This window comes from Ursus americanus, chromosome 5 (genome assembly GCF_024610735.1).
Source record: "Ursus americanus isolate L20-20 chromosome 5, mUrsAme1.1.p, whole genome shotgun sequence".
NCBI lineage: Eukaryota > Metazoa > Chordata > Mammalia > Carnivora > Ursidae > Ursus > Ursus americanus.
In genome coordinates this window covers 88,484,493-88,556,581 of record NC_142131.1, presented here as the reverse complement: position 1 = coordinate 88,556,581, position 72,089 = coordinate 88,484,493, and positions in this window count along the sequence as shown.

The following is a 72,089-nucleotide window of genomic DNA, read 5'->3' as shown; positions in this document are numbered from 1 at the left end:
CCCTAACCCTAACCCTACAAGAACCCTAACCCTAACCCTAAAACTAACCCTAACCCTAACCCTAACCCTAACCCTAACCCTAATCCTCACCCTAACCCTAACCCTAACCCTAACCCTAACCCTAACCCTAACAGTAACCCTAACCCTAACCCTAACCCTAACCCTAATCCTAAACCAAACCCTAACCCTAAACCTAACCCTAACCCTAATCCGAACCGTAACCATAACCCTAACCCTAACCTTAACCCGAAACCGAACGCTAACCGAAACCTGACCCGAACCAGAACACTAAACCTGACGCGAATTTGAACCCAAAACCTAACCTGAACCCGAACCCCGAACCCGAACCCCTAACCCTAACCCTAACCCTACAAGAACCCTAACCCTAACCCTAAAACTAACCCTAACCCTAACCCTAACCCTAACCCTAATCCTCACCCTAACCCTAACCCTAACCCTAACCCTAACCCTAACCCTAACAGTAACCCTAACCCTAACCCTAACCCTAATCCTAAACCAAACCCTAACCCTAAACCTAACCCTAACCCTAACCCGAACCGTAACCATAACCCTAACCCTAACCTTAACCCGAAACCGAACGCTAACCGAAACCTGACCCGAACCAGAACACTAAACCTGACGCGAATTTGAACCCAAAACCTAACCTGAACCCGAACACCGACACCGAACCCCTAACCCTAACCCTAACCCTAACCCTACAAGAACCCTAACCCGAACCCGAACCCGAACCCGAACCCGAACCCTTCCCTAACCCTAACCCATACCCGAATCCTAACCCTAACCCTCCCCGAACCATAACCCTAACCCAAACCCTAACCCTAACCCGAACCCTAACCCTAACCCGAACACTAACCCTAACCCTAACCCTAACCCTAACCGTAACCCTAACTCTAACCCTAACCCTAACCCTACCCATAATCGGAACCCGAACACTAACCCTAACCCGAACCCTAACCCTAACCCTAACGTGAACCCGAACCCGAATTCAAAACCTAACCCGAACCCTAACCCGAAATCTAACCCTAACCCTAACCTAACCCTAACCCTAACCCGAACCCTAACCCTAACCCTAACCGTAACCCTAACCCGAACGCTAACCCTAAACCGAATCGTAACCCTAACCCTAACCGTAACCCTTACCCTAACCCTAACCATAACCCGAACTCGAAACCTAACCCTAACCCTAACCCTAACCCTAACGCTACCCGAACCCTAACCCTAAACCAAACCCTAACCCTAAGCCTAACCCTAACCCTAACCCTAACCCTAACTCAAACCCTAACCCGAACCCTAACCCGAACCCGAACCCTTACCCGAACCCTAACCCTAAACTGAACCGTAACCCTAACCCGATCCCTAGTCCTAAACCGAACGCTAACCCTAACCTGAACCCTAAAAGGACCCTAAACCTAACCCTAACCCTCAGCCTAACCCGAATCCGAATTCTAACCCTAACTTAACCCTTATCCTAACCCTAACCCGAACACTAACCCTGACGTGATTTTGAACCTGAACCCTAACCTTAAACCAAACCCTAACCCTAACACTAACCCTCAGCCTAACCCGAACCCTAACCCTAACCCTAACGTGAACCCGAACCCGAATCCAAAACCTAACCCTAACCCGAACCCTAACCCGAACTCTAACCCTAACCCTAACCTAACCCTAACCCTAAACGTAACCCTAACCCTAACCCTAACCATAACCCGAACCCGAAACATAACCCTAACCCTAACCCTATCCCTAACCCTAACCCTAACGCTACCCGAACCCTAACCCTAAACCAAACCCTAATCCTAACCCTGAACCTAACCCTAACCCCAAAACGTAAAACCTGACCCTGACCCTAACCCTAAGCATGACCCTCACCCTAAACCTAACGCTGACCCTGACACTGACCCTAATCCCTAAACCCTGACCCTGATCCTAACCCTAACCCGAACCCTAACCATAACCCTAACCCTAACCCTAAAACTAACCCGACCCTAACCCTAACCCTAACCCGAACCCTAACCATAACCCGTACCGTAACCCGAACCCGAACCCGAACCCTTACCCGAAACCTAACCCTAAGCCGAACCCTAACCCGAACACTAACTCTAACCCCATCCCTAACCCGAACCAGAACCCGACGCGAACTGTCAACCGAACACGAACCCTAACCCTGACACTGACCCTGACCCTGATCCTGACCATGACCCTGACCCTAATCCTAACCCTAAACCCTAATACCTGACCCTGACCCCAAACCTAACCCTGACCCTGACCCTGACTCTAAACCCTAAACCCTGACCCTGACCCTGACCCTACCCTAACCCGAACCCTGACCGGAACCCGAACGCTAACCCTGACATGAATCTGAACCCGAACCCTAACCCTAACCCGAACCTGAATCCCTAACACGAACCCAAACCCGAACCCCTAACCCGAACCCTAACCCTAACCCGAACCCTAGCCCTAACCCGAACCCTAACCCGAACCCGAATCCTAACCAGAACTCTAACCCTAACCCTAACCATACCCGAAATATAACCCTAAACCTAACCCTAACCCGAACCCTAACCCTAACCCGTACCCTACACGAACCCTAACCCAAAACCTAACCCTAACAGTAACCCTAACCCTAACCCTCTCCTAATCCTAACCCTTACCCTAACCCTTACTCGAACCCGAACCTGAAACGTAACCCGAACCCTAAACCTAACACTAACCCTAACCCTCAGCCTAACACGAACCTGAACCCGAATCCTAACCGTAACCCTACTCGAAACAGAACCCTAACCCAAACCCTAACCCTAAACCGAACCATAACCCTAACCAGAACCCTAGCCCTAACCCGAACCCTAACCTTAATCCTAACCCTAACACGAAACCTAACCCTAACCCTAACCCGAACCCTAACCTTAACATGAACCTGAACCCGAAACCTAACCCTAACCCTAACCCTAACACGAAAACTAACCCTAACCCTAAACCTAACCCTAACGTGAACCCTAACCCTAACCCTAACCCTAAACCAAACCCTAACCCTAACCCTAACCCTAACGCTAACGCGAACCCTAACCATAACCCTAACCCTAACCTTAACCCGAAACCGAACCCTAACCCGAACCCTAACCTTAACCCGAACCCTAACCCAAACCATAACCCTAACCCTAACCCTAAACCTGACGCTGACCCTTACCCTGACCCTAAACCCTAAACCCTGACCCTGACCCTGACCCTAACCCTAAACCGAACCCTGACCCGAACCTGAACACTAACCATGATGCGAACTTGAACCCGAACCTGAACGCGAACCCCTAACCTGACCCCAAACCCGAACCCCTAACCCTAACCCTAACCCTAAACCTAACCCTAACCCGAACCCTAACCCGAACAACAATTCTAACCCTAACCCTAACCCTAACCCTAACGCTAACCCTAACCTCAGCCTAACCCTAACCCTACCCGAACCCTAACCCTAAAACAAACCCTAACCGTAAACCTAACCCTAACCTGAAGCCGAACCCTAACCCTAACCCTACCCGAACCCTAACCCTAAACCAAACCCTAAACCTAACCCTAACCCTACCCGAACCCTAACCCTAAACCAAACCCTAACCCTAAACCTAACCCGAACCCTAACCCTAACCCTCACCCGAATCCTACCACAAACCCTAACCCTAACCCTAACCCTAACATGAACAGAAACCCGAAACCTAACCCTAACCCTAACCATAACACGAACACTAAACTTAACCCTAACCCTAACCATAACGTGAACCCTAACCCTAACCCTAACCCTAACCCGAACCCTAACCCTAACCCGAACCCTCACCGTAACCCGAACTCTAACCCTAACCATAACCCCAACCCGAAACCTAACCCTAACAGTAACCCTATCCCGAAACCTAACCCTAACCCGAACACTAACCCAGCCCTAATCCTCACCCTAACCCTAACCCTAACCCTAACCCTAACCCTAACCCTAACAGTAACCCTAACCCTAACCCTAACCCTAACCCTAATCCTAAACCAAACCCTAACCCTAAACCTAACCCTAACCCTAACCCGAACCGTAACCATAACCCTAACCCTAACCTTAACCCGAAACCGAACGCTAACCGAAACCTGACCCGAACCAGAACACTAAACCTGACGCGAATTTGAACCCAAAACCTAACCTGAACCCGAACCCCGAACCCGAACCCCTAACCCTAACCCTAACCCTAACCCTACAAGAACCCTAACCCTAACCCTAAAACTAACCCGAACCCTGGCCCTAACTCAAACCCTAACCCGAACCCTAACCCTAACCCTAACTCAAACCCTAACCCGAACCCTAACCCGAACCCGAACCCGAACCCTTCCCTAACCCTAACCCATACCCGAACCCTAACCCTAACCCTCCCCAAACCCTAACCCTAACCCAAACCCTAACCCTAACCCTAACCCGAACACTAACCCTAACCCGAACCCGAACACTAACCCTAACCCGTACACTAACCCTAACCCTAACCCTAACCCTAACCCTAACCCTAACCATAACCCTAACTCTAACCCTAACCCTAACCCTAACCATAATCGGAACCCGAACACTAACCCTAACCCGAACCCTAACCCTAACCCTAACGTGAACCCGAACCCGAATTCAAAACCTAACCCGAACCCTAACCCGAACTCTAACCCTAACCCTAACCTAACCCTAACACTAACCCGAACCCTAAGCCTAACCCTAACCGTAACCCTAACCCGAACGCTAACCCTAAACCGAATCGTAACCCTAACCCTAACCGTAACCATAACCCTAACCCTAACCATAACCCGAACTCGAAACCTAACCCTAACCCTAACCCTAACCCTAATGCTACCCGAACCCTAACCCTAAACCAAACCCTAACCCTAAGCCTAACCCTAACCCTAACCCTAACCCTAACCCTAACTCAAACCCTAACCCGAACCGTAACCCTAACTTAACCCTAACCTGAACCCGAACGCTAACCCTAACCCTAACCCTAACCCGTACCCTAACCCGAACCCGAACCCTTACCCGAACCCTAACCCTAAACTGAACCGTAACCCTAACCCGAACCCTAGTCCTAAACCGAACGCTAACCCTAACCTGAACCCTAAAAGGACCCTAAACCTAACCCTAACCCTCAGCCTAACCCGAATCCGAATTCTAACCCTAACTTAACCCTTATCCTAACCCTAACCCGAACACTAACCCTGACGTGATTTTGAACCTGAACCCTAACCTTAAACCAAACCCTAACCCTAACACTAACCCTCAGCCTAACCCGAACCCTAACCCTAACCCTAACGTGAACCCGAACCCGAATCCAAAACCTAACCCTAACCCGAACCCTAACCCGAACTCTAACCCTAACCCTAACCTAACCCTAACCCTAAACGTAACCCTAACCCTAACCCTAACCATAACCCGAACCCGAAACATAACCCTAACCCTAACCCTATCCCTAACCCTAACCCTAACGCTACCCGAACCCTAACCCTAAACCAAACCCTAATCCTAACCCTGAACCTAACCCTAACCCCAAAACGTAAAACCTGACCCTGACCCTAACCCTAAGCATGACCCTCACCCTAAACCTAACGCTGACCCTGACACTGACCCTAATCCCTAAACCCTGACCCTGATCCTAACCCTAACCCGAACCCTAACCATAACCCTAACCCTAACCCTAAAACTAACCCGACCCTAACCCTAACCCTAACCCGAACCCTAACCATAACCCGTACCGTAACCCGAACCCGAACCCGAACCCTTACCCGAAACCTAACCCTAAGCCGAACCCTAACCCGAACACTAACTCTAACCCCATCCCTAACCCGAACCAGAACCCGACGCGAACTGTCAACCGAACACGAACCCTAACCCTGACACTGACCCTGACCCTGATCCTGACCATGACCCTGACCCTAATCCTAACCCTAAACCCTAATACCTGACCCTGACCCCAAACCTAACCCTGACCCTGACCCTGACTCTAAACCCTAAACCCTGACCCTGACCCTGACCCTACCCTAACCCGAACCCTGACCGGAACCCGAACGCTAACCCTGACATGAATCTGAACCCGAACCCTAACCCTAACCCGAACCTAAATCCCTAACACGAACCCAAACCCGAACCCCTAACCCGAACCCTAACCCTAACCCGAACCCTAGCCCTAACCCGAACCCTAACCCGAACCCGAATCCTAACCAGAACTCTAACCCTAACCCTAACCATACCCGAAATATAACCCTAAACCTAACCCTAACCCGAACCCTAACCCTAACCCGTACCCTAACACGAACCCTAACCCAAAACCTAACCCTAACAGTAACCCTAACCCTAACCCTCTCCTAATCCTAACCCTTACCCTAACCCTTACTCGAACCCGAACCTGAAAAGTAACCCGAACCCTAAACCTAACACTAACCCTAACCCTCAGCCTAACACGAACCTGAACCCGAATCCTAACCGTAACCCTACTCGAAACAGAACCCTAACCCAAACCCTAACCCTAAACCGAACCATAACCCTAACCAGAACCCTAGCCCTAACACGAACCCTAACCTTAATCCTAACCCTAACACGAAACCTAACCCTAACCCTAACCCGAACCCTAACCTTAACATGAACCTGAACCCGAAACCTAACCCTAACCCTAACCCTAACACGAAAACTAACCCTAACCCTAAACCTAACCCTAACGTGAACCCTAACCCTAACCCTAACCCTAAACCAAACCCTAACCCTAACCCTAACCCTAACGCTAACGCGAACCCTAACCATAACCCTAACCCTAACCTTAACCCGAAACCGAACCCTAACCCGAACCCTAACCCTAACCCGAACCCTAACCCAAACCATAACCCTAACCCTAACCCTAAACCTGACGCTGACCCTTACCCTGACCCTAAACCCTAAACCCTGACCCTGACCCTGACCCTAACCCTAAACCGAACCCTGACCCGAACCTGAACACTAACCGTGATGCGAACTTGAACCCGAACCTGAACGCGAACCCCTAACCTGACCCCAAACCCGAACCCCTAACCCTAACCCTAACCCTAAACCTAACCCTAACCCGAACCCTAACCCGAACAACAATTCTAACCCTAACCCTAACCCTAACCCTAACGCTAACCCTAACCTCAGCCTAACCCTAACCCTACCCGAACCCTAACCCTAAAACAAACCCTAACCGTAAACCTAACCCTAACCTGAAGCCGAACCCTAACCCTAACCCTACCCGAACCCTAACCCTAAACCAAACCCTAAACCTAACCATAACCCTACCCGAACCCTAACCCTAAACCAAACCCTAACCCTAAACCTAACCCGAACCCTAACCCTAACCCTCACCCGAATCCTACCACAAACCCTAACCCTAACCCTAACCCTAACATGAACAGAAACCCGAAACCTAACCCTAACCCTAACCATAACACGAACACTAAACTTAACCCTAACCCTAACCATAACGTGAACCCTAACCCTAACCCTAACCCTAACCCGAACCCTAACCCTAACCCGAACCCTCACCGTAACCCAAACTCTAACCCTAACCATAACCCCAACCCGAAACCTAACCCTAACAGGAACCCTATCCCGAAACCTAACCCTAACCCGAACACTAACCCAGCCCTAATCCTCACCCTAACCCTAACCCTAACCCTAACCCTAACCCTAACCCTAACAGTAACCCTAACCCTAACCCTAACCCTAATCCTAAACCAAACCCTAACCCTAAACCTAACCCTAACCCTAACCCGAACCGTAACCATAACCCTAACCCTAACCTTAACCCGAAACCGAACGCTAACCGAAACCTGACCCGAACCAGAACACTAAACCTGACGCGAATTTGAACCCAAAACCTAACCTGAACCCGAACCCCGAACCCGAACCCCTAACCCTAACCCTAACCCTAACCCTACAAGAACCCTAACCCTAACCCTAAAACTAACCCGAACCCTGGCCCTAACTCAAACCCTAACCCGAACCCTAACCCTAACCCTAACTCAAACCCTAACCCGAACCCTAACCCGAACCCGAACCCGAACCCTTCCCTAACCCTAACCCATACCCGAACCCTAACCCTAACCCTCCCCAAACCCTAACCCTAACCCAAACCCTAACCCTAACCCTAACCCGAACCCTAACCCTAACCCGAACCCTCACCGTAACCCAAACTCTAACCCTAACCATAACCCCAACCCGAAACCTAACCCTAACAGTAACCCTATCCCGAAACCTAACCCTAACCCGAACACTAACCCAGCCCTAATCCTCACCCTAACCCTAACCCTAACCCTAACCCTAAGAGTAACCCTAACCCTAACCCTAACCCTAATCCTAAACCAAACCCTAACCCTAAACCTAACCCTAACCCTAACCCGAACCGTAACCATAACCCTAACCCTAACCTTAACCCGAAACCGAACGCTAACCGAAACCTGACCCGAACCAGAACACTAAACCTGACGCGAATTTGAACCCAAAACCTAACCTGAACCCGAACACCGACACCGAACCCCTAACCCTAACCCTAACCCTAACCCTACAAGAACCCTAACCCTAACCCTAAAACTAACCCGAACCCTGGCCCTAACTCAAACCCTAACCCGAACCCTAACCCTAACCCTAACCCTAACTCAAACCCTAACCCGAACCCTAACCCTAACCCGAACCCGAACCCTTCCCTAACCCTAACCCATACCCGAACCCTAACCCTAACCCTCCCCGAACCCTAACCCTAACCCAAACCCTAACCCTAACCCGAACCCTAACCCTAACCCTAACCCGAACCCGAACACTAACCCTAACCCTAACCCTAACCCTAACCCTAACCATAACCCTAACTCTAACCCTAACCCTAACCCTAACCATAATCGGAACCCGAACACTAACCCTAACCCGAACCCTAACCCTAACCCTAACGTGAACCCGAACCCGAATTCAAAACCTAGCCCGAACCCTAACCCGAACTCTAATCCTAACCCTAACCTAACCCTAACCCTAACCCGAACCCTAACCCTAACCCTAACCGTAACCCTAACCCGAACGCTAACCCTAACCCTAACCCTAACCCTAACCCTAACCCTAACCTTAACCCGAAACCGAACGCTAACCGAAACCTGACCCGAACCAGAACACTAAACCTGACGCGAATTTGAACCCAAAACCTAACCTGAACCCGAACCCCGACACCGAACCCCTAACCCTAACCCTAACCCTCACCCTACAAGAACCCTAACCCTAACCCTAAAACTAACCCGAACCCTGGCCCTAACTCAAACCCTAACCCGAACCCTAACCCTAACCCTAACCCTAACTCAAACCCTAACCCGAACCCTAACCCTAACCCGAACCCGAACCCTTCCCTAACCCTAACCCATACCCGAACCCTAACCCTAACCGTCCCCGAACCCTAACCCTAACCCAAACCCTAACCCTAACCCGAAACCTAACCCTAACCCTAACCCTAACCCGAACACTAACCCTAACCCTAACCCTAACCCTAACCCTAACACTAAGCGTAACCCTAACTCTAACCCTAACCCTAACCCTAACCATAATCGGAACCCGAACACTAACCCTAACCCGAACCCTAACCCTAACCCTAACGTGAACCCGAACCCGAATTCAAAACCTAACCCGAACCCTAACCCGAACTCTAACCCTAACCCTAACCTAACCCTAACCCTAACCCGAACCCTAACCCTAACCCTAACCGTAACCCTAACCCGAACGCTAACCCTAAACCGAATCGTAACCCTAACCCTAACCGTAACCCTAACCCTAACCCTAACCATAACCCGAACTCGAAACCTAACCCTAACCCTAACCCTAACCCTAACCCTAACCCTAATGCTACCCGAACCCTAACCCTAAACCAAACCCTAACCCTAACCCTAACCCTAACCCTAATCCTAACTCAAACCCTAACCCGAACCCTAACCCGAACCCTAACCCTAACTTAACCCTAACCGGAACCCGAACACTAACCCTAACCCTAACCCTAACCCGTACCCTAACCCGAACCCGAACCCTTACCCGAACCCTAACCCTAAACTGAACCGTAACCCTAACCCGAACCCTAGTCCTAAACCGAACGCTAACCCTAACCTGAACCCTAAAAGGACACTAAACCTAACCCTAACCCTCAGCCTAACCCGAATCCGAATTCTAACCCTAACTTAACCCTTATCCTAACCCTAACCCGAACACTAACCCTGACGTGATTTTGAACCTGAACCCTAACCTTAAACCAAACCCTAACCCTAACACTAACCCTCAGCCTAACCCGAACCCTAACCCTAACCCTAAACCTAACCCTAAACCTCAGCCTAACCCTAACCCTAAACCTAACCCTAACCCGAACACAAACCCTAACCCTAAGCCTAAACCGAACCCGAACCCTAACCCTAACCCTAACCCTAATCCTAACCCTGAACCTAACCCTAACCCCAAACCGTAAAACCTGACCCTGACCCTAACCCTAAGCATGACCCTCACCCTAAACCTAACGCTGACCCTGACACTGACCCTAATCCCTAAACCCTGACCCTGATCCTAACCCTAACCCGAACCCTAACCCTAACCCGAACCCTAACCCTAAGCTGAAACCTAACCCTAACCCGAACCCTAACCATAACCCTAACCTAACCCTAAAACTAACCCGACCCTAACCCTAACCCTAACCCGAACCCTAACCATAACACGTACCGTAACCCGAACCCGAACCCGAACCCTTACCCGAAACCTAACCCTAAGCCGAACCCTAACCCGAACACTAACCCTAACCCCATCCCTAACCCGAACCGGAACCCGACGCGAACTGTCAACCGAACACGAACCCTAACCCTGACACTGACCCTGACCCTGATCCTGACCATGACCCTGACCCTAATCCTAACCCTAAACCCTAATACCTGACCCTGACCCCAAACCTAACCCTGACCCTGACCCTGACTCTAAACCCTAAACCCTGACCCTGACCCTGACCCTACCCTAACCCGAACCCTGACCGGAACCTGAACGCTAACCCTGACATGAATCTGAACCCGAACCCTAACCCTAACGCGAACCCGAATCCCTAACACGAACCCAAACCCGAACCCCTAACCCGAACCCTAACCCTAACCCGAACCCTAGCCCTAACCTGAACCCTAACCCGAACCCGAATCCTAACCAGAACTCTAACCCTAACCCTAACCATACCCGAAATATAACCCTAAACCTAACCCTAACCCGAACCCTAACCCTAACCCGTACCCTAACACGAACCCTAACCCAAAACCTAACCCTAACAGTAACCCTAACCCTAACCCTCTCCTAATCCTAACCCTTACCCTAACCCTTACTCGAACCCGAACCTGAAACGTAACCCGAACCCTAAACCTAACTAACCCTAACCTTCAGCCTAACACGAACCTGAACCCGAATCCTAACCGTAACCCTACTCGAAACAGGACCCTAACCCAAACCCTAACCCTAAACCGAACCATAACCCTAACCAGAACCCTAGCCCTAACCTGAACCCTAACCTTAATCCTAACCCTAACACGAAACCTAACCCTAACCCTAACCCGAACCCTAACCTTAACATGAACCTGAACCCGAAACCTAACCCTAACCCTAACCCTAACACGAAAACTAACCCTAACCCTAAACCTAACCCTAACGTGAACCCTAACCCTAACCCTAACCCTAAACCAAACCCTAACCCTAACCCTAACCCTAACGCTAACGCGAACCCTAACCATAACCCTAACCCTAACCTTAACCCGAAACCGAACCCTAACCCGAACCCTAACCCTAACCCGAACCATAACCCTAACCCTAACCCTAAACCTGACGCTGACCCTTACCCTGACCCTAAACCCTAAACCCTGACCCTGACACTGACCCTAACCCTAAACCGAACCCTGACCCGAACCTGAACACTAACCGTGATGCGAATTTGAACCCGAACCTGAACGCCAACCCCTAACCTGACCCCAAACCCGAACCCCTAACCCTAACCCTAAACCTAACCCTAACCCGAACCCTAACCCGAACACCAATTCTAACCCTAACCCTAACCCTAACCCTAACCCTAACCTCAGCCTAACCCTAACCCTACCCGAACCCTAACCCTAAAACAAACCCTAACCGTAAACCTAACCCTAACCTGAAGCCGAACCCTAACCCTAACCCTACCCGAACCCTAACCCTAAACCAAACACTAAACCTAACCCTAACCCTACCCGAACCCTAACCCTAAACCAAACCCTAACCCTAAACCTAACCCGAACCCTAACCCTAACCCTCACCCGAATCCTACCACAAACCCTAACCCTAACCCTAACCCTAACATGAACAGAAACCCGAAACCTAACCCTAACCCTAACCCTAACACGAACACTAAACCTAACCCTAACCTTACCATAAAGTGAACCCTAACCCTAACCCTAACCCTAACCCGAACCCTAACAGTAACCCTAACCCTAACCCTAACCCGAATCCTAAACCAAACCCTAACCCTAAACCTAACCCTAACCCTAACCCGAACCGTAACCATAACCCTAACCCTAACCTTAACCCGAAACCGAACGCTAACCGAAACCTGACCCGAACCAGAACACTAAACCTGACGCGAATTTGAACCCAAAACCTAACCCGAACCCAAACCCCGAACCCGAACCCCTAACCCTAACCCTAACCCTACAAGAACCCTAACCCTAACCATAAAACTAACCCGAACCCTGGCCCTAACTCAAACCCTAACCCGAACCCTAACCCTAACCCTAACCCTAACTCAAACCCTAACCCGAACCCTAACCCTAACCCGAACCCGAACCCTTCCCTAACCCTAACCCATACCCGAACCCTAACCCTAACCCTCCCCGAACCCTAACCCTAACCCAAACCCTAACCCTAACCCGAACCCTAACCGTAACCCTAACCCTAACCCTAACCCGTACCCTCACCCTAACCCTAATCCCTAAACACTGACCTTGACCCTAACCCTAACCCTGACACTGACCCTGACCCTAACCCTAACCCGAACCCTGACCGGAACCTGAAGCCTAACCCTGACGCGAACCTGAACCCGAACCCAAAACCCGAACCTGAACCCAAAACCAAACCCCTAACCCTAAGCCTAACCCTAACCCGAACCCTTACATGAACCCAAACCCTAATGCGAACCCTCACCCGAACCCTAACCCGAACCCTATCCCTAAACCGAACCCGAACCTGACCCGAACCCTAATCACGAAACCTAACCCTGACCCTGACCATGACCCTGACCCTAACCCTCACCCTAAACCCTCAAACCTGACCCTGAACCTAACCTTAAACCTGACCCTGACCCTGACCCTAAACCCTAAACCCTGACACTGACCCTGACCCTCACCCTAACCCGAACCCTGACCCGAAACTGAACACTAACCCTGACGCGAACATCAACCCGAAACCTAACCCGAACCCTAACCCGAACCCTAACCCTAACCCGAACCCTAACCCTAACCCTCACCCGAACCCTAACACGAACGCTAACCCTAACCCTGACTCTAACACTGACATTAAACTTAACCCTAACCCGAATCTGAGCCCTAACTCTAACCCTAACCCTATCCGAACCCTAACCCTAACCCAAACCCTAACCGTAACCCTAACCCGAACACTAACCCTAATCCTAACCCTAACCCTAACCCTATCCCTAACCCTAACCCTATCCGAACCCTAACCCTAACCCAAATCCTAACGGTAACCCTAACCCTAACCCGAACACTAACCCTAACCCTAACCCTAACCCTAACCCTAACCCTAACCGTAACCCTAACTCTAACCCTAACCCTAACCCTAACCATAATCGGAACCCGAACACTAACCCTAACCCGAACCCTAACCCTAACCCTAACGTGAACCCGAACCCGAATCCAAAACCTAACCCTAACCCGAACCCTAACCCGAACTCTAACCCTAACCCTAACCTAACCCTAACCCTAACCTGAACCCTAACCCTAACCGTAACCCTAACCCGAACGCTAACCCTAAACCGAATCGTAACCCTAACCCTAACCGTAACCCTAACCCTAACCCTAACCATAACCCTAACCCTGACGCGAACCTGAACCCGAACCCAAACCCCGAACCTGAACCCGAAACCAAACCCCTAACCCTAAGCCTAACCCTAACCCGAACCCTTACATGAACCCAAACCCTAATGCGAACCCTCACCCGAACCCTAACCCGAACCCTATCCCTAAACCGAACCCGAACCTGACCCGAACCCTAATCACGAAACCTAACCCTGACCCTGACCATGACCCTGACCCTAACCCTCACCCTAAACCCTCAAACCTGACCCTGAACCTAACCTTAAAACTGACCCTGACCCTGACCCTAAACCATAAACCCTGACACTGACCCTGACCCTCACCCTAACCCGAACCCTGACCCGAACCCTAACCCGAACCGTAACCCTAACCCTAACCCTAACCCTAACCCTCACCCGAACCCTAACACGAACGCTAACCCTAACCCTGACTCTAACACTAACATTAAACTTAACCCTAACCCGAATCTGAGCCCTAACTCTAACCCTAACCCTATCCGAACCCTAACCCTAACCCAAACCCTAACCGTAACCCTAACCCTAACCCTAACCCTAACCCTAACCCGACCCTAACCATAACCCTATCCCTAACCGGAAACCTAACCCTAACCCTAACCCGAACCCGAAACCGAACCCTAACCCTAACCCTAACCCTAACCCTAACTCTAAACCGAACCCGAAACCTAACCCTAACCCTAACCCTAACATGAACCCTAACTCTAAACCTAACCCGAACCCGAAGCCAAACACTAACCATAACCCAAACGATACCCGAACCCGAACCCTAAAAAAAAACCGATCCCGCACCCTAACCCTAACCCGAAACCTAACCCTAGCCCTAACCATAACCGGAACCCTAACCCTGACTCGAACCCTAACGCTAACCCTATCCCTAACCTGAAACCTAATCGTAACCCTAACCCGAACCCTAACCCTAACCCTAACCGTACCCCTAACCCGAATGCTAACCCTAACCCGAACCCTAACCCTAAGCCGACCCTAACCCTAACCCTATACCTAACCGGAAAACTAACCCTAACCCTAACCCTAACCCTAACCCTAACCCTAATCCGAACACTAACCCTAAACCTAACCCTAACCCTAACTCTAAACCTAACCCGAACCCGAAGCCAAACACTAACCATAACCCAAACGATACCCGAACCCGAACCCTAAACCAAAACTGATCCCGCAACCTAACCCTAACCCGAACTCTAACCCTAACCCTAACCCTAATGAGAACCCGAACCTGAATCCAAACCCTAACCCTAACCCAAACCCTAACCCGAACCCTAACCCTAAGCCTAACCCGAACCCTAACCCGAACCCGAACCCGAACCGTAACCCTAACCCTAACCCTAACCTGAACCCTAACCCTAACCCTAACTCTTACCCTAAGCCTAACCCGAACCCGAACCCTAACCCTACCCGTAACCCTAACCCGAACACTAAACCTAACCTGACCCTAACCCTAACCCTATCCCTAACCTGAAACCTAACCCTAACCCTAACCCTAACCGGAACCCGAACCCTAACCCTAACCCTAACCCTAACACGAACCCTAACCCTAACCCGAACCCTAACCCGAAACCGAACCCGAACCCTAACCCTAACCCTAACCAGAACCCTAACCCTAACCCTAACACTTACACTAACCCGAAAACGAACCCTAACCCGAACCCTAACCCTAACCCTAACCCGAACCCTGAACCTAAACCGAAACCTAACCCGAACCCGAACCCTAACCCTAACCCGAACCCTAACCCGAAAACGAACCCTAACCCGAACCCTAACCCTAACCCTAACCCTAACCCGAACACTAACCCTAACCTGACCCAAACCCTAACCCTATCCCTAACCTGAAACCTAACCCGAACCCTAACCCAAAACCAAACCCGAACCCTAACCCTAACTCGAACCCGAACCCTAACCCTAACCCGAACCCTAACTCGAACCCTAACCCTAACCCGAACCCGAACCCTAACCCGAAACCGAACCCGAACCCTAACCCTAACCCGAACCCGAACCCTAACCCTAACCCTAACCCTTACCCTAACCCTAACCCGAACCCGAACCCGACCCCTAACCCGAAACCGAACCCGAACCCTAACCCTAACCCTAACCCGAACCCTAAACCTAACCCGAAACCTAACCCGAACCCTAACCCGAACCCGAACCCTAACCCTAACCCGAACCCGAACCCTAACCCTAACCCTAACCCTTACCCTAACCCTAACCCGAACCCGAACCCGACCCCTAACCCGAAACCGAACCCGAACCCTAACCCTAACCCTAACCCGAACCCTAAACCTAACCCGAAACCTAACCCGAACCCTAACCCGAACCCGAACCCTAACCCTAACCCGACCCCTAACCCGAAACCGAACCCGAACCCTAACCCTAATCCTAACCCGAAACCTAACCCGAACCCGAACCCTAACCCGAACCCTAACCCTAACCCTAACCCTAACCCTAACCCTAACCCTAAACCGAACCCTAACCCTAACCGTAACCCGAACCCTAACCCTAAACCGAACCCTAATCCGAACCCGAACCCGAACCCTAACCCGATCCCTTACCCTAACCCTAACCCGAACCCTAACCCGAGCCTGAACCCGAACCCGAACCCGAACCCTAATCTTAACCCGAACCCGAACCCTAATCCTAACCCGAACCCGAACCCGAATCCATACTCGAAAGCGAAACCAATACCGAACCCGAACCCTAACTCCTAACCCGAACCCGAACCCGAATCCATAACTGAAAGCGAAACTGATACCGAACCCGAACCGTAACTGAAACCGAACCCTACCCGAACCCGAACCCTACCCGAACCCGAACCTGAAACCTACCCGAACCAGAACCAGAACCAGAACCCAAACCCCTAACCCGAACCCGAACCCGAAACCCATAATTGTTTGTGCCAATGTAAAGAAAATGCCATACGCTTATCTGTAAGAAACAACAGTGCCCTGGAACAGTCTGAGCCTTAATATCAGCACTGTGCTTTTGGGAGCGGGAGTTAAAGCGGAGGCAAACAGCACTAAGACACATTTGGCAAAAATCGCGTTCCAATGAATAATATTTTCTTCCCTTTCAAACCCAAACGTAAGTGGTTGTGCCAGATAAATAAATGCCACACCCTTATGTGTAAGAAACAACAGTGCCCAGGAACGGGTTTCTACGTGAAGAAAATATTTCTCGTCGGAACTCCGCTTTTTTACTTTACCTTCCACAACCCCTTGTGATAGGGTTTCCACGTTAAGAAAATAGTTTTCATTGGAAGCCGGTTTTTCCCAAATGTGTCTAAGTGCTGTATTCCTCGGGTTTCACTCATGCTACCAAAAGCACAGTGATGATGTTAGGGCTTAGACTGTTCCTGGGTAATGTTGTTTCTTACACATAAGGGTGTGGCATTTTCTTTACATTGCCACAACCACATATGATAGGGTTTCAACATGAACAAAATATTTTTCGTTGGAAGCGGTTTTTTGTCAAATGTGTCTCAATACCGTGTTGTTTGGGATTAACTAATGCTACCGAAATCACTATGATGATGTGAGGGCTCAGACCGATCCTGGAAACTTCTGTTTCTTACAGATAAGCGTATGGCATTTTCTTTACATTGGCACAAACAATTATGATAGAGTTTGCAAAAGAGAAAATTTATTTCATTGAAAGGCGGTTTTTGCCAAATTTTCTCAGCTGTTTGCCTCGGTTTTAACTCATGATACCAAAAGAACAGTGATGATCTTAGGGCTCAGACCATCCATGGGACCAGTTATTTCTTACAAATAAGCATATGGCACATCCTTTACCTTGCCACAACAAATGAAGATAGAGTTTGCACATCAAGAAATATTTTTCATTTGAACCCGTTTCTGCCAAATATGTCTCAGTACTATGTCCTCAGCACTTGGGAGGATGTCTGCACGTGGAGAAAGACTTTTTCGTGGGAAGCCGGCTTTTGTCAAACGGGTCCCAGGGCTGTGCTCCTCTCTTTTCACTCCTGCTGCCAGAAGCCCAGTGAGGATGGGAGGGATTAGAACATGGCTGGGCACTATGGTTTCTTCCAGAGTCGTGGATGGCATTTGCTTTACCTTGCCACAACCACTTGTGAGAGGGTCTGCACCTCAGGAAAACTGTTTCCGTGGGAAGCCGGCTTTTGGCCAAACGGGTCTCAGGGCCGTGGGCCTCGGGTGTCCCTCCGGCTCCCCAAAGCACAGAGACGAGGTGAGGGGCTTAGACCATGCCTGGGCCATGTTGTCTCTTCCACCTTGGTGTGTGGCATTTTGTTGACCTGGCTACCCCCACTTGGGATAGGTTTTCCACAGCAAGAGCATATTGTTCGTCGGAAGCCGTTTGGGCCCCAGGGGTCTCCGGGCTGTGTTCGTTGGGGTTGAACTCCTGCTAGCAAAACCGCCGGGATGAGGGAAGGGTTCAGACTGTGCCTGGGCCCTGTGGTCTCTTCCAGGTCAGTGTATGGCATTTCCTTCACCTTGCCACAGGCACTGGGGAGCATGTCTGCACGTGGAGAAGGACTTCCTCGTGGGAAGCCGGTTTCTGTCAAAGAGTCCCAGTGCTGTGCTCCTCTCTTTTCACTCCTGCTGCCAGAAGCCCAGGGAGGATGGGAGGGCTTAGAACATGGCTGGGCACTGGGGTTTCTTTCAGAGAAGGGGATGGCATTTGCTTTCCCTTGCCACCACCCCTTGGGATAGGGGCTGCACCTCAGGAAAGCTGTTTCCGTGGGAAGCCGGCTTTTGGCCAAACAGGTCTCAGGCCCGTGGGCCTCGGGTGTCCCTCCAGCTCCCGAAAGCACAGGGACGAGGTGAGGGGCTTAGACCATGCCTGGGCAATGTTGTTTCTTACCCCTGGGTGTGTGGCATTTTGTTTACCTGGCTACCCCCACTGGGATAGGTTTTCCACAGCAAGAGCATATTGCTCGTCGGAAGCCGTTTTTGCCTCAGGGTCTCCGGGCTGTGTTCGTTGGGGTTGAACTCCTGCTAGCAAAACCGCCGGGATGAGGGAAGGGTTCAGACTGTGCCTGGGCCCTGTGGTCTCTTCCAGGTCAGTGTATGGCATTTCCTTCCCCTTGCCACAGGCACCTGGGAGCATGCCTGCACGTGGAGAAAGACTTTCCCGTGGGAAGCCGGTTTTTGTCAAACGGGTCCCAGTGCTCTGCTCCTCTCTTTTCACTCCTGCTGCCAGAAGCCCCGGGAGGATGGGAGGGCTTAGAACATGGCTGGGCACTGTGGTTTCTTCCAGAGAAGTGGAGGGCATTTGCATTACCTTGCCACAACCAGTTGGGATAGGGTCTGCACCTCAGGAAGACTCTTTTCGTCGGAAGCCGGCTTTTTGCAAAGGGGTCTCAGGGCAGTGGGCCTCGGGTGTCCCTCCGGCTCCCCAAAGCACAGGGACGAGGTGAGGGGCTTAGACCGTGCCTGGGCAATGCTGTTTCTTACACCTGGGTGTGTGGCATTTCGTTGACCTGGCTACCCCCACGTGGGATAGGTTTTCCACAGCAAGCACCTCTTGTTCCTAGGAAGCCGTTTTTGCACCAGGGGTCTCCGGGCTGTGTTCGTTGGGGTTGAACTCCTGCTAGCAAAACTGCCGGGATGAGGGAAGGGTTCAGACTGTGCCTGGGCCCTGTAGTCTCTTCCAGGTCAGTGTATGGCATTTCCTTCCCTTTGCCACAGGCACCTGGGAGCATGTCTGCACGTGGAGAAAGACTTTCCCATAGGAAGCCGGTTTTTGTCAAACGGGTCCCAGTGCTCTGCTCCTCTCTTTTCACTCCTGCTTCCAGAAGCCCATGGAGGATGGGAGGGTTTAGAACATGGCTGGGCACTGTGGTTTCTTCCAGAGAAGTGGAGGGCATTTGCATTACCTTGCCACAACCACTTGGGATAGGGTGTGCACCTCAGGAAAACTGTTTCCGTGGGAAGCCGGCTTTTTGCAAAGGGGTTTCAGGGCCATGGGCCTCGATTGTCCCTCCGGATCCCCAAAGCACAGGGACGAGGTGAGGGGCTTAGACCATGCCTGGGCAATGTTGTTTCTTACATCTGGGTGTGTGGCATTTTATTGACCTGGCTACCCCCACTTGGGATAGGTTTTCCACAGCAAGAGCATATTGTTCCTCGGAAGCCGTTTGGGCCACAGGGGGTCTCCGGGCTGTGTTCCTTGGGGTTGAACTCCTGCTAGCAAAACCGCCGGGATGAGGGAAGGGCTCAGACTGTTCCTGGGCCCTGTGGTCTCTTCCAGGTTAGGGTATGGCATTTCTTTCACTTTACCACAGGCACTGGGGAGCATGTCTGCACGTGGAGAAAGTCTTTCTCGTGGGAAGCCGGTTTCTGTCAAAGGGTCCCAGTGCTGTGCTCCTCTCTTTTCACTCCTGCTGCCAGAAGCCCAGGGAGGAGGGGAGGGCTTAGAACATCCCTGGGCACTGTGGTTTCTTCCAGAGAAGTGGAGGGCATTTGCTTTACCTTGCCACAACCACTTGGGAGAGGGTCTGCACCTCAGGAAAACTGTTTCCGTGGGAAGCCGGCTTTTTGCAACGGGGTCTCAGGGCCGTGGGCCTCGGGTGTCCCTCCGGCTCCCCAAAGCACAGGGACGAGGTGAGGGGCTTAGACCAGTCTGGGCAATGTTGTTTCTTACACCTGGGTGTGTGGCATTTTGTTGACCTGGCTACCCCCACTTGGGATAGGTTTTCCAGTCAACCACCTCTTGTTCGTCGGAAGCCGTTTTTGCCTCAGGGTCTCCGGGCTGTGTTCGTTGGGGTTGAACTCCTGCTAGCAAAACTGCTGGGATGAGGGAAGGGTTCAGACTGTGCCTCGGCCCTGTGGTCTCTTCCAGGTCAGTGTATGGCATTTCCTTCCCCTTGCCACAGGCACCTGGGAGCATGTCTGCACGTGGAGAAAGTCTTTCCCGTGGGAAGCCGGTTTTTGTCAAACGGGTCCCAGTGCCCTGCTCCTCTCTTTTCACTCCTGCTGCCAGAAGCCCAGGGAGGATGGGAGGGCTTAGAACATGGCTGGGCATTGTGGTTTCTTCCAGAGAAGTGGAGGGCATTTGCATTACCTTGCCACAACCACTTGGGATAGGGTGTGCACCTCAGGAAAACTGTTTCCGTGGGAAGCCGGCTTTTTGCAAAGGGGTCTCAGGGCCAAGGGGCTCGGCTGTCCCTCCGGCTCCCCAAAGCACAGGGACGAGGTGAGGGGCTTAGACCGTGCCTGGGCAATGTTGTTTCTTACACCTGGGAGTGTGGCATTTTGTTGACCTGCCTACACCCACTTGGGATAGGTTTTCCAGTCAAGCACCTCTTGATCGTCGGAAGCCGTTTTTGCCTCAGGGTCTCCGGGCTGTGTTCGTTGGGCTTGAACTCCTGCTAGAAAACTGCCGGGATAAGGAAAGGGTTCAGACTGTGCCTGGGCCCTGTGGTCTCTTCCAGGTCAGTGTATGGCATTTCCTTCCCCTTGCCACAGGCACCTGGGAGCATGTCTGCACGTGGAGAAAGACTTTCCCGTGGAGAGCCGGTTTTTGTCAAACGGGTCCCAGTGCCCTGCTCCTCTCTTTTCACTCCTGATGCCAGAAGCCCAGGGAGGATGGGAGGGCTTAGAACATGGCTGGGCATTGTGGTTTCTTCCAGAGAAGTGGAGGGCATTTGCTTTACCTTGCCACAACCACTTGTGAGACGGTCTGCACCTCAGGAAAACTGTTTCCGTGGGAAGGCGGCTTTTTGCAAAGGGGTCTCAGGGCCTTGGGCCTCGGGTGTCCCTCCGGCTCCCCAAAGCACAGGGACGAGGTGAGGGGCTTAGACCATACCTGGGCAATGTTGTTTCTTACATCTGGGTGTGTGGCATTTTGTTGACCTGGCTACCCCCACTTGGGATAGGTTTTCCCCAGCAAGCACCTGTTGTTCGTAGGAAGCCGTTTTTGCCCCAGGGCTCTCCGGGCTGTGTTCCTTGGGGTTGAACTCCTGCTAGCAAAACCGACGGGATGAGGGAAAGGTTCAGACTGTGCCTGGGCCCTGTGGTCTCTTCCACGTCAGTGTATGGCATTTCGTTCCCCTTGCCACAGGCACCTGGGAGCATGTCTGCACGTGGAGAAAGAGTTTCCCGTGGGAAGCCGGTTTTTCTCAAACGGGTCCCATTGCCCTGCTCCTCTCTTTCCACTCCTGCTGCCAGAAGCCCAGGGAGGATGGGAGGGCTTAGAACATGGCTGGGCACTGTGGTTTCTTCCAGAGAAGTGGAGGGCATTTGCTTTACCTTGCCACAACCACTTGGGATAAGGTCTGCACCTCTGGAAAACTGTTTCCGTGGGAAGCTGGCTTTTTGCAAAGGGGTCTCAGGGCCGTGGGCCTCGGCTGTCCCTCCGGCTCCCCAAAGCACAGGGACGAGGTGAGGGGCTTGGACCGTGCCTGGGCAATGTTGTTTCTTACACCTGGGTGTGTGGCATTTCGTTTACCTGGCTACTCCCACTTGGGATAGGTTTTCCAGAGCAAGCACCTCTTGTTCGTCGGAAGCCATTTTTGCCCCAGGGGTCTCCGGGCTGTGTTCGTTGGGGTTGAACTCCTGCTACCAAAACCGCCGGGATGAGGGAAGTGTTCAGACTGTGCCTGGGCCCTGTGTTCTCTTACAGGTGAGTGTATGGCATTACTTTCCCCTTGCCACAGGCACCTGGGAGCATGTCTGCACGTGGAGAAAGACTTTCGCATGGGAAGCCGGTTTTTGTCAAACGGGTCCCAGTGCTCTGCTCCTCTCTTTTCACTCCTGCTGCCAGAAGCCCAGGGAGGATGGGAGGGCTTAGAACATGGCTGGGCACTGTGGTTTCTTCCAGAGAAGGGGATGGCATTTGCTTTTCCTTGCCACAACCACTTGTGAGAAGGTCTGCACCTCAGGAAAACTGTTTCCGTGGGAAGCCGGCTTTTGGCCAAACGGGTCTCAGGGCCGTGGGGCTCGGCTGTCCCTCCGGCTCCCCAAAGCACAGGGACGAGGTGAGTGGCATAGAACATGCTTGGGCAATGTTGTTTCTTACACCTGGGTGTTTGGCATTTTGTTGACCTGGCTACCCCACTTGGGATAGGTTTTCCACAGCAAGCACCTATTGTTCGTCGGAAGCCTTTTTTGCCCCAGGGGTCTCCGAGCTGTGTTCGTTGGGCTTGAACTCCTGCTAGCAAAACCGCTGGGATGACGGAAGGGCTCAGACTGTGCCTGGGCCCTGTGGTCTCTTCCAGGTCAGTGTATGGCATTTCCTTCACCTTGCCACAGGCACTGGGAAGCATGTCTGCACGTGGAGAAGGACTTCCTCGTGGGAAGCCGGTTTCTGTCAAAGGGTCCCAGTGCTGTGCTCCTCTCTTTTCTCTCCTGCTGCCAGAAGCTCAGGGAGGAGGGGAGGGCTTACAACATGGCTGGGCACTGGGGTTTCTTCAAGAGAAGAGGATGGCATTTACTTTCCCTTGCCACCACCCCTTGGGATAGGGTCTGCAACTCAGGAAAGCTGTTTCCGTGGGAAGCCGGTTTTCTGCCCAACGGGCCTCAGGGCCGTGGGCCTCGGGGGTCCGTACGGCTCCCCAGAGCACAGGGACGAAGTTAGGGGCTTAGACCATGCCTGGGCCATGTTGTTTCTTCCACCTGGGTGTGTGGCATTTTGTTGACCTGGCTATCCCCACTTGGGATAGGTTTTCCACAGCAAGAGCATATTGTTCGTCGGAAGCCGTTTGGGCCCCAGGGAGTCTCCGGGCTGTGTTCGTTGTGGTGGAACTCCTGCTAACAAAACCGCCGGTATGAGGCAAGGGCTCAGACTGTGCCTGGGCCCTGTGTTCTCTTCCAGGTCAGTGTATGGCATTTCCTTCACCTTGCCACAGGCACTGGGAAGCATGTCTGCACGTGGAGAAGGACTTCCTCGTGGGAAGCCGGTTTCTGTCAAAGTGTCCCAGTGCTGTGCTCCTCTCTTTTCTCTCCTGCTGCCAGAAGCCCAGTGAGGAGTGGAGGGCTTAGAACATGGCTGGGCACTGGGGTTTCTTCCAGAGAAGGGGATGGCATTTGCTTTCCCTTGCCACCACCCCTTGGGATAGGGTCTGCACGTTAGGAAAGCTGTTTTCTTGGGAAGCCGGCTTTCTGCCCAACGGGCCTCAGGGTCGTGGGCCTCGGGGGTCCCTCCAGTTCCCCAAAGCACAGGGACGAGGTGAGGGGCTTAGACCATGCCTGGGCAATGTTGTTTCATCCACCTGGGTGTGTGGCATTTTGTTGACCTGGCTACCCCCACTTGGGATAGGTTTTCCACAGCAAGAGCATATTGTTTGTTGGAAGCCGTTAGGGCCCCAGGGGGTCTCCGCGCTGTGTTCCTTGGGGTTGAACTGCTGCTAGCAAAACCGCCGGGATGAGGGAAGGGCTCAGACTGTGCCTGGACCCTGTGGTCTCTTCCAGGTCAGTGTATGGCATTTCTTTCACCTTGCCACAGGCACTGGGGAGAATTTCTGCACGTGGAGAAGGACTTCCTCGTGGGGGGCGGTTTCTATCAAAGGGTCCCAGTGCTGTGCTCCTCTCTTTTCTCTTCTGCTGCCAGAAGCACAGGGAGGAGGGGAGGGCTTAGAACATGGCTGGGCAGTGGGGTTTCTTCCAGAGAAGGGGATGGCATTGCTTTCCCTTGCCACCACCCCTTGGGATAGGGTCTGCACCTCAGGAAAGCTGTTTCCTTGGGAAGCCGGCTTTCTGCCCAACGGGCCTCAGGGCCGTGGGCGTCGGGGGTCCCTCTAGCTCCCCACAGCACAGGGACGAGGTGAGGGGCTTAGACCATGCCTGGGCCATGTTGTTTCTTCCACCTGGGTGTGTGGCATTTTGTTGACCAGGCTACCCCCACTTGGGATAGGTTTTCCACAGCAAGAGCATATTGTTCGTCGGAAGCCGTTTTTGCCCCAGGGGTCTCCGGGCTGTGTTCCTTGAGTTTGAACTCCTGCTAGCAAAACCGTCGGGATGAGGGAAGGGTTCAGACTGTGCCTGGGCACTGTGGTCTCTTCCAGGTCAGTGTATGGCATTTCCTTCCCCTTGCCACAGGCACCTGGGAGCATGTCTGCACGTGGAGAAAGACTTTCCCGTGGGAAGCCGGTTTTTGTCAAACGGGTCCCAGTGCTCTGCTCCTCTCTTTTCACTCCTGCTGCCAGAAGCCCAGGGAGTATGGGAGGGCTTAGAACATGGCTGGGCACTGGGGTTTCTTCCAGAGGAGGGGATGGCATTTGCTTTCCCTTGCCACCACTCCTTGGGATAGGGTCTACACCTCATGAAATCTGTTTCCGTGGGAAGCCGGCTTTCTGCCCAACGGGCCTCAGGGCCGTGGGCCTTGGCGGTCATTCCGGCTCCCCAAAGCACAGAGACGAGGTGAGGTACTTAGACCATGCCTGGGCCATGTTGTTTCTTCCACCTGGTGTGTGGCATTTTGTTGACCTGGCTACCCCCACTTGGGATAGGTTTTCCACAGCAAGCACCTCTTTTTCGTCGGAAGCCGTTTTTGCCTCAGGGGTCTCCGGGCTGTGTTCGTTGGGGTTGAACTCCTGCTAGCAAAACTGCCGGGATGAGGGAAGGGTTCAGACTGTGCCTGGGCCCTGTGGTCTCTTCCAGGTCAGTGTATGGCATTTCCTTCCCTTTGCCACAGGCACCTGGGAGCATGTCTGCATGTGGAGAAAGACTTTCACGTGGGAAGCCGGTTTTTGTCAAACGGGTCCCAGTGCCCTGCTCCTCTCTTTTCACTCCTGCTGCCAGAAGCCCAGGGAGGATGGGAGGGCTTAGAACATGGCTGGGCACTGTGGTTTCTTCCAGAGAAGTGGAGGGCATTTGCTTTACCTTGCCACAACCACTTGGGAGAGGGTCTGTACCTCAGGAAAAGTGTTTCCGTGGGAAGCCGGCTTTTTGCAAAGGGGTCTCAGGGCCGTGGGCCTCGGGTGTCCCTACGGCTCCCCAAAGCACAGGGACGAGGTGAGTGGCTTGGACCGTGCCTGGGCAATGTTGTTTGTTACACCTGGGTGTGTGGCATTTTGTTGACCTGGCTACCCCCACTTGGGATAGGTTTTCCACAGCAAGCACCTCTTGTTCGTCGGAAGCCGTTTTTGCCCCAGGGGTCTCCCCGGGCTGTGTTCGTTGGGGTTGAACTCCTGCTAGCAAAGCCGCCGGGATGAGCTAAGGGTTCAGACTGTGCCTGGGCCCTGTGGTCTCTTCCAGGTGAGTGTATGGCATTTCCTTCCCCTTGCCACAGGCACCTGGGAGCATGTCGGCACGTGGAGAAAGACTTTCACGTGGGAAGCCGGTTTTTGTCCTACGGGTCCCAATGCCCTGCTCCTCTCTTTTCACTCTTGCTGCCAGAAGCCCAGGGAGGATGGGAGGGCTTAGAACATGGCTGGGCACTGTGGTTTCTTCCAGAGAAGTGGAGGGCATTTGCATTACTTTGCCACAACCACTTGGGATAGGGTGTGCACCTCAGGAAAACTGTTCCCGTGGGAAGCCGGCTTTTTGCAAAGGGGTCTCAGGGCCGTGGGGCTCGGCTGTCCCTCCGGCTCCCCAAAGCACAGGGACGAGGTGAGGGGCTTACACCGTGCCTGGGCAATGTTGTTTCTTACACCTGGGTGTGTGGCATTTTCTTGACCTGGCTACCCCCACTTGGGATAGGTTTTCCACAGCAAGCACCTATTGTTCATCGGAAGCCGTTTTTGCCCCAGGCGTCTCCGGGCTGTGTTCCTTGGGGTTGAACTCCTGCTAGCAAAACCGCCGGGATGAGGGAAGGGTTCAGACTGTGCCTGGGCCCTGTGGTCTCTTCCAGGTCAGTGTATGGCATTTCCTTCCCCTTGCCACAGGTACCTGGGAGCATGTCTGCACGTGGAGAAAGACTTTCCCGTGGGAAGCCGGTTTTTGTCAAACGGGAACCAGTGCTCTTCTCCTCTTTTTTCACTCCTGCTGCCAGAAGCCCAGGGAGGATGGGAGGGCTTAGAACATGGCTGGGCATTGTGGTTTCTTCCAGAGAAGTGGAGGGCATTTGCTTTACCTTGCCACAACCACTTGTGAGAGGGTCTGCACCTCAGGAAAATTGTTTCCGTGGGAAGCCGGATTTTTGCAAAGGGGTCTCAGGGCCGTGGGGCTCGGCTGTCCCTCCGGCTCCCCAAAGCACAGGGACGAGTTGAGGGGCTTAGACCATACCTGGGCAATGTTGTTTCTTACACCTGGGTGTGTGGCATTTTGTTGACCTGGCTACCCCCACTTGGGATAGGTTTTCCACAGCAAGCACCTATTGTTCATCGGAAGCCGTTTTTGCCCCAGGGGTCTCCGGGCTGTGTTCGTTGGGGTTGAACTCCTGCTAGCAAAACCCCCGGGATGAGGGAAGGGTTCAGAATGTGCCTGGGCCCCGTGGTCTCTTCCAGGTCAGTGTATGGCATTTCCTTCCCCTTGCCATAGGCACCTAGGAGCATGTCTCCACGTGGAGAAAGACTCTCGCGTGGGAAGCCGGTTTTTGTCAAACGGGTCCCAGTGCTCTGCTCCTCTCTTTTCACTCCTGCTGCCAGAAGCCCAGGGAGGATGGGAGGGCTTAGAACATGGCTGGGCACTGTGATTTCTTCCAGAGAAGTGGAGGGCATTTGCATTACCTTGCCACAACCACTTGGGATAGGGTGTGCACCTCAGGAAAACTGTTTCCGTGGGAAGCCGGCTTTTTGCAAAGGGGTCTCAGGGCCATGGGGATCGGCTTTCCCTCCGGCTCCCCAAAGCACAGGGACGAGGTGAGGGGCTTGGACCGTGCCTGGGCAATGTTGTTTCTTACACCTGGGTGTGTGGCATTTTGTTTACCTGGCTACCCCCACTTGGGATAGGTATTCCACATCAAGAGCATATTTGTCGTTGGAAGCCGTTTTTGCCCTAGGGGTCCCCGGGCTGTGTTCGTTGGGGTTGAACTCCTCCTAGCAAAACCGCCGGGATGAGGGAAGGGCTCAGACTGTGCCTCGGCCCTGTGGTCTCTTACAGGTCAGTGTATGGAATTTCCTTCACCTTGCTACAGGCACTTGGGAGCATGTCTGCACGTGGAGAAAGACTTTCCCGTGGGAAGCCGGTTTTTGTCAAACGATCCCAGGGCTGTGCTCCTCTCTTTTCCCTCCTGCTAAGAGCCCAGTGAGGATGGGAGGGTTTAGAACATGGCTGGGTATTGTGGTTTCTTCCAGAGAAGTGGATGGCATTTGCTTTACCTTGCCACAACCACTTGTGAGAGGGTCTGCACCTCAGGAAAACTGTTTCCGTGGGAAGCCGGCTTTTGGCCAAACAGGTCTCAGGCCCGTGGGCCTCGGGTGTCCCTCCGGCTCCCCAGAGCACAGGGACGAGGTGAGGGGCTTAGACCATGCCTGGGCAATGTTGTTTCTTACACCTGGGTGTGTGGCATTTTGTTTACCTGACTACCCCCACTTGGGATAGGTTTTCCACAGCAAGAGCCTATTGCTCGTCAGAAGCCGTTTTGGCCCCAGGGGTCTCTGGGCTGTGTTCGTTGGGGTTTAACTCCTGCTAGCAAAACCGCCGGGATGAGGGAAGGGCTCAGACTGTGCCTGGGCCTTGTGGTCTCTTACAGGTCAGTGTATGGCATTTCCTTCACCTTGCCACAGACACTTGGGAGCATGTCTGCACGTGGAGAAAGACTTTCCCGTGTTAAGCCGGTTTTTGTCAAACGGGTCCCAGTGCTCTGCTCCTCTCTTTTCACTCTGGGTGCCAGAAGCCCTGTGAGGATTGGAGGGCTTAGAACATGGCTGGGCAATTTGGTTTCTTCCAGAGACCTGGATGGCATTTGCTTTACCTTGCAAAACCACTTGTGAGAGGGTCGGCACCTCAGGAAAACTGTTTCCGTGGGAAGCCGGCTTTTTGCAAAGGGGTCTCAGGGCCGTGGGCGTCGGGTGTCCCTCCGGCTCCCCAAAGCACAGGGACGAGGTGAGGGGCTTAGACCATACCTGGGCAATGTTGTTTCTTACACCTGGGTGTGTGGCATTTTGTTGACCTGGCTGCCCCCACTTGGGATAGGTTTTCCAGTCAAGCATCTCTTGTTCGTCGGAAGCCGTTTTTGCCTCAGGGTCTCCGGGCTGTGTTCGTTGGGGTTGAACTCCTGCTAGCAAAACTACCAGGATGAGGGAAGGGTTCAGACTGTGCCTGGGCCCTGTGGTCTCTTCCAGGTCAGTGTATGGCATTTCCTTCCCCTTGCCACAGGCACCTGGGAGCATGTTTGCACGTGGAGAAAGACTTTCCCGTGGGAAGCCGGTTTCTGTCAAACGGGTCCCAGGGCTGTGCTCCTCTCTTTTCACTCCTGCTGCCAGAAGCCCAGTGAGGATGGGAGGGTTTAGAACATGGCTGGGCACTGTGGTTTCTTCCAGAGAAGTGGAGGGCATTTGCTTTACCTTGCCACAGCCACTTGTGAGAGGGTCTGCACCTCAGGAAAACTGTTTCCGTAGGAAGCCGGCTTTTGGCCAAACGGGTCTCAGGCCCGTGGGCCTCGGGTGTCCCTCCGGCTCCGCAAAGCACAGGGACGAGGTGAGGGGCTTAGACTATGCCTGGGCAATGTTGTTTCTTACACCTGGGTGTGTGGCATTTTGTTTACCTGGCTACCCCAATTTGCATAGGTTTTCCACAGCAAGCACCTATTGTTCCTCGCAAGCCGTTTTTGCCCCAGGGGTCTCCGGGCTGTGTTCCTTGCCATTGAACTCCTGCTAGCAAAACCGCCGGGATGAGGGAAGGGCTCAGACTGTGCCTGGGCCCCGTGGTCTCTTACAGGTCAGTGTATGGCATTTCCTTCACCTTGCCACAGGCACTTGGGTGCATGTCTGCACGTGGAGAAAGACTTTCCCGTGGGAAGCCGGTTTCTGTCAAACGGGTCCCAGGGCTGTGCTCCTCTCTTTTCACTCCTGCTGCCAGAAGCCCAGTGAGGATGGGAGGGTTTAGAACATGGCTGGGCACTGTGGTTTCTTCCAGAGAAGAGGAGGGCATTTGCTTTACCTTGCACAGCCACTTGTGAGAGGGTCTGCACCTCAGGAAAACTGTTTCCGTGGGAAGCCGGCTTTTGGCCAAACGGGTCTCAGGCCCGTGGGCCTCGGGTGTCCCTCCAGCTCCCCAAAGCACAGGGACGAGGTAAGGGGCTTAGACCATGCCTGGGCAATGTTGTTTCTTACACCTGGGTGTGTGGCATTTTGTTTACATGGCTACCCCCACTTGGGATAGGTATTCCACAACAAGAGCCTATTGCTAGTCGGAAGCCGTTTTTGCCCCAGGGGTCTCCGGGCTGTGTTCGTTGGGGTTGAACTCCTGCTAGCAAAACCGCCGGGATGAGGGAAGGGTTCAGACTGTGCCTGGGCCCTGTGGTCTCTTCCAGGTCAGTGTATGGCATTTCCTTCCCCTTGCCACAGGCACCTGGGAGCATGTCTGCACGTGGAGAAAGACTTTCCCGTGGGAAGCCGGTTTGTCTCAAAGGAGTCCCAGTGCCCTGCTCCTCTCTTTTCACTCCTGCTGACAGAAGCCCAGGGAGGATGGGAGGGCTTAGAACATGGCTGGGCACTGTGGTTTCTTCCAGAGAAGTGGAGGGCATTTGCTTTACCTTGCCACAACCACTTGGGATAGGGTCTGCACCTCAGGAAAACTGTTTCCGTGAGAAGCCGGCTTTTTGCAAAGGGGTCTCAGGGCCGTGGGGCACGGCTGTCCCTCCGGCTCCCCAAAGCACAGGGACAAGGTGAGGGGCTTAGACCATACCTGGGCAATGTTGTTTCTTACACCTGGGTGTGTGGCATTTTGTTGACCTGGCTACCCCCACTTGGGATAGGTTTTCCAGTCAAGCATCTCTTGTTCGTCGGAAGCCGTTTTTGCCTCAGGGTCTCCGGGCTGTGTTCGTTGGGGTTGAACTCCTGCTAGCAAAACTACCGGGATGAGGGAAGGGTTCAGACTGTGCCTGGGCCCTGTGGTCTCCTCCAGGTCAGTGTATGGCATTTCCTTCCCCTTGCCACAGGCACCTGGGAGCATGTTTGCACGTGGAGAAAGACTTTCCCGTGGGAAGCCGGTTTTTGTCAAACGGGTCCCAGTGCTCTGCTCCTCTCTTTTCACTCCTGGTGCCAGAAGCCCAGGGAGGATGGGAGGGCTTAGAACATGGCTGGGCACTGTGGTTTCTTCCAGAGAAGTGGAGGGTATTTGCATTACCTTGACACAACCACTTGGGATAGGGTGTGCACCTCAGGAAAACTGTTTCCGTGGGAAGCCGGCTTTTGCAAAGGGGTCTCAGGGCCGTGGGCCTCGGGTGTCCCTCCAGCTCCCCAAAGCACAGGGACGAGGTGAGGGGCTTGGACCGTGCCTGGGCAATGTTGTTTCTTACAACTGGGTGTGTGGCATTTCGTTGACCTGGCTACCCCCACTTGGGATAGGTTTTCCACAGCAAGCACCTATTCGTCGGAAGCCGTTTTTGCCCCAGGGGTCTCCGGGCTGTGTTCGTTGCGGTTGAACTCCTGCTAGCAAAACCGCCGGGATGAGGGAAGGGTTCAGACTGTGCCTGGGCCCTGTGGTCTCTTCCAGGTCAGTGTATGGCATTTCCTTCCCCTTGCCACAGGCACCTGGGAGCATGTCTGCACGTGGAGAAAGACTTTCCCGTGGGAAGCCGGTTTTTCTCAAACGGGTCCCAGTGCCCCACTCCTCTCTTTTCACTCCTGCTGCCAGAAGCCCAGGGAGGATGGGAGGGTTTAGAACATGGCTGGGCACTGTGGTTTCTTCCAGAGAAGTGGAGGGCATTTGCTTTACCTTGCCACAACCACTTGTGAGAGGGTCTGCACCTCAGGAAAACTGTTTCCGTGCGAAGCCGGCTTTTGGCCAAACGGGTCTCAGGCCCGTAGTCCTCGGGTGTCCCTCCAGCTCCCCAAAGCACAGGGACGAGGTGAGGGGCTTAGACCATGCTTGGGCAATGTTGTTTCTTACACTTGGGTGTGTGGCATTTTGATTACCTGGCTACCCCAGTTTGCATAGGTTTTCCACAGCAAGCACCTATTGTTCCTCGGAAGCCGTTTTTGCCCCAGGGGTCTCCGGGCTGTGTTCCTTGGGGTTGAACTCCTGCTAGCAAAACTGCCGGGATGAGGGAAGGGCTCAGACTGTGCCTGGGCCCTGTGGTCTCTTACAGGTCAGTGTATGGCATTTCCTTCACCTTGCCACAGGCACTTGGGAGCATGTCTTCACGTGGAGAAAGACTTTCCCGTGGGATGCCGGTTTCTGTCAAACGGTTCTCGGTGCTCTGCTCCTCTCTTTTCACTCCTGCTGCCAGAAGCCCAGTGAGGATGGGAGGGTTTAGAACATGGCTGGGCACTGTGGTTTCTTCCAGAGAAGTGGATGGCATTTGCTTTACCTTGCCACAACCACTTGTGAGAGGGTCTGCACCTCAGGAAAACTGTTTCCGTAGGAAGCCGGCTTTTGGCCAAACGGGTCTCAGGCCCGTGGGCCTCGGGTGTCCCTCCGGCTCCGCAAAGCACAGGGACGAGGTGAGGGGCTTAGACCGTGCCTGGGCAATGTTGTTTCTTACACCTGGGTGTGTGGCATTTTGTTTACCTGGCTACCCCAATTTGCATAGGTTTTCCACAGCAAGCACCTATTGTTCCTCGCAAGCCGTTTTTGCCCCAGGGGTCTCCGGGCTGTGTTCCTTGCCATTGAACTCCTGCTAGCAAAACCGCCGGGATGAGGGAAGGGCTCAGACTGTGCCTGGGCCCCATGGTCTCTTACAGGTCAGTGTATGGCATTTCCTTCACCTTGCCACAGGCACTTGGGTGCATGTCTGCACGTGGAGAAAGACTTTCCCGTGGGAAGCCGGTTTCTGTCAAACGGGTCCCAGGGCTGTGCTCCTCTCTTTTCACTCCTGCTGCCAGAAGCCCAGTGAGGATGGGAGGGTTTAGAACATGGCTGGGCACTGTGGTTTCTTCCAGAGAAGAGGAGGGCATTTGCTTTACCTTGCCACAGCCACTTGTGAGAGGGTCTGCACCTCAGGAAAACTGTTTCCGTGGGAAGCCGGCTTTTGGCCAAACGGGTCTCAGGCCCGTGGGCCTCGGGTGTCCCTCCAGCTCCCCAAAGCACAGGGACGAGGTAAGGGGCTTAGACCATGCCTGGGCAATGTTGTTTCTTACACCTGGGTGTGTGGCATTTTGTTTACATGGCTACCCCCACTTGGGATAGGTATTCCACAGCAAGAGCCTATTGCTAGTCGGAAGCCGTTTTTGCCCCAGGGGTCTCCGGGCTGTGTTCGTTCGGGTTGAACTCCTGCTAGCAAAACCGCCGGGATGAGGGAAGGGCTCAGAAGGTGCCTGGGCCCTGTGGTCTCTTACAGATCAGTGTACGGCATTTACTTCACCTTGCCACAGGCAGTTGTGAGCATGTTTGCACGTTATGAAAGATTTTTCCGTTGGAAGCCGGTTTTTCTCAAATGGGTCTCCGTGTTGTGCTCCTCTCTTTTCACTCATGCTTCCAGAAGCCCAGTGATGATGTTAGGGCTTAGAACATGGCTGGGCACTGTGGTTTCTTCCAGAGAAGTGGATGGCATTTGCTTTACCTTGCCACAACCACTTGTGAGAGGGTCTGCACCTTAGGAAAACTGTTTCCGTTGGAAGCCAGCTTTTTACCTAATGGGTCAGGGCTGTGGGGCTCGGGTTTCCCTCATGCTACCAAAAGCACAGTGACGATGTCTGGGCTTAGACCATGCCTAGGGAATGTTGTTTCTTGCACATAAGTGTGTGGCATTCTGTTTACTTTGCTACAACCACTTTGGATAGGTTTTCCACATCAAGAACTTATTTTTCTTCGGAAGCCGTTTCTGCCCCAAGTGTCCCATGCTGTGTTCGTTCGGGTTTATCTCCTGCTAGCAAACTGTGGTCTCTTACAGATCAGTGTATGGCATTTACTTCACCTTGGCACAGGCACTTGTGAGCATGTTTGCACGTTACGAAAGATTTTTCCGTTGGAAGCCGGTTTTTGTCAATCTCATAGGGAAGAAACAGAAACTCTTTGGCATAACCTGACTCACCCAGCATCAGGAAAGCAGTTCCAGAACTCAGCCCAGGGCCCCTGTCGCCTACCCAATTGTAGCCACCACCATGCCTCTATCGAAAGGAATTCCCAAAGACTCTCCTCTGACTCCACTACCAAAGAAACAGCAGATTGAATATGGCACTTCAAAATATCGAGATGATACATCTGGTATAGTTAGATACACAAGGTTTACCTTTATTTTTTTATTGTTTTTTATTACATAATGTTATAGTCTCCATACAGTACAGTAAATTTCGATGATACATTAGTTGCATATAACACCCAGTGCACCATGCAATATGTGCCCTCCTTACTACCCAACACCAGCATATATTTTAAACAGGAAAATGCTGCTCTGAATAATTTTGAATTTTCCCTCGACCCCCATTGTAACTCTTGGGATGAAAAGACTAATCAGTGATGAAACATCACCTTTGACAATTGGAAAGACATCATCCATATTTGTATGTGACGACAAAAGGCCATCTAACACTAAATGGTGGCCACTCACCCATATCTTAGGCCCAACTGTATAAACACTGTCAAACGTATATCTTAAAAATAGACAAAGAGTAAACCTCACCTTCCCTTTCTAATGAAAGAGTGTTTCTAGGAAACAGCTGTTCAAAATACATTCATAAGCAGTCAATGAACAGAGAAAATGGGATCCCCTGCAAAGTGCTCCAAGCTCAGAAACTAAGTACCTCCTTCACCAAATTCAAAACGCTGACAACTATTACTTAAGTTTTACTTCATGGCTCAACTAGAGAAAAGAGAAAAACCCAGGAGATGGTGGGTTCATGAGAGGTTTTACTTCCAGTCCTGATGTGGATATGACATTTCTCCAAATGGACCTGCCGCTTTCTCTGAATGCTGGATCCCGTGTCAAGCTGCCTCACTGACTCAGATGCAGACGTTCAGAACGTCGGGAGTCGCGGAGCCAGAGCAGAGAAGTGTTGTCAGATGGGGAGAAGCAGCTCCTCGGACCTAAAGCCTGCACACCTGCTGTGGTTTCTGGGAGAAGGGGAAACATAGACTTGTCTTTTAGTAGTAATTATCTCCCAGCCCATTGCCACCATTCCCAGGAAACAGCTAGCACAATGCTGAAGTTGGGTAATGGCTCTGGGCCTTCCTAGCGCCCCACCTGTGCCTGAGGGAACAGGGAATACCCTGCTGAACTCGGGGAACTGCTCAAGGTCCATTACCTGCACTGGACAGGGGCACCACACTGAAGTTGGGGACTGTGCGGTCCTTTCTCTCGCTCTTCTTGGGGAACACGGGAAACCCTGGAATGTCTGCGAACCATCCCACAAAAGCTTTGCTGAGCGGGTGCCCTGGAGTTCCTGGGTCTGGAGTGTATGGCCAGTTGACGGAGACTAGGCAGAAGAGACTTTCAAGGGAAAAAGGAAAGAAAACTGAGTCTCCATGATGAACTCTCTCAACATGCCCTTCCAGAACCCTGCCTCTTACCCGGGGTGCCCCTACTCCCAGAAAGCCCACCTATGGCCACACAGCATGCACTCACCCAGCCAGGAACTCCACAGGTCCACTCTCTCAAAACTCCACTTCCTTGGCTCCTGGTCTGCGTCCTTGGGCTGCTCCGGATCTGCACACAGAGACGTAGCTCCACCCCCATGGGGTGATTGCTTGGGGAGTATGATGCTTCCAACTCCTTGAATGCCAGGCAACCGGCCCCATGACTCACAACTCTGGGAGTGCAGAGGTCCAGGAGGCACCTCCTTGGCTAAACGCCCTGAGCAGGCATGACGGGGATCATGGGCAGGGCTGCAATCACACACACACACACACACACACACACACACACACACTCACACACACACACACGGCCCCTTTCGCGGACCCCTCTAGCTGCAGACCACCCTCAGAGCCCTGCCCCTTCCCTTCTGCACCAACTCTTCCTGCAAGGGTGTGCCTGGTTCCTGGCAAGGTCAGCTGCTCTCAGACTGTTCCAGCCTTGGGCTTTAGGAAATGCAATGCTTTTATGCATATCCAAGGCAATTTTAAGCGCCAAAAGGAATGCTCCAAGCGGGAATAGCTTTGCCTTCTTGTCTCACCCATGGAGTGGATAGTGCTTCTCAGACCTTCAAAACATCCTTCTAGGGTGAGCCCATTTGTGCTGCAATCTATATACACATGCTTAGTTCTACAGGGAAGGAAGGAAAAGCCGGCCTTCTGTTCTGTCGCGGTTGTGAACCAGGAACATTTATTTTTCACTTGAAAACAGAGTGTTATTGTCGACACTAAATGAAGGAACCTTTTAAAACATTTTAGAGAGGAAGGAAGAGAGTTTTATTCAAACCCAAGTCAAGGACAGCTGCCTGGGAGACACAATATTCACAAAGAAGGGAGTGCTCCAGGGAAGGAACATTTAGGGCAGGGTCATATATTTGTTCTGAGTTGTGCTACGTACAGTTATACATCACGATGAGGAAGAAGGTTCCAGAAAGTGACAGACTTTTTCTTATGTTTTCAGTATGTACAAATCAGTATGACTTTAATCTTATGGGAGCAAGAAAGGTTCTTTTGTGTTCTCACCTTGATGTTGGCAAAGGCATTTTTTGGTTCTCTTTTTCTTTTTGATGCATATGGACAATAAGTGCTGGGGGCAGAAATAGGGCCCATGCTTTGAGGGTTTGCCCAGTCATTTTGAGCTGGGTAAAATGTTAAAGGAGAGCTTTCCTGGGAGGCCAAGATCAGGCCTCACAGATGGTATGACATAAAAATTACTCTTATCCTTATCATCACTACCAAATGGTGGAACGTGAGATGAAAGCACCTTTCCAATAGTAAAGAGACATCAAAGGACCCCTACAGAAGGTTACCTGCTCCATGGTCAACACAGGTAACAGAGGCGTTCATGGTCTCTGGACTCCTCCCCTTGTCCTGCCCAAATCTCTGAAGCATAGAGATCATTTACAGTCAGAATTTTACACATCTTAGAGATGTCTGGCACCATTCCCTTGGACTACAGAATACAACAGAATAGCTCACTGTCACAACACGAAAGTGCCCCTGGATACACTAAGTTCTTTCTCCGCAACGTTGGCCTTAATGAAATCATAATCGTAACATAGAAACACTACGATGGTTGGGAATAAATAATCACAGGTAAGGGAATATTTAGGAAATCTTTAGAAGCATTGTCTCACTCTATAGAAGAGGCTAACTGCTTTAAATACTATTTCCGACCTTACAGGACACTCTACAGACCAGAGCCTCCATCAATTAAAAAAGCATAGTTCTTTCAGTCACTTTAATATCAGAAAAATAGTATAGTATCTCTATTCCTAGGGATCTTTAAGTCTCCGACTCAAAGGTCCTCCACTGAGATAATTATCTTCATGATCATGATGGGCAGAGGTGAAAAGGCAGCCGAATTCATTCCATTTGGCCACACAACAAGAAAATCCTAATACTTCCTAGGTTTCCAGATTGAGAAGACCTGGGGTAGAGTGAAATGGTACCTTGTATGGAAGAACAAGGGATTTGGAGTCAGTTTGGAGATCCCACTTAGGTTTCTGACACTAAAATCCTCTGTAATTCATATCATTTCTGAGCCTTTGTCTATCCATCTAAAAATGGGACTCATTCTATCTACACCCCAGTTGAGAAGTTTACGAGGGAGAATGCTACTCAGAGCCAGTATGGATTCTCCCAAGAGCAGGTGCTCAGGAGCCATAATTACCATTGGGTCTATATCTTTTCCAGAGAAAAGAACACATGGTGAAACCGTGTTTCGAAAAGATGACTCACAAGATGATTTTCACACTTTCATGAAGGTCAAGAAACTGCTATTTTGTTGTAATTCTCTCAGAAATCATGTTATTAGCCTGGTGGGGACAATAGCAACATCATCACTAGGAGTGGGGAGCTTCTCATCTCCATATGGCTATGTTGACTACCTTAACACAATGCCACCAGAAAGGAAAGCTGGAGGGAGGTGTGTGTGGGCACAGGCCAAGGCTGCCAGGTGTGCCTGGGACATGCAGAACTCTGATAGGAGGCTTAAGTCCTGTCTATGTTAGGATAGTCGGTGCTCTTCAGAGACAAAGGGCCATTGTGTGTGAGCCCTGATGTAGAAAAGGTGGAAAATGTCCATTGCGATTCCCTCTCTGACCCTTAGGATATGCAGCAAAGTTACATTGAATTTTTAAACATGGAGGGATTTCCTGGTCTTCTTTTCATGAGGACTCGGGCTCTATTCCTTGGTGGCCTACGAATAGAATCTAGTTAGTTTCAGGATGTTAAAATGTAGACATGATTCATGGAACAACATATCATCTGTTTGGGTAAATAGTCTATGACCACTGGAAATAATGTATTCTGCACGTATTATGCAATATTACATAGACGTCAATTAGGTCACATTTGTTACCAATGTTTTGTCTGCTTTTTCCATCAGATATTGAGAAAGGCATATTAAAATTTCCAAACAAAATTTCCAAAAAAAGAGGATGCCGATCAAAAATGTTGTGTGAAAAGGAAAAGAAAGTGCTATCACTCCATTCAGTGAATCAGGTTTGTGCAGAGAGACGGTAACGTTGATCACTGAAGACACCAGGGTTTTCCAATATGTGTGTTGAACCTTAAGGAAACTGCCATAGACGTAACTCTCAGTAAGAAGAGCATGGTAAGGGTCTTCCAACTCCCATCCTCTGTCATGATGATGGAAGCATGTTGCAGAGTGGGAATGAAAGCATAAGGGCCACTAACCAATCTTCAAGGAAGAACATTGTATCAAAGCCATCATTCACCTGACATCTTCGGTCGTGAAGATGAAACTATTGGCACAGGTGTCTAAGAAAACGTAGGGAAAGTGCCATATACTGAAGTCCACGAAAGAACACCATAGAGAAAGCATCTTGCATCTCACAGTCTTCTGTCATAAAAACGGAAGTATGTGCAAAACTGTCTGTGAAAACAGACGCATAAAGCGCGTTGTTTCACTCTATACAGGAACACTGTATTGACACCATGTCTCAACTCACAACTTCTGTAGTGAAGACGGAAGCCTTGGTAAGAATGTGTGCGAGCTCATAAAGAAGTGCCGTCTACTTAATTCTAAGAACCAAATCTGTGTAGATAGAAAACAATATCAAACCAACCTCCTGACAAATGGATCAACCGGGGTTTCTTTCCTGTGTGTTGAACCTTAACGAAAGTGCCATAAACTTAATAGTAGGTGAGAGCACTGGGTAGATAGCATCTTTCAACCAACAAATTCTGTCATGAAGATGGAAACGTTTGCATCATTGCCCTGAAAGCATAAGGAAAGTGGCAGAGACTTAGCTTCAAGAAAGGACCGTACCGAATCCATCCTTCAAGGCACGTCTTTTACGAAGTTGGAAGCATTCTCAGAAGTGTTTCTCAGCATAAGGGAATTATCGTACGCTTAACTTTATGAGGGAAATCCATAGGACACTGTCTGAAACTCAGATCTTTTCTCATGAGGCTGAAAGCATTGGCTCAAGGGTAAAGGAACTTGTAAAGAAATGACGTTTACTCCACTCTGAGCACCAAGGTTCTGTATAGAGAATGAAACTTCAAACATCCTGATGAAGAGAGAAGCTTTTTCAAATATCTGTGTTGAACGGTAAAAGAAGTGCCATACGCTTAGCACTATTAAAGAGCACCATCTGGAGACAACTTTCCAAATCAAGTTCATGAGGGTGGATGTATGTTCCAAAATCTGCATGAAACCTAAGGAACATTCTGTATGCTCAGGTAAGAACACCCTTGGAAAAAATCTTTCAACTCACATCTTCTGTAATGAAGATGGGAGTACTTGCAGAAGTGCAAGTGAAAGCATAAGGAGAGGTCCTATCTAAGTAGTTGTGAGAAACAACTCCGTGTTGATAGAAGGCAACATCGAAGTAACATGGTGACCCATGAATATACACCCGTTGTCCAGCACGTGCCTTGAACCTTAAGGAAGAGGGCACTATATACAAATCTCAGTCAGAACACCAAATGGACACCATCTTCCAAGTCACAGCTTCTGTGAGGATGATCGCAAGTTTTTCAAGTGTCTACGAATGCATAAGGAAGGTGTCACCTACTTTACACTAGGAGAGAATACTCTATCTAAAAGCATCTTGCACCTCACATCTTTTCTCATGAAGTGGGAGCATTGTGCAAAACAGTGCCTGCGAGCATCAAGATAATGCACTTCATTTAAAACTGTAATAATACTACACAGAAAGCATCACTCAACTCACTTCTTTCATGAGGATGAAAGCCATTCGAAAAGGTTGTGTGAAAACAAAAAGAAAGTGCAATCAGTCAATTAGCTAAAGAGTTTGTGTAGAGAGACGGCAACTTTGATCAGTGAAGACACTAGGGCTTCCCTATGTTTCCTTAAGGTTCACTTAAGGAAACAGCCCCAGATGTAACTCTCAGTAATAGGAGTGCATGGAAACAGTCTTCCAACTCCCGTCGTCTGTCATGATGATGGAAGAATGTTTCAGAGTGGGAATAAAAGCATAGGGAAAGGGCCAATAACGAATATTTAAGACAGAATATTGTATCGAAGCCATCTTTCACCTCACGTATTCTATCATGAAGATGAAAGCATTTCAACAGGCGTCTAAGAAAACATAAGGAAAGTGCCATATACTGAAGTCTCTGAAAGAACACCATAGAGAAAGCATCTTGCATCTCACAGTTTTTCTTTTTTTTTCTTTTTTTAATGTTTTATTATGTTTGTCAACATACAGTGCATCCCCGGTTTCCGATGTAAGGCTCAATGATTCATTAGTTGCGTATAACACCTAGTGCACCATGCAATACGTGCCCTCCTTACCACCCATCACCAGTCTATCCCATTCCCCCACCCCCCTCCCTTCTGAGGCCCTCAGTTTGTTTCTCATAGTCCATAGTCTCTCATGTTTCATTCCCCCTTCTGATTACCCCCCCTTTCTTTATCCCTTTCTTCTCCTACCGATCTTCCTAGTTCTTTTGTTCCATAGATGAGAGAAATCCTATGATAGTTGTCTTTCTCTGCTTGACTTATTTCACTTAGCATTAGCTCCTCCAGTGCCATCCATGTTGTAGCAAATGTTGAGAACTCGTTCTTTCTGATAGCTGAGTAATATTCCATTGTATATATGGACCACAACTTCTTAATCCAGTCATCTGTGAAGGGCATCTCGGCTCCTTCCACGATTTAGCTATTGTGGACATTGCTGCTGTGAACACTGGGGTGCATATGGCCCTTCTCTTCACTACGTCTGTATCTTTGGGGTAAACACCCAGTAGTGCAATGGCTGGATCATAAGGTAGCTCAATTTTTAACTTTTTAAGGGACCTCCACACTGTTTTCCAGAGTGGCTGTACCAACTTGCATTCCCACCAACAATGTAGGAGGGATCCCCTTTCTCCACATCCTCTCCAACAATTGTTGTTTCTTGCCTTGTCTATTTTTGCCATTCTAACTGGCGTAAGGTGGTATCTCAGTGTGGTTTTGATTTGAATTTCCTTGATGGCTAATGATTTTGAACATTTTTTCATGTGTCTGTTAGCCATTTGTATGTCTTCATTGGAAAAGTGTCTGTTCATATCTTCTGCCCATTTTTTTATTTGTTTATTTGTTTCTCGTGTATTGAGTTTGAGAAGTTCTTTGTAGATCTTGGATACCAGTCCTTTATCTGTAGTGTCATTTGCAAATATCTTCTCCCATTCCCTGGGCTGCCTCTTAGTTTTTCTGACTGTTTCCTTGACTGTGCTGAAACTTTTAATCTTGATGAAGTCCCATAAATTCATTGTATCTTTTGTTTCTCTTGCCTTTGGGGATGTATCATAAAAAAGGTTGTTTTGGCCGATGTCGTGGAGGTTGCTGCCTATGTTCTCCTCTAGAATTTTGATGGATTCCCATCGAGGTCTTTCATCCATTTGGAGTTTATTTTTGTGTATGGTGTGAGATAGTGGTCAAGTTTCATTCTTTTGCATGTAGCTGTCCAATTTTCCCAGCACCATTTATTGAAGAGACTTTTTTCCCACCGGATGTTTTTTCCTCCTTGCTCAAATATTAGCTGCACAAAGAGCCGAGGGTCCATTTCTCTGTTCTCTATTCTGTTCCATTGGTCTATGTGTCTGCTTTTGTGCCAGTACCATGCTGTCTTTGTGATCACAGCTTTGTAGTACAGCTCGAAATCTGGCATTGTGATGCCCCCAGCTTTATTTTTCCTTTTCAACAGTTCCTTGGAGATTCATGGCTTTTTCTGTTTCCATGCAAATTTAAGGACTATTTGTTCCAGTTCTTTGAAAAATGTCCTCAGTATTTTGATCGGGATAGCATTGAAAGTGTAGATGGCTCAGGGTAGCATGGACATTTTAACTATGTTAATTCTTCTGATCCTTGAGCATGGAATACCTTTCCATCTTTTTATGTCTTCCTTAATGTCTTTCAAGAGTGATTTATAGTTTCTAGAATATAGGTCCTTTACGTCTCTGGTTAATTCTAAGGTAACGTACGGTTTTTGGTGCTATTGTAAATGGGATGGATTCCCTAATTTCTCTTTCTTCGGTCTCGTTATTCGTGTACAGAAATGCAACTGATTTCTGAGCATTAATTTTGTATCCCACCACATTACTGAATTGCTCTATAACTTCTAATAGTTTGGGAGTGGCTTCTTTTGGGTTTTCCATATAGAGTATCATGTCATCTGCGAAGAGAGACATTTTGACTTCTTCTTTGCTGATTTGAATACCTTTGATCCCTTTTTGTCGTCTGATTGCTGTTGCAAAGACTTCCAGTACGATGTTGAATAATAGTGGCGAGAGTGGGCATCCTTGTCGAGTTCCTGATCTTAAAGGGAAGGCTTCCAGCTTTTCCCCATTGAGAATAATATTTGCAGTAGGCTTTTCATAGATGGCTTTTATGAGATTGAGAAATGTACCTTCTATTCCTACACTCTGAAGGGTTTTAATCAGGAAAGGATGCTGTATTTTGTCAAATGCTTTTTCGGCATCGATTGAGAGGATCATATGGTTCTTGAGTCTTTTCTTGTTGATATGATGTATCACGCTGATGGATTTGCGAATATTGAACCACGCTTGCATCCCAGGTATGAATCCCACTTGATCGTGATGGGTAATTCTTTTAATGTACTGTTGGATTTTATTAGCAAGTATCTTGTTGAGGATTTTGGCGTCCATATTCATTAGGGAAATCGGTCTGTAATTCTCCTTTTTGAGGGGGTCTTTGCCTGGTTTGGGGATCAAGGTAATATTGGCCTCATAGAATGAGTTTGGTAGCTTTCCTTCTGTTTCTATTTTTTGAAATAGCTTTAGGAGAGTAGGTATTATTTCTTCTTTGAATGTTTGGTAGAATTCCCCAGGAAAACCGTCCGGGCCTGGAGTTTTGTTATTTGGAAGGTTGTTTATCACTGACTCAATTTCTTCATCATTAATTGGCCTGTTTAAGAAATCAATTTCTTCCTCTTTCAATCTTGGTAGTTTATAGGTTTCCAGGAAGGATTCCATCTCTTCCAGATTGCTTAGTTTATTGGCATATAGCTGTTGATAAAAATTTCTAATAATCCTTCCAATTTCAATGGTGTTCATCGTGACCTCTAGTTTTTCATTCATAATATTAATATTCGGGTCCTTTCTCTTTTCTTTTGAATGAGCGTTGCCAGTGGTCTGTCAATTTTATTGATTCTCTCCAAGAACCAGCTTCTAGTCCTGTTGATCTGTTCTACTGTACTTCTGGTTTCTGCTTGATTGATTTCAGCTCTAATTTTGGTCAACTGCTTCCTCGTGTGTGGATTAGGCCTGTCCCTCTGTTGCTGTTCCAGCTTCTTGAGGTGAGATAATAAAAACTGCATTTTAGATTTTTCTATTCTTTTGAGTGAGGCTTGGATGGCTATGTATTTCCCCCTTAGGACTGCCTTTGCAGTATCCCATAGATTTTTGGACTGTTGTATTTTCATTCCCATTGGTCTCCATAAATTGTTTAATTTGATTTTTGATTTCCTGGTTTATCGAGTCATTCCTGAGCAGGATGGTTCTTAGTCTCCAAGTGTTTGAGTTTCTTCCAAATTTTTCCTTGTGGTTGAGTTTTGATTTCAGAGCGTTGTGGTCTGAGAATATGCAGGGGATAATTTCAATCTTTTGGTATCGGCTGAGACCTGTTTTGTGTCCCAGAACATGGTCTATTCTTGAGAATGTTCCATGGGCATTAGAATAGAATGAGTATTCTTTGGTTCTGGGGTGTAGTGTTCTATATATATCTATGAGGTCCAACTTGTCAAGTATGGCATTCAAAGCCTTTGATTCTTTGCTTAGTTTTTGCCAGGGTGTTCTGTCTATTTCTGAGAGTGGAGTGTTGAGGTCCCCTACTATTAATGTATTTTTATTTATATGTCTCTTTATTCTGGTTAAGAGTTGGCTTGTGTATCTTGCTGCTCCCCTGTTGGGGGCATATATAATTGTCATATCCACTTGTTGAATACTTCCTTTAAGAATAATATAGTGCCCTTCTGCATCTCTAACAATAGTCTGTAGCTTAAAATCCAATTTATCTGATATGAGAATTGCTACCCCAGCTTGCTTTTGAAGTCCATTTGCGTGAAAGATGGTACTCCATCCCCTTACTCTCAGTCTGAATGCATCTTTGGGTTCGAAATGAGTCTCTTGTAGACAGCAAATGGATGGGTCATTTCTTTTTATCCAATCTGCAACCCTTCTTTTTCTTTTGTTTTAAGATTTCATTTATTAATTTGACAGCAAAACAGCCAGTGAGAGAGGGAACACAAGCAGGGGGAGTAGGAGAGGAAGAAGCAGGCTCACAGCAGAGGAGCCTGATGTGGGGCTAGATCCCACAATGCCGGGATCACGCACTGGCTGAAGGCAGACGCTTCACTGCTGTTCCACCCAGGCGCCCTGCATCTCACTGTTTTCTGGCATGAAAAAGGAAGCATGTGAAAAAGTGTGTACAAAAAGAGATGCATAAAGCGCGTTGCCTCACTCTATAGAAGAACACTGTATAGACATCATGTCTCAACTCACAACTTCTGTTGTGAAGATGGAAGCCTTGGCAAGAGTGTGTGCAAGCACGTAGAGAAAGGGCTGTCTACTTAATTCTGAGAACCAAATCTGTCTAGATAGAAAACGATATCGAACCCACCTCCTGACAAATGGATCAACCAGGGTTTTCTTCCCTATGTGTTGAAACTTAAGGAAAGTGCCATAAACTTAGTAGGTGAGAGCACTGGGTAGATAGCATCTTACAAACCACGGCTTCTGTCATGAAGACGAAAATGTTTGCAACGTTGTGGTGAAAACATAAGGAAAGTGGCAGAGACATGGCTCCAAAAAAGGACAGTACCTAATCCATCTTTAAAGGCACGTGTTCTTTCATGAAGCTGGCAGCATATACAAGAGAGTGTTTCTCAGCTTAAGGGAATTATCGTATGCTTAACTTTACAAGAGAACTCCATAGAATACCCTCTGAAACACCTTTTCACATGACCCTGGAAGCATTGGCTAAAGGGTGAGGGAATGTGTAAAGAAATGCCATTTACTCGACTCTGAGCACCAATGTTCTGTATAGAGGAAGAGATTTCAAACATCCTGATGTATGAAGAGAGATTTTCAAATATCTCTGTTGAATCGTAAGAGAAGTGCCATATGCTTAACACTAAGAAAGAGCACCATCTAGAGACAACCTTCCAAATCACAACTACCTTCATGAAGATGGATGTATGTTCCAAAACTGTATGAAAACCTAAGGAACATGCTGTATGCTCAGGTAAGAACACCCTTGGAAAAGATCTCCCAACTCACATCTTCTGTAATGAAGATGGAAGTACATGCAGAAGTGTGAGTGAAAGCATAAGGAGAGGTCCTAAGTAGTTGTGAGTACCAGGTCAGTGTTGATAGGCAACATCGAAGTAACATGGTGACCCAGGAATATATATGTGTTGTCCAATACGTGCGTTGAACCTTAAGGAAAGAACAATATACCCAAATCTCAGTCAGAACACCGAATGGACACCCTCATCCAAGTCACATCTTCTGTTAGGAAGATGTCAAGATTTTCGAAAATGTCTACAAATGCATAGGGAAAGGGACACCTACTTTACTCAAGGAGAGAACACTCTATATAAAAGCGTCTTGCACCTCACATCTGGTGTCATGAATTGGGAGCGTTGTACAAAACTGTGCCTGCAAGCATCAAGATAATGCCTTTTGTTGAACCATGTAAGAACACTACAAGGAAAGCATCTCTCAACTCACATCAGTCATGAGGAGGAAAGCGCTTCAAAAGTTGTGTGAAAACGAAAGGAAAGTGCCATCAGTCAATTCAGTGAACCATGTTTTTGTAGAGACAAGGCAACGTTGATCAGTGAAAACAGCAGGGTTTACCAATACGTGTGTTGAACCTTAAGGAAACAGCCATAGACGTAATCTCAGGAAGAAGAGGGTATGGAAAGGGTTTTCCAAGTCCCATAATCTGTCATGATGATGGAAGCATGTGTCTGATTGGGAATAAAAGCATAAGGAAAGGGAGGTGAACCAACTTTAGGAAAGAACATTGTACCGAAGCCATCTTTGAAGTCATGTCTTCAGTCTTGAAGATGAAACCGTTTGTACAAGTGCCTAAGAAAACATAAGGAAAGTGCCATGTACTGAATCTACGAAGGAACACCGTAGAGAAACCATCTGGCATCTCACACTCCTCTGTCATGAAAACGGAAGCTTGTGCAAATGTGTGTAAGAAAGAGACACATAAAGCTCCTGGAGCATGCAGGGGCGGCTGGCGGTGTTAGAAACACAGACAGAGAGACACTGGCCCTGTAGGTGAGAGCTGGGAAGCCAGGTGTGGGGCTCACATCCTGGACAGTGCAGGGTTGAGCAGCACCAACAGAAACAGAGTTAAAGTGGCCAGAACATCAGTGGAGAATGGTCCGCAATCCATCTGTTCTGAGACAGAGGCTGAGATTCGGCCACTGCTGCTCTGACTCTCAGAAGAAGCACAGCAAACCACCAGGGAAAGCCGCCAGAGAAAAGAAGCCTGGAAAGACCGGCTCACAGTGTGCCCACCCCCATCCCCCTTCGCAGGGTACACAGAGACTCTACCCAAACAGGGTTGCCCAAGTATCGGCACGGCAGGCCCCTACCTCAGAAGGCAGGCTGAAAAATCAAGAAGCCCCCATACCTAAGATCCCTATAAAACAAGGGCACACGGCCTGGGTCGTGGTCAATAATTTCGGCTCTGGACAACACCACAACCTCTCCTCATCTGAATGATGAGGAGAAGTCCCCCCCCCAGCAAAGAAAAGACAATGAGTTTGTGGCCTCTGCCACAGAACTTATGGATATGGATATAACCAAATTATCAGAAATGGAATTCAGAGTAACAATGGTCAAGATGATTTGTAGACTTGAAAAAAATATTGACAAAATTGTTAATGAGAACATAGAATCTCTAAGGGCAGAAATGTGAGCGAATCTGGCAGAAATTAAAAATTCTAGGAGCCAAATGCAGTCAAAACTAGAGGCTCTGTTGGCCAGGGTGAATGAGGCAGAAGGACGTATCAGCGAATTGGAAGATGGGTTAGTAGAGGAAAAAGCTAAAAGAATCTGGACTCAAAAAAATCCACACACAGGAATGTGGGTTACGGGAAATGACTGACTCAATAAAACGTTCCAGTGTCAGAATCATCGGCATTCCTGAGGACGTAGAGAGAAACAGAGGTCTAGAAGAGATATTTGAACAAATTGTAGCTGAAAACTTCCCTAATCTAGCAAGGGAAACAAACATTCGTGTCCAAGAGGCAGAGAGGACCCCTTCCAAGCTCAACCACGACAAACCCACGCCATGTCACGTCATAGTGCATTTCGCAAATATTAGATGCAAGGATACAGTATTGAAAGGGGCCAGGGCAAAGAAATTTCTCACGTACCAAGGCAAAGATATCAGAATTACGTCTGACCTCTCTCCACAGACCTGGAATGAGACAAAGGGTTGGGAGGCATTTTTAAATCTCTTTCAGAGAAAAACATGCAGCCAAGGATCCTTTATCAAGCAAGGCTGTCATTCAGAATTGATGGAGAAATAAAGACCTTCCAGAATCGTGGTCATTGACCAATTTTTTTAACCACAAAACCAGCCCTACAGGAGATATTAAGGGGGGGGGTTCTATAAAAGTAAAAAGGCCCCAAGAGTGATACAGAGCATAAAGTCACAATCTATGGAAACAAAGACTTTACTGGCAATATGGCATCATTAAAATCACATCTCTCAATAATCCGTCTCAATGTAAATGGCCTAAATGCTCCCATAAAACACCACAGGGTTGCTGATTGGATAAAAAGACATGACCCATCCATTTGCTGTCTACAAACACTCATTTTGAACCTAAAGATACATTCAGACTAAAAGGATGGAATACCATCTTTCACGCCAATGGACCTGAAAAGAAAGCTGGGGTAGCAATTCTCATGTCAGACAGATTGGATTTGAAACTAAAGACTATAGTTAGAGACACATAAGGGCACTATATTATTCTTAAAGGATGTATCCAACAAGTGGATATGATAATTATAAATATATATGCCCCCAACAGGGGAGCAGCAAGATACACAAGCCAACTCTTAACCGGAATAAAGAGATATATAGATAAAAATACATTAAAAGTAGGAACCTCAACACTCCACTATCAGCAACAGACAGAGCACCGGAGCAGAAAACCAACATAGAAACAAGAGCTTTGAATGCCATGCTAGACGAGTTAGACCTCATAGATATATATAGAACACTGTACCCCAGAACCAAAGAATACTCATTCTATTCTAATGCCCATGGAACATTCTCAAGATTAGACCATGTTCTGGGACACAAATCAGGCCTCAACTGATACGAAAAACTGAAATTATCCCCTCATATTCTCAGAGCACAACACTCTGAAATTGGAACTCAAAAACAAGGAAGATTTTGGAAAAAAACTCAAACACTTGGAAACTAAGAACCATCCTGCTCAGGAATGACCCAATGAACCAGGAAATCAAAAATATATTTAAACAATTTATGGAGACCAACGGGAATGAAAACACAATGGTCCAAAACCTATGGGATACTGCAAAGGCAGTCCTAAGGGGGAAATACATAGCCATCCAAGTCTCACTCAAAAGAATAGAAAAATCTAAAATGCAGTTTTTATATTCTCACCTCAAGAAGCTGGAACAGCAACAGAGGGACATGCCTAATCCACTCACGAGAAAGCAGTTGACCAAAACTAGAGCAGAAATCAATGAACTAGAAACCAGAAGTACAGTAGAGCAGATCAACAGGACTAGAAGCTGGTTCTTTGAGAGAATCAATAATATTTACAAAACACTGGCAAGACTTATACAAATGAATAGAGAAAGGACCTAAATTAATAAAATTATGAATGAAAAAGGAGAGGTCATGACCAACACCAATGAAATTGGAAGGATTATTAGAAACTTTTACAAACAGCTATATGCCAATAAATTAAGCAATCTGGAAGAGATGGAGGCCTTCCTAGAAACCTATATACTACCAAGACTGAAACAGGAAGAAATTGACTTTTTAAACAGGCCAATTAATTATGAATAGATTGAGCCAGTGATAAACAACCTTCCAAATAACAAAACTCCAGGCCCGGACGGTTTTCCTGGGGAATTCTACCAATCATTCAAAGAAGAAATAATACCTATTCTCCTAAAGCTATTTCAAAAAATAGCAACAGAAGGAAAGCTACCAAACTCATTCTATGAGGCCAATATTACCTTGATCCGCAAAACGGGCAAAGACCCCCTCAAAAAGAAGAATTACAGACCAATTTCCCTAATGAATATAGATGCCAAAATCCTCAACCAGATTCTGGCTAATAGAATCCAACAGTACATTAAAACGATTATCCATCATGAACAAGTGGGATTCATCCCTGGGATGAAAGCGTGGCTCAATATTCGCAAATCGATCAGCGTGATACATTATATCAACAAGAAAAGACTCAGGAACCATATGATCCCCTCAACTGATCCAGAAAAAACATTTGACAAAATACAGCATCCTTTCCTGATTAAAACCCTTCAGAGTGTAGGAATAGAGGGTTCATTTCTCAATCTCATAAAAGCCATCTATGGAAAGGCTACAGAAAATATTCTCAATGGGGAAAAGCTGGAAGCCTTTCCCTTAAGATCAGGAACTCAACAAGGATGCCCACTCTTGCCACTATTATTCAACATAGTACTAGAAGTCCTTGCAACAGCAGACAACAAAAAGGGATAAAAGGTATCCAAATCAGCAAAGAAGTCAAAATGTCTCTCTTCGCAGATGACATGATACTCTATATGGAAAACCCAATAGAATACACGCGCAAAATATGAGAAGTTATAGAGCAATTCAGTAATGGGGTGGGATAGAAAATCAATGCTCAGAAATCAGTTGCATTTCTATACACGAATAATGAGACTGAAGAAAGAGAAATTAGGGAATCCAGCCCATTTACAATAGCACCAAAAACCATATGTTACCTAGGAATTAACCAGAGATGTAAAGGACCTATATTCTAGAAACTATAAATCACTTTTGAAAGACATAGAGGAAGACACAAAGAGATGGAAAAATACTCCATGCTCATGGATCGGAAGAATTAACATAGTTAAAATGTCCATGCTACCCAGAGCAATCTACACTTTCAATGCTATCCCGATCAAAATACCGATGAGATTTTACAAAGAACTTGAAAAAACAGCCCTTAAATTTGTATGGAACCAGAAAAGGCCCCGAATCGCCAAGGAATTGTTGAAGAGGAAAAACAAAGCTGGGGCATCACAATGCCAGATTTCAAGCTGTACTACAAAGCTGTGATCACAAAGACAGCATGGTACTGGCACAAAAGCAGACACATAGACCAATGGAACAGAATAGAGAACCCAGAAATGGGCCCTCGACTCTGGGCAACTGATTTTTGACAAAGCAGGAAACAACATCCAGTGGAAAAAAGACAGTCTCTTCAATACATGGTGCTGGGGAAATTGGACAGCTACATGCAAAAGAATGAAACGTGACCACTCCCTAACACCATACACAAAGATAAACTCTAAATGGATGAAAGACCTCAATGTGAGACAGAAATCCATCAAAATCCGAGAGAAGAGCATAGGCAACAACCTCTATGACATCAGCCACAGCAACCTTTTTTATGACACATCTCCAAAGGCAAGAGAGACAAAAGATAAAATGAACTTGTGGGATTTCATCAATATAAAAACTGTTGCACAGCCAAGGAAACAGAAAAACAAAGAGGCAGCCCACGGAATGGGAGAATACATTTGCAAATGATACTACAGAGAAAAGACAGGTATCCAAGATCTATAAAGAAGTTCTCAAACTCAATACGTGAGAAACAAATAAACATCATAAAATGGGCAGAAGATATGAACTGACACTTTTCCAGTGAAGACATAGAAATGGCTAACAGACACTTTAAAAAATGTTCAAAATCATTAGCCATCAGGGAAATTCATATCAAAATCACACGGAGATACAAACTTAAGCCAGTTAGAATGGCAAAAATTGACAAGGCAAGAAACAATTGTTAGAGAGGATGTGGAGAAAGGGGATCCCTCCTACATTGTTGGTGGGAATGCAAGTTGGTACAGCCACTTTGGAAAAAGTTTGGAGGTCCCTTAAAAGATTAAAAATAGAGCTAACCTGTGTCCAGCCATTGCACTACTGGGTATTTAAACCAAAGATACAGACGTAGTGAGGAGAAGTGCCATATGAACCCCAATGTTCATAGCAGGGCTGTTCACAATAGCTATATCGTGGAAGGAGCCAAGATGCCCTTCAACAGATGACTGGATTAAGAAGTTGTGGTCCAGGCAGGAGGGGTTAAGATGGCGGAGGAGTAGGGGACCCCTTTTTCAGCCGGTCCCCTGAGTCGAGCTGGATAGGTAACAGACCAGCCTAAATAACCACAGAATCAGCCTGAGACGCAGGAAGATACATCTGGATCTCTACAAATGAACATCTCCAGCGCTGAGTATTGAGGTACCAAGAGGGGAGCTGTAAACCGTGCACAGATATCGGAAGATAAACGGAAGGGGGAGGGAGCCGCCGCGTTTGGGCGCCGAAAAGCGGCAGCCACCTGCACGGGGGAGCAGGCGGACTCATGGAGGGCACCCGCGAGAGTGGACTGAGACCGGTGAACCGTGAACGCGATCCACCAGGCATCTCCCGGAACACCGGAATCCCGGTGTGCTCACGGGATCCGGACTGAGACTGGGAACTCCCGGAGCGCGCGCGGGGCGGCTGGCGGCTGGCGGGCCACCTGCACGGGGGAGCGGGCGGACTCGCGGTCGGCACCTGCAAAACAGCAGACTGAGACCCTGAACCGGGTGCGCGCGCCACCAGGCTTCTCACGAAACTCCGGAATCCTGGTGTGCTCACCGGGCATAGACTGAGACCAGGAGACCCGGGAGCGCCAGGGGCGGCCGGTGGCTGGCGGCATTAGAAACACAAAGGACAGAGACGCACGGGCCCTGGAAGTCAGGGCAGGGTCGCCGAGTTGGTGCGCACATCCCGGGTCGCTGCAGGGTTGAGCAGCACCAACAGTAATAGAGTTAAAGTGGCCAGAACATCAGTGGAGAACGGGCCGCAATCCCTCTGTTCTGTGACAATGCAGCCTCTGCTGCTCTGACTCTCAGAAGAGGCATAGCCGACCGCCAGGGAAAGCCGCCAGAGAACAAAAGCCTGGAAATACCGGCTCACAGCATTCCCATCCCCATCCCCCCTCGTGGGGGACACGGAGACTCTAACCAAACAGGGTTGCCTGAGTATCGGCGCGGCAGGCCCCTCCCCCAGAACACAGAAGGCAGGCTGAAAAATCAAGAAGCCCACAACCGGAGGCGCCTGGGTGGCGCAGTCATTGAGCGCCTGTCTCCGGCTTAGGGCGTGATCCCAGCGTTCCGGAAAGGAGTCCCTCATTGGGCTCCTCCACTGGGAGCCTGCGTCTTCCTCTCTCACTCCCCTGCTTCTGTTCCATTCTTGCTGACTGTCTGTCTCCCTCTCTCAGATAAGTAAATAAATAAAATCTTTAAAGAAGAAGCCCACATCTCTAAGATCCCTATAAAACGAGGGGCACGGCCTGGGACCCAGTCAATAATTTTGGGCTCTGGACAACCCCGCAACCTCCCCTCATTAAAATGACAAGAAGGAGAAGCCCCCCCCAGCAAAGAAAAGACAGTGAGTCAGTGGCCTCTGCCACAGAAGTAACGGATATGGATGTAACCAAATTATCAGAAATGGAATTCAGAGTAACAATGGTCAAGATAATGAGTAGACTTGAAAAAAGTATTCAGGAAAATATTACTGAGAATATAGAATCCCTAAGGGCGGAAATGAGAGCGAATTTGACAGAAATTAAAAATTCTATGAGCCAAATGCAGGCAAAACTAGAGGCTCTGACGGCCAGGGTCACCAAAGCGGAGGAACGGGTTAGTGAATTGGAGGATGGGTTAATAGAGGAAAAAATAAAAATAGAAGATGGTCTTAAAAAAATCCACGCCCACGAATGTTGGCTACGGGAGATTACTGACTCAACAAAACGATCCAATGTTAGAATCATCAGCATCCCCGAGGGGGTGGAGAAAAACAGAGGTCTAGAAGAGATATTTGAACAAATTGTAGCTGAAAACGTCCCTAATCTAACAAGGGAAACAAAAATTCGTGTCCAAGAGGCAGAGAGGACCCCTCCCAAGCTCAACCATGACAGACCTACACCACGTCACGTCATAGTGCATTTCGCAAATATGAGATCCAAGGATACAGTATTGAAAGCGGCCAGGGCAAAGAAATTTCTCACGTACCAAGGCAAAGGCATCAGAATTACGTCTGACCTGTCTACACAGACCTGGAATGAGAGAAAGGGTTGGGGGAGCATTTTTAAAGGTCTTTCAGAGAAAAACATGCAGCCAAGGATCCTTTATCCAGCAAGGCTGTCATTCAGAATTGATGGAGAAATAAAGACATTTCAGAATCGACAGTCACTAGCCAATTTCGTAACCACGAAACCAGCCCTACAGGAGATATTACGGGGGGTCCTATAAAAGTAAAAAGGCCCCAAGAGTGATACAAAACAGAAAGTCACAGCCAATACAAACAAAGACTTTACTGACAACATGGCAGAATTAAAAGCATACCTCTCAGTACTCAGCCTTAACATTAATGGTTTAAATTCTTGCTTTAACGCCACAGGGTTGCAGATTGGATAAAAAGAAATGACCCATCCATTTGCTGTCTACAAGAGACTCATTTCGAACCCAAAGATGCATTCAGACTGAGAGTAAGGGGATGGAGTACCATCTTTCACGCAAATGGACCTCAAAAGAAAGCTGGGGTAACAATTCTCATATCAGATAAATTGGATTTTAAACTACAGACTATAGTTAGAGATGCAGAAGGGCACTATATTATTCTTAAAGGAAGTATTCAACAAGTGGATATGACAATTATAAATATATATGCCCCCAACAGGGGAGCAGCAAGATACACAAGCCAACTCTTAACCAGAATAAAGAGACATATAGATAAAAATACATTAATAGTAGGGGACCTCAACACTCCACTCTCAGAAATAGACAGAACACCCTGGCAAAAACTAAGCAAAGAATCAAAGGCTTTGAATTCCATACTCGACGAGTTGGACCTCTTAGATATATATAGAACACTACACCCCAGAACCAAAGAATACTCATTCTATTCTAAGCCCATGGAACATTCTCAAGAATAGACCATGTTCTGGGACACAAAACAGGTCTCAGCCGATACCAAAAGATTGAAATTATCCCCTGCATATTCTCAGACCACAACGCTCTGAAATTGGAACTCAACCACAAGGAAAAATTTGGAAGAAACTCAAACACTTGGAGACTAAGAACCATCCTGCTCAGGAATGACTCGATAAACCAGGAAATCAAAAATCAAATTAAACAATTTATGGAGACCAATGAGAATGAAAATACAACAGTCCAAAACCTATGGGATACTGCAAAGGCAGTCCTAAGGAGGAAATACATAGCCATCCAAGCCTCACTCAAAAGAATAGAAAAATCTAAAATGCAGTTTTTATTATCTCACCTCAAGAAGCTGGAACAGCAACAGAGGGACAGGCCTAATCCACGCACGAGGAAGCAGTTGACCAAAATTAAAGCTGAAATCAATCAAGCAGAAACCAGAAGTACAGTAGAGCAGATCAACAGGACTAGAAGCTGGTTCTTGGAGAGAATCAATAAAATTGACATACCACTGGCAAGACTTATCCAAAAGAAAAAAGAAAGGACCCAGATTATTAAAATTATGAATGAAAAAGGAGAGGTCACGACGAACACCATTGAAATTGGAAGGATTATTAGAAATTTGTATCAACAGCTATATGCCAATAAACTAAGCAATCTGGAAGAGATGGAATCCTTCCTGGAAACCTATAAACTACCAAGATTGAAACAGGAAGAAATTGATTTCTTAAACAGGCCAATTAATGATGAAGAAATTGAGTCAGTGATAAACAACCTTCCAAATAACAAAACTCCAGGCCCGGACGGTTTTCCTGGGGAATTCTACCAAACATTCAAAGAAGAAATAATACCTACTCTCCTAAAGCTATTTCAAAAAATAGAAACAGAAGGAAAGCTACCAAACTCATTCTATGAGGCCAATATTACCTTGATCCCCAAACCAGGCAAAGACCCCCTCAAAAAGGAGAATTACAGACCGATTTCCCTAATGAATATGGACGCCAAAATCCTCAACAAGATACTTGCTAATAGAATCCAACAGTTCATTAAAAGGATTATCCATCCCGATCAAGTGGGATTCATACCTGGGATGCAAGCATGGTTCAATATTCGCAAATCAATCAGCGTGATACATCATATCAACAAGAAAAGACTCAAGAACCATATGATCCTCTCAATCGATGCCGAAAAAGCATTTGACAAAATACAGCATCCTTTCCTGATTAAAACCCTTCAGAGTGTAGGAATAGAAGGTACATTTCTCAATCTCATAAAAGCCATCTATGAAAAGCCTACTGCAAATATTATTCTCAATGGGGAAAAGCTGGAAGCCTTTCCCTTAAGATCAGGAACACGACAAGGATGCCCACTCTCGCCACTATTATTCAACATAGTACTAGAAGTCCTTGCAACAGCAATCAGACGACAAAAAGGGATCAAAGGTATTCAAATCGGCAAAGAAGAAGTCAAAATGTCTCTCTTCGCAGATGACATGATACTCTATATGGAAAACCCAAAAGAAGCCACTCCCAAACTATTAGAAGTTATAGAGCAATTCAGTAACGTGGCAGGATAAAAAATCAATGCTCAGAAATCAGTTGCATTTCTGTACACGAATAGCGAGACCGAAGAAAGAGAAATTAGGGAATCCATCCCATTTACAATAGCACCAAAAACCATACGTTACCTTGGAATTAACTTAACCAGAGACGTAAAGGACCTATATTCTAGAAACTATAAATCCCTCTTGAAAGACATTGAGGAAGACATAAAAAGATGGAAAGATATTCCATGCTCATGGATCAGAAGAATTAACATAGTTAAAATGTCCATGCTACCCAGAGCAATCTACACTTTCAATGCTATCCCGATCAAAATATCGAGAACGTTTTTCAAAGAACTGGAACAAATAGTCCTTAAATTTGTATGGAACCAGAAAAGACCCCGAATCTCCAAGGAACTGTTGAAAAGGAAAAACAAAGCTGGGGGCATCACAATGCCGGATTTCGAGCTGTACTACAAAGCTGTGATCACAAAGACAGCATGGTACTGGCACAAAAACAGACACATAGACCAATGGAACAGAATAGAGAGCCCAGAAATGGACCCTTGGCTCTTTGGGCAACTAATATTTGATAAAGCAGGAAAAAACATCCGGTGGGAAAAAGACAGTCTCTTCAATAAATGGTGCTGGGAAAATTGGACAGCTACATGCAAAAGAATGAAACTTGACCACTCTCTCACACCATACACAAAAATAAACTCCAAATGGATGAAAGACCTCGATGGATGAAGACCTCGAATCCATCAAAATTCTAGAGGAGAACATAGGCAGCAACCTCTACGACATCGGCCAAAGCAACCTTTTTCATGATACATCCCCAAAGGCAAGAGAAACAAAAGATACAATGAATTTATGGGACTTCATCAAGATTAAAAATTTCTGCACAGCCAAGGAAACAGTCAGAAAAACTAAGAGGCAGCCCAGGGAATGGGAGAAGATATTTGCAAATGACACTACAGATAAAGGACTGGTATCCAAGATCTACAAAGAACTTCTCAAACTCAATACACGAGAAACAAATAAACAAATCAAAAAATGGGCAGAAGATATGAACAGACACTTTTCCAATGAAGACATACAAATGGCTAACAGACACATGAAAAAATGTTCAAAATCATTAGCCATCAAGGAAATTCAAATCAAAACCACACTGAGATACCACCTTACGCCAGTTAGAATGGCAAAAATAGACAAGGCAAGAAACAACAAATGTTGGAGAGGATGTGGAGAAAGGGGATCCCTCCTACATTGTTGGTGGGAATGCAAGTTGGTACAGCCACTCTGGAAAACCGTGTGGAGGTCCCTTAAAAAGTTAAAAATTGAGCTACCCTATGATCCAGCCATTGCACTACTGGGTGTTTACCCCAAAGATACAGACGTAGTGAAGAGAAGGGCCATATGCACCCCAATGTTCATAGCAGCAACGTCCACAATAGCTAAATCGTGGAAGGAGCCGAGATGCCCTTCAACAGATGACTGGATTAAGAAGTTGTGGTCCATATATACAATGGAATATTACTCAGCAATCAGAAAGAATGAGTCCTCAACATTTGCTACAACATGGACGGCACTGGAGGAGATAATGCTTAGTGAAATAAGTCAAACAGAGAAAGACAACTATCATATGATTTCTCTCATCTATGGAACATAAGAACTAGAATGATCAGTAGGGGAAGAAAGGGATAAAGAAAGGGGGGTAATCAGAAGGGGGAATGAAACATGAGAGACTATGGACTATGAGAAACAAACTGAGGGCTACAGAGGGGAGGGGGGTGGGGGAATGGGATAGACTGGTGATGGGTAGTAAGGAGGGCACGTATTGCATGGTGCACTGGGTGTTATACACAACTAATGAATCATCGAGCCTTACATCGAAAACCGGGGATGTACTGTATGGTGACTAACATAATATAATAAAAAATCATTATTAAAAAAAAAAAGATGTGTGTATTCACACACACACACACACACACACACACACACACACACACACACAATGGAGTATTACTAGGCTTGAATGAAACCTTGCCATTTGCAGCCACATGGATGGAGCTAGAGAGTATTATCCTAACTGAAATCAGTCAGTCAGAGAAACAAAAATCCCATATGATGTCACTCTTATACGGAACTTAAAAAACAAACAAAACTAAATAAATAAAAGAGAAAAAGGAGACACACCAAAATACAAACTCTTAACAAGAGAGAACAAACGGATGGTTACCAGAGAGGAGGAGGTGGATAGAGGGATGAGTGAAATAGATGAAGCGGATTAAGAGGACACTTTTCTGGATGACCGCTGAGTAATATATAGAATTACTGAATCACTCTCTTGTACACCTGAAACGAATGTAACACTGTATGTTAGCTCTACTGGAATTAAAATAAATTTTTTAAAAAGATTTTTCTTTCAGGAACCTCTTTGAAAAAGCTTTTCCTCTGCAATGTGCATAAGCCCTACTTGGGAGGATTCACTCTACAATAATTATTCATTCTATGCCTCGAATTCAGATTTCACTGAGTTCTTACTGTGGATCCCAGCCCACGGGAGCCATGGTCCTTTTCTGTCCAGGCTCAGCACCTATGCCTTCAAGATTGGAAGTAGAGACACATGTCACTTCACAGTCCAGAAAGCTATTACTGTTTCTGTTTCAGTGTGAGAGAGTCACAGACTTTGGGACAGGTTTCAGAGCAGGTTTATTATGGATCCTGGATCTCTACTTCAATGTTCATTACCTGGATCCATTTGGCTAATAGGTTCCCTGTGGATGGACTTGCTTCCAAGCACATACATGGAAGATGCAAAGGTGAGTGGGCTTGGTGCGGGACAGGAAGAAGACCAAAATCACACAAGGGTCCGACCCCTCCCCTGATCCAGGAACTGCTACAGGAGAGGGTATGGGAGGTAGAATCCATGCGAAACTCCAAGGTCACCAGCTGAACACAGGAGGCATAGGTCAAGGGATCTGGAGATGCAGGGGTTGAAGGCTGCTCTGAGCTACCTCTGGGAGGAAGGGAGGGAAGGAATGGGGAGACACTGCCTGCCCCTGGCCTATGCCAGCTGCCCACCGCTCCGACACGCATCAGTCTACACAGCTGACACACAGCCTGGGCTCAGGATGGGCTGGCTCGGGTCCCTCAATCCTCAGTGGGACAGCTGGCCCCAGGGCTCAGCGACAGGCTGAGGGAGATGAGAGGGAAAGCTGCCCCACCCAGGTCATCCCCTCCTTGAGCAGACAGCCCTTCGGAACTGCTAAAAAAAAAAAACAAAAAAAAAAAACAAAAAACCCACTAACGGCGTTGAAAGACATGCCATGGATGAACTAAGGCATAGAGATATGTAAAATAACATTCACTTTTAAGTTCAGAGCTGTCATCTCAGGAAGTGGGGAGAGCTTCCCTGAAGAAGACTGAGGGGAGGGCAGGCCATGCTGAAAAGGGAGACATGGCTCTCCTGATTGGGGACCTGCAGCCCCCTTCCAGGGCAGGACATCATCCTCGCATCACACGAGATCCATGGAAGTGTTCCATCAGGGCCAGATGTTTGTCTCGAGAAGGCTACCCTGGCATCGGACTGCACAGGGCACCAGGGACGAGGGCCAGATGGAGGACGGACAATACCCCGGAGGCCATGGGGCAAGAGCAGAGGCACACGACCTTGAAGATGATGATGAAAAGCAGGAGGTGGCAGCATGGAGCCGGCCCAAAAGTGCCATGGGAGCAGTGCCCACAGCTACACTGACTGGGGGCCTTCTGTGCCAGGTGTGGCTGACTTCAGTGGGCTCCAGACTAGTCCTGACCACAAGTCTAGGAAGTGTGCACCACCCCCGGCCTCCTCTCCCCTTGCAGCTGCTAGGAATCACGGTCACAGACCCTGGTCAGCTTTCGTGGAAACCAAGCAGTGGCTCCCCCGCATGCTGCACCTCTGGTGGTGGTCCAGTGCGACCCTCGTGCCTGGCCAGACACTGATGTCTACCTGTCTCCACACAAATCCACAGACAGGAGGGTGTCCCTGAATTCCACAGCACCTGATGAAACAGATCCACGGAACCCAACACCCCGTGGGTCACTCGGGACCTCACCTATGAGGTCATGGAGCTCACCATACCCTATTTCCGTCACTTCCCACAGAAAGCCTGGTTCTGATCCCCCACAATACCATACATCCTGGTTGCTGACCTGGGGTCATGCCATGAACCCACATGGCACCTTTCTTTTAGAGAAGCCTATGCCTACACCTCCTAGAAAATATTTCTAATGAAGTACAAGCCCATCAGGACTACGGTGTGAACGGTAGCACACAGCCTGCATGGTAGTAGTCAGTAATTCTAACAAGGGCTAACCCCACCCCCCGTCTCACAAAACCTTCCTCCGTCCCCACGGAACTCATGGTCTGCCCTCAGAAAACCCTCCAGGAAACAAACCTTTCATCTGACTGCTCTCTTCACCTTCTGCTACAAATCTTGTCCAACCACAATGATATGAAACTAGAAATCAGTCTCAAGAAAAAAATGGGACAGTCAAAAACAGGTGGAGATTGGGGGGCCTGGGTGGCTCAGTCATTAAGGATCTGCCTTCAGCTCAGGTCGTGATCCCAGGAGCCTGGGATCTAGCCCCGAATCAGGCTCCTTGCTCAGTGGGAAGCCCGCTTCTCCCTCTCCCACCCCCCTGCTTGCGTTCCCTCTCTCGCTGTCTCACTCTCTGCCAGATACTTAAATAATCTTAAAAAAATATGTGGAGATTTAACAACATGCTACTGAACAACCAACAGTCAAAGAAGAAATCAAAAAAAATTTAGAAGTACCTTGACACTGATGAAAAAGACAACCTACAAAAACTTATGGGATGCAGCAAAAGTAGCTCTACGGGGGGGACGTTCATAGAAATTCAAGTCTTCATCAATCCATGAGAATGCTCTCCAATAAACAACCTGATTTCTGTGGTAAAGAAGTAGAAAAAAAAAACAGCAAACAAAGCCCCAAATTAGTAGAAATAAGGAAATAACAAAAAGGAATGCATAAATAAATCCAACAGAGACTAAAAAGACAAAAAAAAAAAAAAAAAAAACAACCACACAATGAAAATGAGAGCTGCCTTTTTTGGAAAGATAAACAAAACTGACAAACTTAGCTAGACTCACCAAGAAAGACAGAGGACTCGAATGCAATCAGGAAAGAAAGATAATGGATTCCTGTCTCATATCAAAATCAAAAGAACTCTTCAACCTTGGACACAACAACTTCTTGCAAGCCACGTCTCTAAAGGCAAAGGAAATAAAAGCAAAAATGAACTATTGGCACTTCATCAAGATAAAAAGTTTCTGCACGGCAAAGCAAACGATCAACAAAACAAAAAGGCAACCTATGGAATCGAAGAAGATATCTGCAAATGATATTACAGATAAAGGGCTGGTATCCAAGATCTATAAAGAACTCCTCAAACTCGACACCCAAAAAATGGGCAGAAGACACAAAGAGATACTTGTCCAGAGAAGACATACAAATGGCCAACAGACACATGAAAAAATGCTCCACATCACTTGCCATCAGGCAAATACAAATCAAAACTACAATGAGATACCACCTTACACCAGTTAGAATGGTTAAAATTAACAAGGCCGGGGGCACCTGGGTGGCACAGCGGTTAAGCGTCTGCCTTCGGCTCAGGGCGTGATCCCAGCATTATGGGATGGAGCCCCACATCAGGCTCCTCCGCTATGAGCCTGCTTCTTCCTCTCCCACTCCCCCTGCTTGTGTTCCCTCTCTCGCTGGCTGTCTCTATCTCTGTGGAATAAATAAATAAAATCTTGAGAAGAAATTAACAAGACAGGAAATAAAAAAAAGTCAGAGAGGATGTGGAGAAAGGGGAGCCCTCTACCACTACTCGTGAGAATTCAAGCTGGTACAGCCACTTTTGAAAACAATATGGAGATTCCTCAAGACGTTGAACACAGAGCTATCCTACGACCCACCAATTGCACTACTGGGTATTTACCCCATAGACACAGAGTAATGAAAAGAAGGGGCACCTGTATCCCAATGTTCATAGCAGCAATGTCCCTAATAGCCAAACTGTGGAAGGAGCCAAGATGTCCTTCAGCAGATGAATGGACAAAGAAGATGTGGTTCATCTATACAATGGAATATTACTCAGTCATCAGAAAGGATGAATACCCACCATTTGCACCAACGTGGATGGACCAGGAGGGGATTATGCTAAGTGAAATTAAGTCAAGCAGAGAAAGACAATTATGATATCGTTTCACTCCTATGTGGAATGGAAGGAATAGCATGGAGGACATTAGGAGAAGGAAGGGAAAAGTGAAGGTGGGGAATGAGAGGGGGAGATGAACCATGAGAGACTATTGACACTGGGAAACAAACTGAAGGTTGCAGAAAGGGAGGGGTAGGGGAATGGGTTATCCTGGTGATGGGTATTAAGGAGGGCACGTGTCATAATGAGCACTAGGTGTTATATGCAAACAATGAATCCTGGAACACTACATCAAAAACAAATGAAGTACTGTAGGGTGACTAACATCATTTTAAAAAAAGAGAAAGATATGAAATCCATACAGGAAAACGGTCACTATTTGCAAATGACATGAAATCCCAAAAGATTCCACAAAAAAAAAAAAAAAAAAACTGTTAGAATAAACAAATTCAAGAAAGCTGCAGGATATAAAGTCAATATACAGAGACCTGTTGTCTTTATTTTTTTTCAGATTTTATTTATTTATTTGACAGGAAGAGAAAAAGCACGAGCCGGGGGAGTGTCAGAAAGACGGAGAAGCAGACCCTCGCTAAGCGGGGAGCCCAACACGGGGCTCGATCCCAGAACTCTGACCTGAGCAGAAGGCAGACGCTTCACCTATGGAGCCACCCAGATGACCCAACTTCTTGCATTTCTGTATACTGATGACACACTTTCGCAAAGAGAAATTAAAAAAGCAATGCCATTTACAATTGCATCAAAAAAAAAATCTAGGAATAAAAGTAACCAACAATGAGAAAGACATAGTACACTCAACACATGGCAGAAAAGAAATGAAAAACATGTGTGTCGAGGGGGGCAGAATGTATGGGTCAAAGATTTGGAAGGCAACACAAACAAATGGAAGCATACGCCATGCTCCTTAACTGGAAGAGTTAATTATGTGAATATGTCCATCGTACCCAAAGCAATCGACAGATGTGATGAAATCCCCATCTGAATTCCAGTGGCATTATTCGAGGAAATAGAAAACAGTCCTCAAACTTGTATGGAATCACAAAAGACCCCAAATACCCAAAGCAACCTGGAGAAAGAAAGGTGCAGTCAACACACTCCTGGATTTCAAGCTAGATTACAAAGCTGTTGTCATCAAAACAGGATGGTACTGGCAGAAACACAGACACCAGGTCAGTGGAACAGAACAGAAAGCTCAGAAACTTACCCACACGTAGATGACCCTAACTTACGACACAGCAGCAGAAGATATGCCATGAGGGAAGGACTGTCTCTTCAGTGAGCGGTAACAGGCAAACTGGACACTAAATGCAGAAGAATATAACTGGGTCACTTTCTTACACCACACACAAAATTTTTAATGGATGAATGATTTGAACATAAGACCCGAATCCATAAACCTCCAAGAAGACACAGGTACTAAGTCTCTCGACATTGGTTTTGGCAAAGAGTCTTCAGATCGGACACCAAATGCAAAGGCAACAAAAGCAAAAATAAACAAGTGGAACAACATCAAACTGAAATCTTCCACACGGCAAAAGAAACCATCAAAAACTTAAAAGAGGCCTTCTCTTTCTGGGACCTGTAAGGAAACTGGAAATGTTCTTTGACCCCTTCCTGATTGGTGCTCTGCATATCTGACCCAGATGACCTCACTGGAAACTCTCACTGATAACAGCATTACTATTTCCATTTAATGGAAGAATACCAGCATTCAATCCCAGGAATCCGGAGTCAGCATCCTGCTTCCTCAGCAAACCTCCCGTGGCATTGGGAACACCTGGGTCACATGCCTACCTCCACTAATCAATGGGATGATGATTAGTTTTGGTCACACGGATGTGCCAGATCCCAGAGCAGACGAGTCTGGGCATAGCTTGAAAATTGGAAAAGAAAAGACACCGAATAACAAAGGACCATTAAGTTGGAAGGAAATGAACCTCCAAGAAGGCTTCTAGGATTTATTAAAAATCTGAACCTATATTCTCATCCACTCTGAGGAATTGCAGAACAAAAGTTGCAGTTCTAATTTATACCTAGCAAGACCGAGCACACAAAAGGGAACAGCTCATCCAAACTCAGGTTTTAGAAGTTCTGAGAGGTCAAAGATGGCGAAGGAGTAGGAGACACCTTTTTCAGCCGGTCCCCGAGTCGAGCTGGATAGGTACTAGACCAGCCTAAACAACCACGGAACCAGCCTGAGACACAGGAAGATGCATCTGGATCTCTACAAATGAACATCTCCGGCACTGAGTATTGAGGTACGAAGCAGGGAGCTATGAAACCGTGCACAGATATCGGAAGATAAACGGAAGGGGGAGGGAGCCGCCGTATTCGGGCGCCGGGCGGACGGCACCCGCAAAACAGTAGACTGAGACCGTGAGCCGGGTGCGCGCGCCACCAGGCATCTCACGGAACACCGGAATCCCCGTTCGCTCGCTGGAACCAGACTGAAACCAGGAGCTTCCGGAGCGCGCGTGGGGCGGCTGGCGGCTTGCGACGTTAGAAACACAAAGGACAGAGACACGCCGGCCCTGGAAGTGAGGGCTGGGACGCCGGGTGTGGGGCGCACATCCCAGGACTCTGCAGGGTTGAGCAGCACCAACAGTAACAGAGTTAAAGTGGCCAGAACATTAGTAGAGAACGGGCCGCAATCCCTCTGTTCTGTGACAGAGGCTGAAATTAGGCCAGCTGCTCTGACTCTCAGAAGAGGCATAGCAAACCGCCAGGGAAAGCCGCCAGAGAACAAAAGCCTGGAAATACCGGCTCAGAGAGTGCCCATCCCCATCCCCCCTCGCAGAGGACACGGAGACTCTACCCAAACAGGGTTGCCTGAGTCTCGGTGCGGCAGGCCCCTCCCCCAGACCACAGAAGGCAGGCTGAAAAATCAAGAAGCCCACAACCCGGGCGCCTGGGTGGCGCAATCATTCAGCGCCTGTCTTTGGCTTAGGACGTGATCCCAGCGTTCCGGAAAGGAGTCCCTCATCGGGCTCCTCTGCTGGGAGCCTGCTTCTTCCTCTCCCACTCCCCTGCTTCTGTTCCCTCTCTTGCTGGTTGGCTGCCACATAAATAAATAAATAAAATCTTTAAAGAAGAAGCCCACATCCCTAAGATCCCTATAAAACAAGGGGCACGGCCTGGGACCCAGTCAATAATTTGGGCTCTGGACAACCCCGCAACCTCTCCTCATTAAAATGACAAGAAGGAGAAGCCCCCCCCAGTAATGAAAAGACAGTGAGTCTGTGGCCTCTGCCACAGAAATAATGGATATGGATATAACCTAATTATCAGAAATGGAATTCAGAGTAAGGATGGTCAAAATGATGAGTAGAATTGAAAAAACTATTAACAAAAAGGTTACTGAGAATATAGAATCCCTAAGGACAGAAATGAGAGCAAATCTGGCAGAAATTAAAAATTCCATGAGCCAAATGCAGGCAAAACTAGACGCTCTGACGGCCAGGGTCACAGAAGCAGAGGAACGGGTTAGTGAATTGGAGGATGGGTTAATAGAGGAAAAAAACAAAATAGAAGCTTCTCTTAAAAAAATCTAAGCCCACGAATGTAGGTTATGGGAGATTACTGACTCAATGAAACGATCCAATGTTAGAATCATCGGCATCCCCGAGGGGGTGGAGAAAAACAGAGGTCTAGAAGAGATATTTGAACAAATTGTAGCTGAAAACTTCCCTAATCTAGCGAGGGAAACAAACATTTGTGTCCAAGAGGCAGAGAGGACCCCTCCCAAGCTCAACCACGACAAACCTACGCCACGTCACGTCATAGTGCATTTCGCAAATATTAGATCCAAGGATACAGTATTGAAAGCGGCCAGGGCAAAGAAATTTCTCACGTACCAAGGCAAAGGCATCAAAATTACGTCAGACCTGTCTACACAGACCTGGAATGAGAGAAAGGGTTGGGGGAGCATATTTAAACTCTTTCAGAGAAAAACATGCAGCCAAGGATCCTTTATCCAGCAAGGCTGTCATTCAGAATTGATGGAGAAATAAAGACATTTCAGAATCGCCATCACCAAACAATTTTGTAACCATGAAACCAGCCCTACAGGAGATATTACGGGGGGTTCTATAAAAGTAAAAAGGCCCCAAGAGTGATACAGAACAGAAAGTCACAGCCAATACAAACAAAGACTTTACTGGCAACATGGCATCATTAAAATCATATCTCTCAGTACTCAGTCTTAATGTTAATGGCTTAAATTCTCCCTTACAACACCACAGGGTTGCAGATTGGATAGAAAGAAATGATGCATCGATTTGCTGTCTACAAGAGACTCATTTCGAACCCAAAGATGCATTCAGAATGAGAGTAAGGGGATGGAGTACCATCTTTCACGCAAATGGACCTCAAAAGAAAGCTGGGGTAGCAATTCTCATATCAGATAAATTGGATTTTAAACTACAGACTATAGTTAGAGACGCAGAAGGGCACTATATTATTCTTAAAGGAAGTATTCAACAAGTGGATATGACAATTATAAATATATATGCCCCCAACAGGGGAGCAGCAAGATACAGAAGCAACTCTTAACAAAATAAAGAGACATATAAATAAAAATACATTAATAGTAGGGGACCTCAACACTCCACTCTCAGAAATAGAACACCCTGGCAAAAACTAAGCAAAGAATCAAAGGCTTTGAATGCCATACTCGACGAGTTGGACCCCATAGATATATAGAGAACACTACACCCCAGAATCAAAGAATACTCATTCTATTCTAATGCCCATGGAACATTCTCATGAATAGACCATGTTCTGGGACACAAAACAGGCCTCAACCGATACCAAAAGATTGAAATTATCCCCTGCATATTCTCAGACCACAACGCTCTGAAACTGGAACTCAACCACAAGGAAAAATTTGGGAGAAACTCAAGCACTTGGAGACTAAGAACCATCCTGCTCAGGAATGACTCGATAAACCAGGAAATCAAAAATCAAACAATTTATGGAGACCAATGAGAATGAAAATACAACAGTCCAAAACCTATGGGATACTGCAAAGGCAGTCCTAATGGGGAAATACATAGCCATCCAAGCCTCACTCAAAAGAATAGAAAAATCTAAAATGCAGTTTTTATATTCTCACCTCAAGAAGCTGGAACAGCAACAGAGGGACAGGCCTAATCCACGCACGAGGAAGCAGTTGACCAAAATTAGAGCTGAAATCAATCAAGCAGAAACCAGAAGTACAGTAGAGCAGATCAACAGGACTAGAAGCTGGTTCTTGGAGAGAATCAATAAAATTGACAGACCACTGGCAAGACTTATCCAAAAGAAAAGAGAAAGGACCCAGATTATTAAAATTATGAATGAAAAAGGAGAGGTCACGACGAACACCATTGAAATTGGAAGGATTATTAGAAATTTTTATCAACAGCTATATGCCAATAAACTAAGCAATCCGGAAGAGATGGAATCCTTCCTGGAAACCTATAAACTACCAAGATTGAAACAGGAAGAAATTGATTTCTTAAACAGGCCAATTAATGATGAAGAAATTGAGTCAGTGATAAACAACCTTCCAAATAACAAAACTCCAGGCCCGGACGGTTTTCCTGGGGAATTCTACCAAACATTCAAAGAAGAAATAATACCTATTCTCCTAAAGCTATTTCAAAAAATAGAAACAGAAGGAGAGCTACCAAACTCATTCTATGAGGCCAATATTACCTTGATCCCCAAACCAGGCAAAGACCCCCTCAAAAAGGAGAATTACAGACCGATTTCCCTAATGAATATGGACGCCAAAATCCTCAACAAGATACTTGCTAATAGAATCCAACAGTTCATTAAAAGGATTATCCATCCCGATCAAGTGGGATTCATACCTGGGATGCAAGCGTTGTTCAATATTCGCAAATCCATCAGCGTGATACATCATATCAACAAGAAAAGACTCAGGAACCATATGATCCTCTCAATCGATGCCGAAAAAGCATTTGACAAAATACAGCATCCTTTCCTGATTAAAACCCTTCAGAGTGTAGGAATAGAGGGTACATTTCTCAATCTCATAAAAGCCATCTATGAAAAGCCTACTGCAAATATTATTCTCAATGGGGAAAAGCTGAAAGCCTTCCCTTTAAGATCAGGAACTCGACAAGGATGCCCACTCTCGCCACTATTATTCAACATAGTACTAGAAGTCCTTGCAACAGCAATCAGACGACAAAAAGGAATCAAAGGTATTCAAATCAGCAAAGAAGAAGTCAAAATGTCTCTCTTCACAGCTGACATGTTACTCTATGTGGAAAACCCCAAAGAAGCCGCTCGCAAACCATTAGAAGTTATACAGTAATTCAGAAACGTGGCGGGATACAAAATCAATGCTCAGAAATCAGTTGCATTTCTGTACACGAATAGCGAGAACGAAGAAAGAGAAATTAGGGAATCCATCCCATTTACAATAGCACCAAAAACCATACGTTACCTTGGAATTAACTTAACCAGAGACGTAAAGGACCTATATTCTAGAAACTATAAATCCCTCTTGAAAGACATTGAGGAAGACATAAAAAGATGGAAAGATATTCCGTGCTCATGGATCGGAAGAATTAACATAGTTAAAATGCCCATGCTACCCAGAGTAATCTACTCTTTCAATGCTATCCCGATCAAAATACCGATGACATTTTTCAAAGAACTGGATCAAATAGTCCTTAAATTTGTATGGAACCAGAAAAGACCCCGAATCTCCAAGGAACTGTTGAAAAGGAAAAACAAAGCTGGGGGCATCACAATGCCGGATTTCGAGCTGTACTACAAAGCTGTGATCACAAAGACTGCATGGTACTGGCACAAAAACAGACACATAGACCAATGGAACAGAATAGAGAGCCCAGAAATGGACCCTTGGCTCTTTGGGCAACTAATATTTGATAAAGCAGGAAAAAACATCTGGTCGGAAAAAGACAGTCTCTTCAATAAATGGTGCTGGGAAAATTGGACAGCTACATGCAAAAGAATGAAACTTGACCACTCTCTCACACCATACACAAAAATAAACTCCAAATGGATGAAAGACCTCGATGTGAGACAGGAATCCATCAAAATTCTAGAGGAGAACATAGGCAGCAACCTCTACGACATCGGCCAAAGCAACCTTTTTCATGATACATCCCCAAAGGCAAGAGAAACAAAAGATAAAATGAATTCATGGGACTTCATCAAGATTAAAAGTTTCTGGGGCGCCTGGGTGGCATAGCGGTTAAGCGTCTGCCTTCAGCTCAGGGCGTGATCCCGGCGTTATGGGATTGAGCCCCACATCAGGCTCCTCTGCTATGAGCCTGCTTCTTCCTTTCCCACTCCCCCTGCTTGTGTTCCCTCTCTCGCTGGCTGTCTCTATCTCTGTCGAATAAATAAATAAAATCTTGAAAAAAAAAATTAAAAGTTTCTGCACAGCCAAGGAAACAGTCAGAAAAACTAAGAGGCAGCCCACGGAATGGGAGAAGATATTTGCAAATGACACTACAGATAAAGGACTGGTATCCAAGATCTACAAAGAACTTCTCAAACTCAATACACGAGAAACAAATAAATCAAAAAATGGGCAGAAGATATGAACAGACACTTTTTCAATGAAGACATACAAATGGCTAACAGACACATGAAAAAATGTTCAAAATCATTATCCGTCAAGGAAATTCAAATCAAAACCACACTGAGATACCACCTTACGCCAGTTAGAATGGCAAAAATAGACAAGGCAAGAAACAACAATTGTTGGAGAGGATGTGGAGAAAGGGGATCCCTCCCACACTGTTGGTGGGAATGCAAGTTGGTACAGCCACTCTGGAAAACAGTGTGGAGGTCCCTTAAAATGTTAAAAATTGAGCTTCCCTATGATCCAGCCATTGCACTACTGGGTGTTTACCCCAAAGATACAGACGTAGTGAAGAGAAGGGCCATATGCACCCCAATGTTCATAGCAGCAATGTCCACAATAGCTAAATCGTGGAAGGAGCCGAGATGCCCTTCAACAGACGACTGGATTAAGAAGTTGTGGTCCATATATACAATGGAATATTACTCAGCTATCGGAAAGAACGAGTTCTCAACATTTGCTACAACATGGACGGCACTGGAGGAGATAATGCTAAGTGAAATAAGTCAAGCAGAGAAAGACTCTATCATATGATTTCTCTCATCTATGGAACATAAAAACTAGGAAGATCGGTAGGAGAAGAAAGGGATAAAGAAAGGGGGGGTAACCAGAAGGGGGAATGAAACATGAGAGACTATGGACTACGAGAAAGAAACTGAGGGCCTCAGAGGGGAGGGGGCGTGGGGGAATGGGATAGACCGGTGATGGGTAATAAGGAGGGCACGTATTGCATGGTGCACTGGATGTTATACGCAACTAATGAATCATCGAGCCTTACATCGGAAACCGGGGATGTACTGTATGGTGACTAACATAATATAATAAAAAATCATTAAAAAAAATTCTCTGATAGCTTTTCAACATTTTTCAACAGTCATTTTAAAATTTTGAACAAATCTGCCTCTTGTTATTACTCTTGGAAGAGATGATCCTATAGGACTTTTCTTCCTTTGATATGAAGAATATTTCATAATATTATAAACTATTATCAAATCTAAAAATTAAATTTTACAATTATACAAGTACATGTATACTTGTGTTTAAGATGGAAATAGGAAAGTATAGCCATCATTTGTTATGTAAATAACTCCTGTCTATACATAAGATGTATGGATATAAAGATATCTTACAATTTTTAAAATAAGGTATTATGGACTTGCTTTGTTATTTTTATGATTGTTGAATACATGCCTCACTGTACCCTCACAAGTCAGTTATTTATATGCGCACACTGAAACTGACTCACCCAAGATCACACAGCTAGATTACTTACTAAACTGGGTTGCAATAAAGCAACATTTAGGCCATGTGATAGATCATTTTTTTGTATGTAAATTTACTCCTTAGGCATGATCTTTTGTTTTGTGATTAAACTTCCAAAGGGCATTTTTGACATTCACATTACCTTATTTCAAGTGGAAATTAATTTCCCCTTGACAAGTGTTGTGAGTTTCAAAATATCCCTGTGCACATGTTTGCTGAGAAGGTTATTTATATTACAAATGTTTGCGTCAAAGATATCTAAGCTTTTATTATGCACACATATCTTTATATACATAGTACTCATTATAAGTTTATGAGATTAGTGTTCTGTAGTGACTTTTGGAAACTAGTCTACCGCTTTATGATTATGCTGTGTGTTTCACATCCTATTTAAATGTTATTTTGGCCTTTAATTTTTAACCTTGTAAGTTTCATTACCGTGTTATACAATT